The sequence below is a fragment of the Anabrus simplex genome, chromosome 13 (assembly GCF_040414725.1).
Source record: "Anabrus simplex isolate iqAnaSimp1 chromosome 13, ASM4041472v1, whole genome shotgun sequence".
Classification (NCBI taxonomy): domain Eukaryota; kingdom Metazoa; phylum Arthropoda; class Insecta; order Orthoptera; family Tettigoniidae; genus Anabrus; species Anabrus simplex.
Genome location: NC_090277.1, coordinates 21,954,534 through 22,026,622, shown reverse-complemented (window position 1 = coordinate 22,026,622; position 72,089 = coordinate 21,954,534).

Below are 72,089 nucleotides of genomic sequence, written 5' to 3'. Positions count from 1 at the left end.
GTTACATATGGATCTTCTAGTATTGCCTATACCAAACATAGGTAGTGAACAAATCTTAGTAAAAATACCAAGCTTTCTGAGAAGACTACAAGACACTTAGGATAAATGACTCCCCCAGTCCAAAAAATGTTTAACTGGTACAATCCCTCCTAAAATGTTCTTGACTGCTACACAAGCTGTGCTCAGCTAAGTATTTGAGTGGGTGACACAATTGCAGAAACTCTACATTTATATCATTATTGGAATTGTTTGGTCATTACAAACCAATAAGGTGTGGGTTCCATTGTACCGGGGGCAATTGTGTCAATTACATTGTTTAGATACATGAGAAGAAAAAAAGGAATAAAAAGGTTATTTTCCCTCACAAACTTGTGGCAATAATGTTCATTTGTTTGAACTTTGTACTATCAGAATTGCAATGATTACCAAGTTTGCAGCACTTACAATTAAAGGAGGTGCTCTTGTTCATATTGTGAAGTAAAATCTAAAATGAATGACAATGACAAAATGACCATGAATCCAAAACAATCAGTGGATCCATTTCACAATGCCTTATTTTCAGAGATAATGCATGCTGTCCAAAAGAGTCCAAAATCCAAGTCACTGCCCCTTGCAATAGTACTAATTACTGGTAAAGCAGAACCATGGCCATCCTCCAATGCCGGTACTAATCACAGGTATTATACTCATGGCATTTCATGCATGGTGGTACTTATCACAGAGAATATAGACAAATGGCACGTCGCACATAATGGCACCACTCACAGGTAACACAGACCAATGGTGTTTCCCATATTACGGTACTATTCACAAACAATGCAGACTGATGCTGTTCCACACTTAGTGGTACTAAACATGGTCACCGACTAAATCAACGATGATGACGATATTTGTTGTTTAAAGGGGCCTACCCACAAGGTAACAGACCCTACTGGTACGATGTGCAACAAAATGAAATGATAATTAAAACTTCAACATGTATTCATTGACAAGAATCTGAAGTGAATTACAATGACAAATTAGCATGTATTCAAAAGAATAAGTGGATCTAACTAACAATGCTTTAATAACATCTCTATGCAGGGTAAGATTAGAAAGAACTTTAGGATAAAATATACAACTTAGTTTAAAGTCTTTGGAGACGCCGAGGTGCCGGAATTTAGTCCCGCAGGAGTCCTTTAAGTACCAGTAAATCTACTGACACGGGGATGTCATATTTGAGCACCTTGAAATACCACCGGACTGAGCCAGGATCGAACCTGCAAAGTTGGGGTTAGAAGGCCGGCAACTTAACCGTCTGAGCCATTCAGCCCGGCTAAAAGAAGATAGTTTTAAACTGGTTTCACATTTTTATACAAGCTGCTTAACACTGTAGAGTGAAACTCCTTCTCCTCAAAGACTTAGTAGTACTTTACCACCTCCTTATGGAGTACTCAGTACTCGTTTCTGTTACAAAGTTTAGAAAACCTAAGATATCTTTCAGACCTCTTAACAGACAATCAATCAAAATTACACCTTTATCGAATAGACGTAAATGAATTGCTGTTAAAATTTATACTTCATTCAGATTAAAGTAAATGCCTTCATCACCACCACCATTAAGAATTAAACCCTGAATCTCTGAGATCTGAGGCAGAGATTTGAACCCCAAAAACTACAAACTACATACCACATAAATGTGTTAACACATGTATTTACTTAGCAAACTGGTATTCATATAACCTTTTAACAGAGAATCGGTTCATCACGAAATTCGACTATTGAGTTGTAAGAATGAAAACCTACCACCTGTTTTCCAGTCACTGACCAGGTCAGGGTAAAAATGAAGCCCCTATTTTGCGGCGAGGATAGGAACTGTGCAGGCTGCCGAGCCTGTTGCACTCATGCAGGGCAATGATTAATGACTGACAGATGACATGAAATGATATTCGAGAGTATTGCTGGAATGAAAGATAACAGGGAGAACCGGAGTACCCAGAGAAAAACCAGTCCCACCTCCACTTTGTGCAGCACAAATCTCACATGGAGTGACCGAAATTTGAACCAAGGAATCCAGCGGTGAGAGACCGACATGCTGCTGAGCCACAGAGGCTACTATTGAGTAGTATCACTACCATAATTAAACTTATGCTATAATGGTCCACATTTTAAATCCTATATTATGCATTGTGTATAGACTATATAGTATTGAAAAGGTTGACCATTAAAACATAAGTTTAATTATTATTGTGATTTCAATTCAATACAGATCAAGACCTTGAAGTTTATATCCTGTGATATTGACTATTATGGCGAGGCAACTATGAAATGCTATATAACAACTTCAACAGAACCAACAGAGAGCAACATCAGTAAGAAATATAGCACCTGTAGGGAAAGGTACTTCCATGCTGTCTGAAAATTTTACACTGCCACCACAACCACCACCACCACCACCGCCATCACCATGAGGACAACAAATTGAGATAGAGAAGAATGCAGGGAATCAGGCTAGGAGCCTGGAAGACAGTGCTTCCCCAAGCCCAAATCATTGCATGTAGCTTGCTGTTGCTCCAGAGCAATTAATCCCACTTGCATTGACTGGCAGAACAGACACACCACTCTCAATCAGGCAGCACATGACCTCTCAACATCATAGTGATATTCTAGCACAATTCCATTTACCAGCTGCGAACTACTCGTTGGTATTTATGCCATTAAATATCAGGAGCTAAGCAGAGGTAGCTACTCACTACTCAGAAAAAGTGCAAAAATGCAGTGGCACAACACAAACACTTGTCTACTTGCCCCATTCTAAATAGTGAAGGTGTGAAATATGAACCCAGATATCAACCACTCACACCCAATCTACAACATTAACACCAAGCTTCTGCCCAATGCCACATGAGATTATCTCCTAGAAATTCAGTACAGCAAAGATGGCCACACCATCAAAACTTCTAGAAATTATTACACAGACCCAGTAAACAAAATAAGACTGGCACATTCTAGGCACATGGCACAGCACTGAACCTAATTCAACAATGCGGCACAGCTAACTGTATTTGAGTCCAGCCTCCACATGGTCAGTGGTGGCACATGGGGTAGATAGCAGCCACAGGGACGACATTATTGCTGGCCATCTTCAGAAACGGTGACATCAAATATTCCGGACCATTCAGCTCCAGAATTCTAATGGACACACCTCGCTGATGTGTATCCTCTCCCAGAATATGGCAAAAATGAACCAGCTTCTGAGGGATGGTTCGCTCATCTACATGAATCGACATCATGTGGAGGCCTCATGGTCATCTTGACAACAGTGCAGACATTGTGATCACTGCCAATTCCATGATCATCCTACTATTACTTTCTTCAAAATATATGTGTGATTTGTAGTGGTCAACACACCTCGAGTGCTTGCAAAAAAAAAGGGATCACTTAAATACAACACTTGCAGTGAAGATCATCCACCTTCTCAGTTAAGTGCAAGGGTAAACATCAATCTTACCACTCAGCCAGAAAAAGTGTTACCTATCACACCAACTGACATACCTACCCTACCCTTCCCTTCCACACTTCTCCTCCTTCTACTGAGAACATTCTGCAAATCATCACTATGGAGCTCCAGAATATTCTCCCATTCCAACGTCCTGATGTTCTGTATCAGATCCAGCTAGCGGTGCAATTGATCTTCCAGACACACTTTGACGGAACATTCTCTGTGACATGAACGCACTGTCCATTATTTGTCCTTGATCCTCGTCCACTGTTGCAGTAAATCAAAGTTTATTACGATAATGTGTGTTCTTTAACTGTCAAATGATCACTGCCCCAATAGATGTCACAGAGGGGTAGAAATTAGTATTCAAAAGGCCATCCCTCCAGAACAACATAATCATTCTTAAATGAATATCTATCCAAAAATTTAAAATTAGAAATCACAAATGGAAAGAAAATAAGTAGCATAATAAGCGGGTTCGGCGGCCTCCTCCCGCGGGAAATTTGAATTCTGGCAGGAAATTTGAATTTTTGGCGGGAAATTTGAATTTTGGCGGGAGATTTGAATTTGTAAACAAAGCCACGTGCTTTTTGACAGCTGTCATCGACAACAACGCATCGCTAACCTCACTGCTGCCATCTTGACGGGCCTAAACCTCAGTGGTACCAACTTAACCTAACTAGCGCGAGGTAAACAAAGCCACGTGTTTTTTGACAGCCACGTGCTTTTTGACAGACAACAACGCATCGTTAACCTCAGTACTGCCATCTTGACGGGCCTAAACCTCAGTGGTACCAACTTAACCTAACTAGCGCGAGATAAATAAAGCCACGTGTTTTTTGACAGCCACGTGCTTTTTGACAGACAACAACGCATCGCTAACCTCAGTTCTGCCATCTTGACGGGCTTAAACCTCAGTGGTACCCACCTAACCTAACTGGCGCGATATAAACAAAGCCACGTGCTTTTTGACAGCCACGTGCTTTTTTGACAGCTGTCATCCGCCATCTTTAAACTACAGAGCACCGTGCTGCCCTCTTTATCGCAGTAGCTGCAAATTCGTCACCTGTCATCGGCAGTGCTGCCATCTTGGCGGGCCTAAACCTTAGTGTTACCAACTTAACCTCACTAGCGCGAGATAAACAAATCCGCGTGCTTTTTTGACAGCTGTCGAATTTGTAAACTAATCCACGTGCTTTTTTGACAGCTGTCATCCGCCATCTTTAAACTACAGAGCACCGTGCTGCCCTCTTTATCGCAGTAGCTGTAAATTCGCCACCTGTCATCCGCAGTGCTGCCATCTTGGCGGACCTAAACCTTAGTGCTACCAACTTAACCTCACTAGCGCGAGATAAACAAATCCACGTGCTTTTTTGACAGCTGTCATCCGCCATCTTTAATCTATAGAACACAGTGCTGCCCTCTTTAGCTACTTACCTTTGAAATGTGGTGGCGGATAATTTGAAAAATGCTTTTTGAAAGCAGCCATCTTTGAGCACCGTCCTGCCCTCTTTAGCTAGATACCTGTGGTGGCAGACAATTCTACGTGACAGCAGCCATCTTTGAGCACAGTGCTGCCCTCTTCGTGGTGGCGGGAAATTCCACATGCTCTTGTTTGGAAACAAACACTCGTGCTTTTTTCTGACAGCTGTCATCCGCCATCTTGCGTCACAAATCTCAGTGCTGCACTCCTTAGCTAGATACCTTTGAAATGTGGTGGCGGCAATTTGAAAAATTCTATGTGCTCTTGTTTGGAAACAAAGCCACGTGCCTTTTTGACAGTTGTCATCCGCCATCTTTAATCAATAGAGCACTGTGCTGCTATCATGCGGGCAATTTCGTCAGCTGTCATCCGCCATCTTTAATCCACAGAGCACCGTGCTGCCCTCTTTATGACATGTAGCAGCGGGCAATTTGAAAAGTTCTGTTAGCTGTCATTCGCCATCTTTAATCAAGAGAGCACCGTGCTGCCATCTTTAGCTAGATACCTTTGAAATGTGGTGGCGGCAAATTGAAAAAATTCCACGTGCTCTTGTTTAGTAAACAAACTCACGCGCTTTTTGTCAGCTGTCATCCGCCATCTTACATCGCAAACCTCAGTGCTACACTCTTTAGGTACATACCTTTGAAATATGGTGGCGGATAATTTAAAATGAAAAATTCTACGGCAGCCATCTCTCGACGCTAATTGCACAAGATGGTGGCTATACATGACTCCTTAAGGGTTCTTACGCAAATGGCCGCTATACATAGGTTCTTACGAGACGCCCTTGGGATGGTTGCGCAAGATGGCGGTTGCTCTTATGAGGTGGCTTAAGGATCCTTGCACAAGATGACTAGAGACGCCCTAAGGATGCTTGCGCAAGATAGCGGACGCAAGATGGCGGCTATACACGACTCCTTATGAGACGCCTTAAGGGTGCTTGCGCAAGATGGCTGCTGCTCTTATGAAGAAAGCTAGCTTAGAGGCTAACGTGTCATGCTAGTTCGATTCATTACATTTGGGGGCTTAAATGCAAAATGTTAGATATCTCGAAAACGGTGCATCGTAGAGCAAAACGGACGAAAAATTTTCTGCCCAATACCCCGGTTCGCAGTACGAGGAACAAGAAAAACATAGTCTAATGAGGAGATCAACGGTTCGGTTCCTACTTAGGCCCTTTGGCATTCGCTCTGTTTTAATTTGTATTGAAGCAAGCCTTCGTAACATGATCAGGTCTAGCTATGGTAGAGAGTATAACGTGCCGTGCAGGTTCGATTCATTAAATTTGGGGCTTAAATGCAAAATGTTAAGTATCTCGAAAACGGTGCAACGTAGAGCAAAACGGATAAAATTTTTCCACCTGATACCTAGGTTTGCAGTATCAGGAACATGATAGCATAAGCAAAACATACTCTAATGATGAGATCGACGGTTCGATCCCTACTTAGGCCCTTAGGCATTGGCAGCTATCTAATTCTACAAGGTGGCGGCTATACATAGCTTCTTATGAGGCAGCTTAAGAGCGCTTGCACAAGATGGCTGCTGCTCTTATGAGACGCCCTAAGGGTGCTTGGGCAAGGTAGCAGCGACAAGACGGCGACTATACACAGCTCCTTATGATACGGCCTAGAGGTGCTCACACAAGATGGTGGCTGCTCTGATGAAGAAAGCTAGCTTTGCATCGTGCAGGTATCTTTACAGCACTAAACCTCATACCTTTGAAATGTGGTGGCGGGAAATTTGAAAAATTCTACGTGCTTTTTCTTAACAGCAGCTATCTTTAAACAATAGCGGCTATACATAAGCTGTTAAGGCCTCCTCTTATGTCAAGGCATAGCTCTATCGAACAAGTTTAAACCTGCATCGGGATAGCTAGAGTAAGCACGTGCTGCAGTGATGACGTCATTATGCATGTTTAGACTTGCAAATCACTAAAGAAACATAACAAGACTAGAATCGAACACTGCACTCTATACCGTTAACTTTATCATGTGATCGGAACATTGATTGAAGTGTTTAGAACACTAAATAAGTGATCAAGACTAAAATAGAACACTGTACTCGATACAACATGTGTTTAGAACATGTCAGGGTATACCTTTGTTCTAAGAAGATTAGATTACCGCACATTCCTTGTAGGGCTAATAGGCTAAAGGGGTAATGGGCAAAAAGGGCTAAAGGGCTAAAGGGCTAATGGGCTAAAGGGCAATTGTGCCTCTCCTCTCTTTATCCGGGCTTGAGACCGGCTCTACAACTAGAGGCGGAGTTAACACCCTAAGGAAGGGAGAATGTTGGGAAATAATCTATACGAATATAGCTACTCGATCGACTATATACTACAGATGGATGACTTAGGTGAGGGTAAGCGCTTACTTAATAATACCTACACGACGTAATTCATGCTCTATTTCAAAAATATCTTCTTTGTACTGTGTGTAACCAGCATCATGATAGGCTCTTAGCAGCTGTAAACGTTTTACCAGTACGTTGGGGTCTTTACAGTAGCTTATATCTACATAGGGTAACAGAGGCTCGTTGTGAACTTTGAGTCTATATGCAGACAGTTGATGTGTAGGGACTTGTTTTGATGTAATACGTGCTTCAGCAGTAGCGTTTCTAGGTACAAACTTAACTTGTTTCGATAGCGATGAAGCGTTGAAATTTCCTTCTTCTTTACCTTGCATCTCTTCTTGAGATGTTTGCACTGCGACAGAACGTGTAGTAGGCTTAGGAAATGAAGTAAAATCATCAAGCTGTAATGGCAATGAAACATTAAGATTTTCTTCTTCTTCTACCTTCCCTTTAATACTGTTTTGATCAACATCATTATCCTTATTATCATAATCATGATCTTGCCTCTCTTTATCTTGAAGTTTGTGCTTAGTAACAGAACTTGCAGCAGGCCTAGACAACAAGGGAGAATTAAAAATCTCTCACAGAGCTGTACTTTTTAAACATAAATCAGTGTTCGCTGGAATATGGTTGAGCTCTTTGTATTTTGTTCCCGATGAAGCTACATAACACGCGGCTTCATGACGTTGAGCGTTGTATGCGTTCTTGAACTCTCTTCTACAATGTTTGCATTGAAAAATTGTCCTACATGGTATCTCATGACGTCTCCTGTGATAGCTTCGGGAAAATGCTTTTCCACACTCTTCGCAAATATACCTAGAAATAGGTTTTTTCATGACGGACTTTTATCTTCTGCTAACAGATTCTTCTTTGAATCTACTTGACATTTGTTACTCTCTACTTCGATGATGCGAACAGCTTAGCGATTAACAGTAAACTAACACAAAAGTAGTAGCAATAGTAAGGTTTAAGCCCATCAAGATGGCAAGAGTGAGGTTAGCGACGTTCTGTTGTTTTATTTTAAATTCCGCTCTATAACATGCATAAGGTGGCAGCCTTGAGGTTTACCGCCGTAAAGATGGCAGCAGTGAGGTTAGCGACGCTCTATTGTCCTTCAATGTGAGGTTAGGGTCCGTCAAGAAGACAGCTGTCAAAAAAGCACGTGGCTTGGTTTACTAAACAAGAGCACATGGCAGTGACGTCATGTCATGTAATCAATCCTTAGCTCTACGTCGTTAAGAGCAGCATTAGGATTAGCTATGTTAGCATGAACCCATTTCTTCACAATAACCGCTCTTCTCTATCTAGCACTACAAGATGAGCAGAGTTGGATAGAGACGTGCACGGTGCCTTCTTCTCTATATAAACGTACCTGATGAGCCCTTTTATCTGTGTAACGGTACTTGGATTGTCAGATCAAGGATGGTGTCCTCTGTTGGGAGTCCTTTTCTATGAGTAACAATACCTGGTGTGTCAGATCTAGGTATTCACTTTCACAAGGAGTGTGTCTTGCACGGAGCCATTAACTCCATATAACCCTACCGTTTGCGTCAATTCTAGGATGGTGACATTCGCAAGGAGTAACAGTACCGGGTGTGTCGGACCTCGGAAGGTTACGTTAGCAACGATAGACACTTTCTGGGAGCGCTTTTATCTGTATAACCGTATCTGGTGTGACAGTTCAAGGATGGTGACATTTGCAAAGAGTGACACTTGCATGGAGCCATTCCTCCATATGACCGTACCAGGAGTGTCATATTTACAATGGTGGCATTTGCATGGATTCACACTTCCATGGTTCACTTTTCCCTATCTAACTGTAAGTGGTAAGTCAGATCTAGAATGGTGACATTTGCACGGAGTAACAATTGTCGGGAGCCCACTTCTATATATTTCCCTACCTGGTGTATCAGAAGTAGCATGGTGTCCTCTGCTCGGAGTCCTTTTCTGTGTGTAACAATACCTGGTGTGTCAGATCTAGGTATTCACTTTTAGAAACATTGACACTGGTATTGAGCCCTTTACTCCTCATAAGCATACCTGGCGTGTCAGTACTGGATAGTGATAACTGCACGGAGTGATACTTGCATGTATCAGATCAAGCATGGTGGTATTTGCACGGGTGTATATGGCGTGTCAGACCTGCGATGATGACATCGGCACTGATTGTGTCTTGCAGGGAGCCATTTCCCGTATCTAACAGTACCTGATGTGTCAGATCTCGAATAGTCACAGTTACAAGGATTGACACGAGCACAGAGTCCTTTACTCCATATAAACTTATCTGGTGTGTCAGTTCGAAAATAATGACATTTCCACGGCGTGACATTTTCATACAGACATTTCTTCTGAATAACAGTACCTGGTTTGTCAGATCTAGGATATTGACGTTTGCATGGATTGACGCTTCTTTAAGCCATTTCCTCCACATATTCGTACCTGGTGTGACAGTACTATGTTGGTGAAATTTTCATGGAATGCTACATGCCTGGAGCCATTTCTTCTAAATAAACATACTGGTGTGTGATATCTAGCATGGTGACTTTTGCAAATGAGTGAAATTTGCATGGAACCTTTTCCTCCATATAATCGTATCTGGTGTGTCAGATCTATTAAGGTGACATATGAACGGAGTAATACTTGCAGGGTGTCCTCTCCTCTATAGAAACCGTACCTGGTGAGTCACATCTAGGATGGTGACTTTTGCTCGAAGTGATTATTGCATCGAAGCCTTTCACCTATATAACCATACGTTGTTTGTCAGATCACGGATTGTCACCTTTGCACGGAGTGACACTTGCATGGAGGCCTTTCCTCTATATAACCGTACCTGTTTTGTCAGATTTAGGATGGTGATTTTTGCTCCGATTGACACCTTCAGAAGTCTCTCTTTCTATCTAACGCAACCGTGTGTTCAGAAGTAAGAGACATGTGCACGGATTGATAAATGACTCTGCCAGTACCCGGAGACTCAAAAATTCGATGGTGACATTCGTTTGGATTGACAATTGCAGGGAGTCCCTGCCCTATCTAAAAGTACTTACTGTGTCAGAAGTAGGATGGGGTCATTTGCACGGAGTATCACTTGCCGAGAGCCCTCTTTTTTGTGTAGCGATATTTGCTGTGTCAGATCTTGGAAGGAACCACATGCGCGGAACGACACTTGCACGGTGCCCTTTATCCCAGAAAACTGTATGTGATGAGTAAGATCTCGGATGGTGATGTTTGCACGGAGTGATACTTGCATGGAGGCCTTTCATCTATCCAACCGTACGTGGTGTGAATATGTTGTGTCAGAACTGGGATGGTCAAATCTCCAGTGATTGTATAACCGTATCTGGTGTGACAGTTCAAGGATGTGACATTTGCACGGATGACACTTGCAGTGAGCGCTTTTATCTGTTTAACCGTACCTTTGTTGTCATCTCTAGAATTGTGACTTTAACAAGGAGTAACACTAGCATGAAGCCATTAACTCCATGCAACTGTACCGGGCGTGTCAAATTACGGATGGTGTCATTTGCAAGGAGTAACTATTGCCGGAATCCATCTTTTCTAGATTACCCTACCTGCTCTATCAGAAGTAAGATGGTGACATCTGATCGGATTGTCTCTTGCCGAGAGTCCTTTTCTCTGTGTAACAATACCTGGTGTTTCAGATCTAGGATAGTCACTTTTACAAAGAGTGACACTTGTATGGACCCATTAACTCCTTGTGCAAGACACACTCCTTGTGAAAGTCACTATTATTGATCTGACAATCCAAGTACCGATACACAGATAAAAGGGCTCATCAGGTACGTTTATAGAGAGAAGAAGGCACCCTGTAAGTTTCAAGTTTCAACCCATGCAAATGTCACCACCCAAATCTGACCCACCATTTACTGTTAGATAGGGAAAAAAAGGTTACCTGCAAATATCAATCTGAGCAAATATAAGCATCCACGTTCTGAGAATCCAGGTAATGGCAGAAGGAGAAAATGTGCTCCCTGCAAGTGTCAACCGTGCACGTCGCTATCCAACTTCTGCTCATCTTGTAGTGCTAGATAGAGAAAAGTGCTCCCTGAAAGTGGCAATCGGAGCATTTACACTACATTAGATCTGACAGACCAATGATAGTTATGGTGAAAAAATGGGTTCATGCAAATATCACTACGTGCAAAAGTAACAATCTTACTAATGACTCACAAGGTAGGGTGATATAGAAAAGAGGACAACCTGAAAATGTTACTCCGTCAAATGTCACCGTTCTAGATCTGACCCCCCAAGTCCAGTTAGATAGGGAAAAAGAACCCTGCAAGTGTGAATCCATGCAAAAGTCACCGTCGTAAATATGACACACCAGGTACGAGTGATCAGAAGAAAGGGCTGCAGTCAAGTTTCACACTGCCACATCAGCTACTGTTAGATACGGGAAATGGCTCCCTGCAAGACACAATCACTGCAGATGTGACCATCGCTGTTCTGACACAATATATATCCCCGTGCAAATACCACCATGCTTGATCTGATACACCACGTACGGTTGTATAGTTCAAAGGCCTCCATGCAAGTATCATTTCGTGCAAATATCACCATCCGAGATCTGACTCACCAGATACAGTTATCTGCAGAGAAGGGCACCTTGCAGTTGTCATTCCGTGTATGTGGTTCCGTCCAAGATCTGACACGGCAGGTATAGCTACACAAAAAAAGGTCTCTTGGCAAGTGGTACTCCGTGCAAACGACAACATCCTACTTCTGAGGCACCAAGTACCTTCAGATAGGGAAAAGGGCTCCGTTCAATAGTCAATCCAAGCGTATGTCACCATCCAATTTTTGAGTCTGCATGCAAATGTCACGCCGTGCAAAAGTCTCTTACTTCTGAACTGACGGTTGCGTTAGATAGAGATAAGGACTCCCTGAAGGTGTCAATCGGAGCAAATGTTACCATCCTAAATCTGACAAATCAGTTACAGTTTTAAAGAGGAAAGGGCTCCCTGCAAGTGTCACTCCGTGCAAAGGTGACAATCCGTGATCTGACAAACCACGTACGGTTATATAGGTGAAAGGCTTCGATGCAAGTAGCACTCCGCGCAAATGTCACCATCCGTAATCTGACATACCAGGTTCGGTTGTATAGGTGCATATATCACAGTGCAAATGTTACCATATTTGAACTATCACACCAGATACGGTTATACAGATAAAGGCACTCCCAACCCGAGGTCCGACACACCAGGTACTGTTACTCCGTGCGAATGTCACCTTCCTAGATCAAACACACCCGGTATGGTTGTATGGAGTTAATGGCCCCATGCAAGGGTCACTCCTTTTGAAAGACACTATCCTAGATCTGACAAACCAGGTACGGTTACACAGATAACAGGGCTCTCTGCAGTGTCATCCGTGCAAATGTCACTATCCAATATCTCACACACCAGGTACTGTTAGACACAGTAAAGGTCTCCCTCCAATTGTCAATCCAAACAAATGTCACAATCTGATTCTCGAATCTCCAGGTACTGGCACAGAGAGACAAAAACCCTTCCCGTCTAGAGTTAATCCGTGCAAATGTCCATATCCTACTCTGAACGCCAGGTACTGTTAAACAGGTGAAAAGGACTCTCTGAAATCTTAAATCCTTGCAAATGTCACCATCCTAGAACAGACACACCCGGTACGGTCAAATTGGATTATCGCTCTCCGTGCAAGTGTCACTCCTTGTAAAAGTGGCTATCCTAAATGTGCCACACCGGCAAGGGTTACACACAAAATGGGCTCCGGCAAGTGTCAATCAGCGCAATTATCATCATCCCAGAACTGACATACCAGGTACGATTATATAGAGAAGTAGGGCTCCCTGGAAGTGTTACTCCAAATAAATGTCACCATCCGTAATCTGACACAACAGGTCACACCGTGCAAAGTCACCACCTTAGATCTGACACACCAGGTGCGTGCAAACGTCCTCGACCTAAAACTGACACGCCAGATACTGTTATATGGAGCAAATGTCTCTATGCAAGTGTCACTCATTTGCAAAAGTCACCCTGCTAGACCTGACAAACCAGTACGTTTATTTAGAAGAAATGGCTCCATCCATGTGGCACTCCATGCAAACGTCACCATCCTAGATCTGACGCACCAAGTACTTTCAGATAGGGAAAAGGGCTCCGTTCAATAGTCAATCCAAGCGTATGTCACCATCCAATTTTTGAGTCTGCATGCAAATGTCACGCCGTGCAAATGTAATCATCGTAGAACTGACACACCAGGTACGGTTATATGGAGTAAAGGACACTGTGCACGTGTCACTCATTGTAACATTGACTATTCTAAACTCTGTGCACGTTGCAACATTGACTATTCTAGATCTGACACATCATGTAATGTTAGATACGGGAAATGCCTCCCTGCAAGACACAATCAGTGCAGATGTGACTATCCCAGTTCTGACACAACATATACCCCGTGCAAATATCACCATGCATGATCTGATACACCACGTACGGTTGTATAAGTGAAAGGAGTCCATGCAAGTATCACTCCGTGCAAATATCACCGTCCTTGAATTGTCACACCAGATACGGTTATATAGATAAAAGCGCTCCCAGAAAATGTCTATCGTTGCTAACGTAACCACCCGAGTCCGACACACCAGGTACTGTTACTCCGTGCGAATGTCTCCATCCTAGATCTGACGCAACCGGTAAGGTTATATGGAGTTATTGGCTCCATCCAAGACACCCTCCTTGTGAAAGTCACTATCCTTGATCTGACAATCCAAGTACCGTTACACAGATAAAAGGTCTCATCAGGTACGTTTATATAGAGAAGACGGCACCCTGTAAGTTTCAAGTTTCAATAAATGCAAATGTCACCACCCAAATCTGACACACCATTTACTGTTAGATAGGGAAAAAAGGTTACCTGCAAATATCAATCTGAGCAAATATAAGCATCCACGTTCTGAGAATCCAGGTAATGGCAGAAGGAGAATATGTGCTCCCTGCAACTGTCAACCGTGCACGTCTCTATCCAACTTCTGCTCATCTTGTAGTGCTAGATAGAGAAAAGTAGCAATCGGAGCAAATACACTACCTTAGATCTGACACACCAGCGACGGTTATTGTGAAAAAATGGGTTCATGCAAATATCACTACGTGCAAAAGTCACAATCTTACTAATGACTCACAAGGTAGGGTGATATAGAGAAGAGGACAACCTGAAAATGTTAACCGTGCAAATGTCACCGTTCTAGATCTGACCCCCAGGTCCAGTTAGATAGGGTAAAAGAACCCTGCAAGTGTGAATCCATGCAAAATTCACCGTCGTAAATATGACACACCAGGTACGCCTGATCAGAAGAAAGGGCTGCAGTCAAGTTTCACACTGACACATCAGCTACTGTTAGATACGGGAAATGGCTCCCTGCAAGACACAATCACTGCAGATGTGACCATCCCAGTTCTGACACAATATATATCCCCGTGCAAATACCACCATGCTTGATCTGATACACCACGTACGGTTGTATAGTTCAAAGGCCTCCATGCAAGTATCATTTCGTGCAAATATCACCATCCGAGATCTGACTCACCAGATAGTTATCTGCAGAAAAGGGCACGTTGCAAGTGTCATTCAGTGTATGTGGTTCCGTCCAAGATCTGACACGGCAGGTATCGCTACACAAAAAAGAGGTCTCTTGGCAAGTGATACTTCGTGCAAACGACAACATCCTACTTCTGAGTCACCAAGTACTTTTAGATAGGGAAAAGGGCTCCCCGCAATTGTCAATCCAAACCAGTGTCACCATCGAATTTTTGAGTCTCCGGGTACTGGCACAGTCAATTGTCAATCCGTGCAAAAGTCTCTTACTTCTGAACTGACGGTTGCGTTAGATAGAGTAAAGGACTCCCTGAAGGTGTAAATCGGAGCAAATGTTTCCATCCTAAATCTGACAAATCAGTTACGGTTTAATAGAGGAAAGGGCTCCCTGGAAGTGTCACTCCGTGCAAAGGTGACAATCCGTGATCTGACAAACCACGTTCGGTTATATAGGTGAGAGGCTTCGATGCAAGTAACACTCCGCGCAAATGTCACCATCCGTAATCTGACATACCAGGTTCGGTTGTATAGGTGCATGTATCACAGTGCAAATGTTACCATATTTGAACTATCACACCAGATACGGTTATACAGATAAAAGCACTCCCACCCGAGGTCCGACACACCAGGTACTGTTACTCCGTGCGAATGTCACCTTCCTAGATCTAACACACTCGGTACGGTTATATGGAGTTAATGGTCCCATGCAAGGGTCACTCCTTTTGAAAGACACTATCCTAGATCTGACAAACAAGGTACGGTTAAACAGATAACAGGGCTCACTGCAGTGTCATCCGTGCAAATGTCACTATCCAATATCTCACACACCAGGTACTGTTAGACACAGTAAAGGTCTCCCTCCAATTGTCAATCCAAACAAATGTCACAATCTGATTCTCGAATATCCAGGTACTGGCACAGAGAGACAGAACCGCTTCCCTTCTAGTGTTAATCCGTGCAAATGTCCATATCCTACTCTGAACGCCAGGTACTGTTAAACAGGTGAAAAGGACTCTCTGAAATCTTAAATCCTTGCAAATGTCACCATCCTAGAACAGACACACCCGATACGGTCAAATTGGATTATCGCTCTCCGTGCAAGTGTCACTCTTTGTAAAAGTGGCTATCCTAAATGTGCCACACCGGCAAGGGTTACACACAAAATGGGCTCCGGGGAGTGTAATCAGTGCAATTATCACCATCCCAGAACTGACATACCACGTACGATTATATAGTGAAGTAGGGCTCCCTGCAAGTGTTACTCCGAATAAATGTCACCATCCGTAATCTGACACAACAGGTCACACCGAGCAAAGTCACCACTCTAGATCTGACACACCAGGTGCGGTTATTTAGAAGAAATAGCTCCATCCACGTGTCACTCCGTGCAAACGTCCTCGACCTAAAACTGACACGCCACATACTGTTATATGGAGCAAATGTCTCTATGCAAGTGTCTCTCATTTGCAAAAGTCACCCTGCTAGACCTGACAAACCAGTACGTTTATTTAGAAGAAATGGCTCCATCCATCTGGCACTCCGTGCAAACGTCACCATCCTAGATCTGACGCACCTAGTACTTTCAGATAGGGAAAAGGGCTCCGTGCAATTGTCAATCAAGCGTATGTCACCATCCAATTTTTGAGTCTGCATGCAAATGTCACGCCGTGCAAATGTCATCATCGTAGAACTGACACACCAGGTACGGTTATATGGAGTAAAAGACACTGTGCACGTGTCACTCATTGTAACATTGACTATTCTAAACTCTGTGCACGTTGCAACATTGACTATTCTAGATCTGACACATCATGTACTGTTAGATACGGGAAATGCCTCCCTGCAAGACACAATCAGTGCAGATGTGACTATCCCAGTTCTGACACAACATATACCCCGTGCAAATATCACCATGCATGATCTGATACACCACGTACGGTTGTATAAGTGAAAGGAGTCCATGCAAGTATCACTCCGTGCAAATATCACCGTCCTTGAATTGTCACACCAGATACGGTTATATAGATAAAAGCGCTCCCAGAAAATGTCTATCGTTGCTAACGTAACCACCCGAGTCCGACACACCAGGTACTGTTACTCCGTGCGAATGTCTCCATCCTAGGTCTGACACACCCGGTACGGTTATATGGAGTTAATGGCTCCATACAAGTGTCACTCTTTGTAAAAGTGACTATCCTAGATCTGACACACCAGGTATTGTTACACAGAGAAAAGGATTCTCGGCAAGAGACAATCCGAGCAGATGTCACCATCCTAGTTCTGATAGAGCAGGTAGGGTAATCTAGAAAAGATGGATTCCGGCAATAGTTACTCCGTGCAAATGACACCATCCGTAATTTGACACGCCCGGTACAGTTGCATGGAGTTAATGGCTTCATGCTAGTGTTACTCCTTGTTAAAGTCACAATTCTAGAGATGACAACAAAGGTACGGTTAAACAGATAAAAGCGCTCACTGCAAGTGTCATCCGTGCAAATGTCACATCCTTGAACTGTCACACCAGATACGGTTATACAATCACTGGAGATTTGACCGTCCCAGTTCTGACACAACATATTCACACCACGTACGGTTGCATAGATGAAAGGCCTCCATGCAAGTATCACTCCATGCAAACATCACCATCCGAGATGTTACTCATCACATACAGTTATCTGGGATAAAGGGCACCGTGCAAGTGTCATTCCGTGCATGTGGTTCCTTCCAAGATCTGACACAGCAAATATCGCTACACAAAAAAGAGGGCTCTCGGCAAGTGATACTCCGTGCAAATGACCCCATCCTACTTCTGACACAGTAAGCACTTTTAGATAGGGCAGGGGCTCCCAGCAATTGTCAATCCAAACGAATGTCACCATCGAATTTTTGAGTCTCCGGGTACTGGCAGAGTCATTTGTTAATCCGTGCACATGTCTCTTACTTCTGAACACACGGTTGCGTTAGATAGAAAAAAAGACTCCTGAAGGTGTCAATCGGAGCAAAAACACCATCCTTAATCTGACAAAACAGGTACGGTTATATAGAGGAAAGGCCTCCATGCAAGTGTCACTCCGTGCAAAGGTGACAATCCGTGATCTGACAAAACACGTATGGTTATATAGGTGAAAGGCTTCGATGCAAGAATCACTTCGAGCAAAAGTCACCATGCTAGATGTGACTCACCAGGTACGGTTTCTATAGAGGAGAGGACACCCTGCAAGTATTACTCCGTTCAAATATCACCTTCATAGATCTGATACACCAGATACGATTATATGGAGGAATAGGTTCCATGCAAGTTTCACTCATTTGCAAAAGTCACCATGCTAGATATCACACACCAGTATGTTTATTTAGAAGAAATGGCTCCAGGCATGTTGCATTCCATGCAAATTTCACCACCATAGTACTGTCACACCAGGTACGAATATGTGGAGGAAATGGCTCAAAGAAAGCGTCAATCCATGCAAACGTCACTATCCTAAATCTGACAAACCAGGTACTGCTATTCAGAAGAAATATCTTTATGAAAATGTCACGCCGTGCAAATGTCATTCTTTTCGAACTGACACACCAGATAAGGTTATATGGAGTAAAGGACTCTGCTCGTGTCACTCCTTGTAACTGTTACTATTCGAGATCTGACACATCAGGTACTGTTAGATACGGGAAATGGCTCCCTGCAAGACACAATCAGTGCCGATGTCATCATCGCAGTTCTGACACGCCATATACACCGGTGCAAATACCACCGTGCTTGATCTGATACACCACGTACGGTTGTAGAGGTGGAAGGCCTACATGCAAGTATCACTCCGTGCAGTTATCACCATCCAGTACTGACACGCCAGGTATGCTTATGAGGAATAAAGGGCTCAATACCAGTGTCACTGATTGTAAAAGTGAATACCTAGATCTGACACACCAGGTATTGTTACACACAGTAAAAGACTCCGAGCAGAGGACACCATGCTACTTCTGATACACCAGGTAGGGAAATATAGAGAAGTGGGCTCCCGACAATTGTTACTCCGTGCAAATGTCACCATTCTAGATCTCACTCACCACGTCCAGTTAGATAGGGAAAAGTGAACATGCAAGTGTGAATCCATGCACATGTCACCATCGTAATTATGACTCTCCTGGTACGGTCATATGGAGGAATGGCTCCATGCAAGTGTCACTCTTTGCAAATGTCACCATCCTTGAACTGTCACACCAGACACGGTTATACAGATAAAAGCGCTCCCAGAGAGTGTCTATCGTTGCTAACGTAACCTTCCGAGGTCCGACACACCCGGTACTGTTACTCCTTGCGAATGTCACCAGCCTAGATCTGACGCACCCGGTAAGGTTATATGGAGTTAATGGCTCCATGCAAGAGTCACTCCTTGTGAAAGTCACTATCCTTGATCTGACAATCCAAGTACCGTTACACAGATAAAAGGGCAGAAGGAGAAAATGTGCAAGTGTCAACCGTGCACGTCTCTATCCAACTTCTGCTCATTTTGTAGTGCTAGATAGAGAAAAGTGCTCCCTGAAATTGGCAATCGGAGCAAATACACTACCTTAGCTCTGACACACCAGCGACGGTTATTGTGAAAAAATGGGTTCATGCAAATATCACTACGTGCAAAAGTCACAATCTTACTAATGACTCACAAGGTAGGGTGATATAGAAAAGAGGCCAACCTGAAAACGTTACTCCGTCAAATCTAAGCGTTTTAGATATGACCCCCCAGGTCCAGTTAGATAGGGAAAAAGAACCCTGCAAGTGTGAATCCATGCAAAAGTCACCGTCGTAAATATGACACACCAGGTACGCCTGATCAGAAGAAAGGGCTGCAGTCAAGTTTCACACTGCCACATCAGCTACCGTTAGATATGGGAAATGGCTTGATCTACGGTTGTATAGTACAAAGGCCTCCATGCAAGTAAAATTTCGTGCAAATATCACCATCCGAGATCTGACTCACCAGATACAGTTATATGCAGAAAAGGGCACCTTGCAAGTGTCATTCCGTGTATGTGGTTCCGTCCAAGATCTGACACGGCAGGTATCGCTACACAAAAAAGAGGTCTCTTGGCAAGTGATACTCCGTGCAAACGACAACATCCTACTTCTGAGGCACCAAGTACTTTTAGATAGGGAAAAGGGCTCCCCGCAATTGTCAATCCAAACCAGTGTCACCATCGAATTTTTGAGTCTCCGGGTACTGGCAGAGTCAATTGTCAATCCGTGCAAAAGTCTCTTACTTCTGAACTGACGGTTGGGTTAGATACCAGGTACGATTATATAGTGAAGTAGGGCTCCCTGCAAGTGTTACTCCAAATAAATGTCACTATCCGTAATCTGACACGATAGGTCACACCGTGCAAAGTCATCACCTGAGATCTGACACACCAGGTGCGTGCAAACGTCCTCGACCTAAACCTGACACGCCAGATACTGTTATATGGAGCAAATGTCTCTATGCAAGTGTCACTCATTTGCAAAAGTCACCCTGCTAGACCTGACAAACCAGTACGTTTATTTAGAAGGAATGGCTCCATCCATGTGGCACTCCATGCAAACGTCACCATCCTAGATCTGACGCACCAAGTACTTTAAGATAGGGAAAAGGGCTCCGTTCAATAGTCAATCCAAGCGTATGTCACCATCCAATTTTTGAGTCTGCATGCAAATGTCACGCCGTGCAAATGTAATCATCGTAGAACTGACACACCAGGTACGGTTATATGGAGTAAAAGACACTGTGCACGTGTCACTCATTGTAACATTGACTATTCTAAACTCTGTGCACGTTGCAACATTGACTATTCTAGATCTGACACATCATGTACTGTTAGATACGGGAAATGGCTCCCTGCAAGACACAATCAGTGCAGATGTGACTATCCCAGTTCTGACACAACATATACCCCGTGCAAATATCACCATGCATGATCTGATACACCACGTACGGTTGTATAAGTGAAAGGAGTCCATGCAAGTATCACTCCGTGCAAATATCACCGTCCTAGATTTGTCACACCAGATACGGTTATATAGATAAAAGCGCTCCCAGAAAATGTCTATCGTTGCTAACGTAACCACCCGAGTCCGACACACCAGGTACTGTTACTCCGTGCGAATGTCTCCATCCTAGGTCTGACACGCCCGGTACGGTGATATGGAGTTAATGGCTCCATGCAAGTGTCACTCTTTGTAAAAGTGACTATCCTAGATCTGACACACCAGGTATTGTTACACAGAGAAAAGGACTCTCGGCAAGAGACAATCCGAGCAGATGTCACCATCCTACTTCTGATAGAGCAGGTAGGGTAATCTAGGAAAGATGGATTCCCTCAATAGTTACTCCGTGCAAATGACACCATCCGTAATTTGACACGCCCGGTACAGTTGCATGGAGTTAATGGCTTCATGCTAGTGTTACTTCTTGTTAAAGTCACAATTCTAGATCTGACAAAAAAGGTACGGTTAAACAGATAAAAGAGCTCACTGCATGTGTCATCCGTCAAATGTCACATCCTTGAACTGTAACACCAGATACGGTTATACAATCACTGGAGATTTGACCGTCCCAGTTCTGACACAACATATTCACACCTCGTACGGTTGCATAGATGGAAGGCCTCCATGCAAGTATCACTCCGTGCAAAGATCACCATCCGAGATCTTACTTTATCTGGGATAAAGGGCACCGTGCAATTGTCATTCCGTGCATGAGGTTCCTTCCAAGATCTGACACAGCAAGTATCGCTACACAAAAAAGAGGGATCTCGGCAAGTGATACTCCGTGCAAATGACCCCATCCTACTTCTGACACAGTAAGCACTTTTAGATAGGGCAGGGGCTCCCAGCAATTGTCTATCCAAACGAATGTCACCATCGAATTTTTGAGTCTCCGGGTACTGGCAGAGTCATTTGTCAATCCGTCCACATGTCTCTTACTTCTGAACACACGGTTGCGTTAGATAGAAAAAAAGAATCCTGAAGGTGTCAATCGGAGCAAAAACACCATCCTTAATCTGACAAAACAGGTACGGTTATATAGAGGAAAGGCCTCCATGCAAGTGTCACTCCGTGCAAAGGTGTCAATCCGTGATCTGACAAACCACGTATGGTTATATAGGTGAAGGGCTTCGATGCAAGAATCACTTCGAGCAAAAGTCACCATGCTAGATGTGACTCACCAGGTACGGTTTCTATAGAGGAGAGGACACCCTGCAAGAATTACTCCGTTCAAATATCACCTTCATAGATCTGACACACCAGATACGATTATATGGAGAAAAAGGTTCCATGCAAGTTTCACTCATTTGCAAAAGTCACCATGCTAGATATCACACACCAGTATGTTTATTTAGAAGAAATGGCTCCAGGCATGTTGCATTCCATGCAAATTTCACCATCATAGTACTGTCACACCAGGTACGAATATGTGGAGGAAATGGCTCAAAGAAAGCGTCAATCCATGTAAACGTCACCATCCTAAATCTGACAAACTAGGTACTGCTATTCAGAAGAAATGTCTGTATGAAAATGTCACGCCGTGCAAATGTCATTATTTTCGAACTGACACACCAGATAAGGTTATATGGAGTAAAGGACTCTGCTCGTGTCACTCCTTGTTACTGTGACTATTCGAGATCTAATACATCAGGTAATGTTAGATACGGGAAATGGCTCCCTGCAAGACACAATCAGTGCCGATGTCAACATCGCAGGTCTGACACGCCATATACACCGGTGCAAATACCACCGTGCTTGATCTGATACACCACGTACGGTTGTAGAGGTGGAAGACCTACATGCAAGTATCACTCCGTGCAGTTATCACCATCCAGTACTGACACGCCAGGTATGCTTATGAGGAGTAAAGGGCTCAATACCAGTGTCACTGATTGTAAAAGTGAATACCTAGATCTGACACACCAGGTATTGTTACACACAGTAAAGGACTCCGAGCAGAGGACACCGTGCTACTTCTGATACACCAGGTAGGGAAATATAGAGAAGTGGGCTCCCGACAATTGCTCCGTGCAAATGTCACCATTCTAGATCTGACTCACCACTTCCAGTTAGATAGGGAAAAGTGAACATGCAAGTGTGAATCCATGCAAATGTCACCATCGTAAATATGACACTCCTGGTACGGTCATATGGAGGAATGGCTCCATGCAAGTGTCACTCTTTGCAAATGTCACCATCCTTGAACTGTCACACCAGATACGGTTATACAGATAAAAGCGCTCCCAGAAAGTGTCTATCGTTGCTAACGTAACCTTCCGAGGTCCGACACACCCGGTACTGTTACTCCTTGCGAATGTCACCATCCTAGATCTGACGCACCCGGTAGGTTATATGGAGTTAATGGCTCCATGCAAGAGTCACTCCTTGTGAAAGTCACTATCCTTGATCTGACAATCCAAGTACCGTTACACAGATAAAAAGGCAGAAGGAGAAAATGTGCAAGTGTCAACCGTGCACGTCTCTATCCAACTTCTGCTCACCTTGTAGTGCTAGATAGAGAAAAGTGCTCCCTGAAATTGGGAATGGGAGCAAATACACTACCTTAGATCTGACACACCAGCGACGGTTATTGTGAAAAAATGGGTTCATGCAAATATCACTACGTGCAAAAGTCACAATCTTACTAATGACTCACAAGGTAGGGTGATATAGAAAAGAGGACAACCTGAAAACGTTACTCCGTCAAATGTAACCGTTTTAGATATGACCCCCCAGGTCCAGTTAGATAGGGAAAAAGAACCCTGCAAGTGTGAATCCATGCAAAAGTCACCGTCGTAAATATGACACACCAGGTACGCCTGATCAGAAGAAAGGGCTGCAGTCAAGTTTCACACTGCCACATCAGCTACCGTTAGATACGGGAAATGGCTCCCTGCAAGACACAATCACTGCAGATGTGACCATCCCAGTTCTGACACAATATATATCCCCGTGCAAATACCACCATGCTTGATCTGATACACTACCTACGGTTGTATAGTACCAAGGCCTCCATGCAAGTAAAATTTCGTGCAAATATCATCATCCGAGATCTCACTCACCATATACAGTTATATGCAGAAAAGGGCACCTTGCAAGTGTCATTCCGTGTATGTGGTTCGATCAAAGATCTCTTGGCAAGTGATACTCCGTGCAAACGACAAATTCCTACTTCTGAGGCACCAAGTACATTTAGATAGGGAAAAGGGCTCCCCGCAATTGTCAATCCAAACCAGTGTCACCATCGAATTTTTGAGTCTCCGGGTACTGGCAGAGTCAATTGTCAATCCGTGCAAAAGTCTCTTACTTCTGACTGACGGTTGGGTTAGAGAGAGAAAAGGACTCCCTGAAGGTGTCAATCGGAGCAAATGTTACCATCCTAAATCTGACAAATCAGTTACGATTTTATAGAGGAAAGGGCTCCCTTCAAGTGTCACTCCGTGCAAAGGTGACAGTCCGTGATCTGACAAACCACGTACGGTTATATAGGTGAAAGGCTTCGATGCAAGTAGCACTCCGTGCAAATGTCACCATCCGTAATCTGACATACCAGGTTCGGTTGTATAGGTGAAAGGGCTCTATGCATGTATCACTTAGTGCAAATGTTACCATATTTGAACTATCACACCAGATACGGTTATACAGATAAAGGCACTCCCACCCAAGGTCCGACACACCAGGTACTGTTACTCCGTGCGAATGTCACCTTCCTAGATCTAACACACTCGGTACGGTTATATGGAGTTAATGGCCCCATGCAAGGGTCACTCCTTTTGAAAGACACTATCCTAGATCTAACAAACCAGGTATGGTTACACAGATAACAGGGCTCACTGCAGTGTCCTCCGTGCAAATGTCACTATCGAATATCTCACACACCAGGTACTGTTAGACACAGTAAAGGTCTCCCTCCAATTGTCAATCCAAGCAAATGTCACAATCTGATTCTTGAATCTCCAGGTACTGGCACAGAGAGACAAAATCGCTTCCCTTCTAGTGTTAATACGTGCAAATGTCCCAATCCTACTTCTGAAAGCCAGGTACTGGTAAGCAGGTGAAAAGGACTCTCTGAAATCTTAAATCCTTGCAAATGTCACCATCCTCGAACAGACACACCCGGTACGGTCAAATTGGATTAACGCTCTCCGTGCAAGTGTCACTCCTTGTAAAAGTGGCTTTCCTAAATGTGCCACACCGGCAAGGGTTACACACAAAATGGGCTCCGGCAAGTGTCAATCAGTGCAATTATCATCATCCCAGAACTGACATGCCAGGTACGATTATATAGAGAAGTAGGGCTCCCTGCAAGTGTTACTCCAAATAAATGTCACCATCCGTAATCTGACACAACAGGTCACACCGTGCAAAGTCACCACCTTAGTTCTTACACACCATGTGCGTGCAAACGTCCTCGACCTAAAACTGACACGCCAGATACTGTTATATGGAGCAAATGTCTCTATGCAAGTGTCACTCATTTGCAAAACTCACCCTGCTAGACCTGACAAACCAGTACGTTTATTTAGAAGAAATGGTCCATCCATGTGGCACTCCATGCAAACGTCACCATCCTGACGCACCAAGTACTTTCAGACAGGGAAAAGGGCTCCGTTCAATAGTCAATCCAAGCGTATGTCACCATCCAATTTTTGAGTCTGCATGCAAATGTCACGCCGTGCAAATGTCATCATCGTAGAACTGACACACCAGGTACGATTATATGGAGTAAAGGACACTGTGTCACTCATTGTAACATTGACTATTCTAAACTCTGTGCACGTGTCACTCATTGCAACATTGACTATTCTAGATCTGACACATCATGTACTGTTAGATACGGGAAATGCCTCCCTGCAAGACACAATCAGTGCAGATGTGACTATCCCAGTTCTGACACAACATATACCCCGTGCAAATATCACCATGCATGATCAGAGACACCACGTACGGTTGTATAAGTGAAAGGAGTCCATGCAACTATCACTCCGTGCAAATATCACCGTCCTAGATTTGTCACACCAGATACGGTTATATAGATAAAAGCGCTCCCAGAAAATGTCTATCGTTGCTAACGTAACCACCCGAGTCCGACACACCAGGTACTGTTACTCCGTGCGAATGTCTTCATCCTAGGTCTGACACACCCGGTACGGTTATATGGAGTTAATGATTCCATGCAAGTGTCACTCTTTGTAAAAGTGACTATCCTAGATCTGACACACCAGGTATTGTTACACAGAGAAAAGGACTCTCGGCAAGAGACAATCCAAGCAGATGTCACCATCCTACTTCTGATAGAGCAGGTAGGGTAATCTAGAAAAGATGGATTCCGGCAATATTTACTCCGGGCAAATGACACCATCCGTAATTTTACACGCCAGGTACAGTTGCATGGAGTTAAGCCTTCATGCTAGTGTTACTCCTTGTTAAAATTACAATTCTAGATCTGACAAAAAAGGTACGGTTAAACAGATAAAAGCGCTCACTGAAAGTGTCATCCGTGCAAATGTCACATCCTTGAACTGTCACACCAGATACGGTTATACAATCACTGGAGATTTGACCGTCCCTGTTCTGACACAACATATTCACACCACGTACGGTTGCATAGATGAAAGGCCTCCATGAAGTATCACTCCGTGCAAACATCACCATCTGAGATCTTACTGATCGCATATAGTTATCTGGGATAAAGGGTACCGTGCAAGTGTCATTCCGTGCATGTGGTTCCTTCCAAGATCTGACACGGCAAGTATCGCTACACAAAAAGGAGATCTCTCGGCAAGTGATACTCCGTGCAAATGACCCCATCCTACTTCTGACACAGTAAGTACTTTTAGATAGGGCAGGGACTCCCTGCAATTGTCAATCCAAACTAATGTCACCATCGAATTTTTGAGTCTCCGGGTACTGGCAGAGTCATTTGTCAATCCGTGCACATGTCTCTTACTTCTGAACACACGGTTGCGTTAGATAGAAAAAAAGACTCCTGAAGGTGTCAATCGGAGCAAAAATCACCATCCTAAATCTGACAAAACAGGTACGGTTATATAGAGGAAAGTCTTCGATGCAATAATCACTTCGAGCAAAGACACCATCCTAGATGTGACTCACCAGGTACGGTTTCTATAGAGGAGAGGACACCCTGCAAGTATTACTCCGTTCAAATGTTACCTTCATAGATCTGACACACCAGATACGATTATATGGAGGAAAAGGTTCCATGCAAGTTTCACTCATTTGCAAAAGTCACCATGCTAGATATCACACACCAGTATGATTATTTAGAAGAAATGGCTCCAGGCATGTTGCATTCCATGCAAACTCATAGTACTGTCACGCCAGGTACGAATATGTGGAGGAAATGGTTCAAAGAAAGCGTCAATCCATGCAAACGTCACTATCCTAGATCTGGCAAACCAGGTACTGTTATTTAGAAGAAATGTCTGTATGAAAATGTCACACCGTGCAAATGTCATTATTTTCGAACTGACACACCAGATAAGATTATATGGAGTAAAGGACGCTGTGCTCGTGTCACTCCTTGTAACTGTGACTATTCGAGATCTGACATATCAGGTACTGTTAGATACGGGAAATGTCTCCCTGCAAGACACAATCAGTGCCGATGTCATCATCGCAGGTCTGACACGCCATATACACCCGTGCAAATACCACCATGCTTGATCTGATACCTGCAAGTATCACTCCGTGCAGTTATCACCATCCAGTACTGACACGCCAGGTATGCTTATGAGGAGTAAAGGGCTCAATACCAGTGTCACTGTTTGTAAAGGTGAATACCTAGATCTGACACACCAGGTATTGTTACACAGAGAACAGGACGCTCGGCAAGAGACAATCCAGAAAAGGACTTCGACCAGAGGACACCCTGCTACTTCTGATACACCAGGTAGGGTAATATAGAGAAGTGGGCTCCCGACAATTGTTACTCCGTGCAAATGTCACCATTCTAGATCTGACTCACCCCGTCCAGTTAGATAGGGAAAAGTGAACCCTGCAAGTGTGAATCCATGCAAATGTCACCATCGTAGATATGACACTCCTGGTACGGTCATATGGAGGAATGGCTCCATGCAAGTGTCACTCTTTGCAAATGTCACCATCCTTGAACTGTCACACCAGATACGGTTATACAGATAAAACGCTCCCAGAAAGTGTTTATCGTTGCTAACGTAACCCTCCGAGGTCCGACACACCCGGTACTGTTACTCCTTGCGAATGTCACCATCCTAGATCTGACGCACCCGGTAAGGTTATATGGAGATAATGGCTCCATGCAAGACACACTCCTTGTGAAAGTCACTATCCTTGATCTGACAATCCAAGTACCGTTACACATTTAAAAGCGCTCATCAGGTACGTTTATACAGAGAAGAAGGCACCCTGTAAGTTTCAAGTTTCAACCCATGCAAATGTCACCATCCAAATCTGACACACCATTTACTGTTAGATAGGGAAAAAAGGTTACCTGCAAATATCAATCTGAGCAAATATAAGCATCCACGTTCTGAGAATCCAGGTAATGGCAGAAGGAGAAAATGTGCCCCCTGCAAGTGTCAACCGTGCACGTCTCTATCCAACTTCTGCTCATCTTGTAGTGCTAGATAGAGAAAAGCCGTTATTGTGAAAAAATGGGTTCGTGCAAATATCACTACGTGCAAAAGTGACAATCTTACTAATGACTCACAAGGTAGGGTGATATAGAAAAGAGGACAACCTGAAAATGTTACTCCGTCAAATGTCACCGTTCTAGATCTGACCCCCCAGGTCCAGTTAGATAGGGAAAAAGAACCCTGCAAGTGTGAATCCATGCAAAAGTCACCGTCGTAAATATGACACACCAGGTACGCCTGATCAGAAGAAAGGGCTGCAGTCAAGCTTCACACTGCCACTGTTAGATACGGGAAATGGCTCCCTGCAAGACACAATCACTGCAGATGTGACCATCCCAGTTCTGACACAATATATATCCCCGTGCAAATACCACCATGCTTGATCTGATACACCACGTACGGTTGTATAGTTCAAAGGCCTCCATGCAAGTATCACTCCGTGCAAACATCACCATCCGAGACCTTACTCATCACATACAGTTATGTATATTTGAACTATCACACCAGATACGGTTATACAGATAAAAGCACTCCCACCCGAGGTCCGACACACCAGGTACTGTTACTCCGTGCGAATGTCACCTTCCTAGATCTAACACAATCGGTACGGTTATATGGAGTTAATGGCCCCATTCAAGGGTTACTCCTTTTGAAAGACACTATCCTAGTATATCCAGTTATGTATAAAGGGCACGGTGCAAGTGTCATTCCGTGCATGTGGTTCCTTCCAAGATCTGGCACAGCAAGTATCGCTACACAAAAAAAGAGGGCTCTCCGTGCAAATGACCCCAACCTACTTCTGACACAGTAAGTACTTTTAGATTGGGCAGGGACTCGCTGCAATTGTCAATCCAAACCAGTGTCACCATCGAATTTTTGAGTCTCCGGGTACTGGCAGAGTCAATTGTCAATCCGTGCAAAAGTCTCTTACTTCTGAACTGACGGTTGCGTTAGATAGAGAAAAGGACTCCCTGAAGGTGTCAATCGGAGCAAATGTTACCATCCTAAATCTCACAAAATCAGTTACGGTTTTATAGAGGAAAGGGCTCCCTGCAAGTGTCCCTCCGTGCAAAGGTGACAATCCGTGATCTGACAAACCACGTAAGGTTATATAGGTGAAAGGCTTCGATGCAAGTAGCACTCCGCGCAAATGTCACCATCCGTAATCTGATATACCAGGTTCTGTTGTATAGGTGAAAGGGCTCTATGCATGTATCACTTAGTGCAAATGTTACCATATTTGAACTATCACACCAGATACGGTTATACAGATAAAAGCACTCCCACCCGAGGTCCGACACACCAGGTACTGTTACTCCGTGCGAATGTCACCTTCCTAGATCTAACACAATCGGTACGGTTATATGGAGTTAATGGCCCCATTCAAGGGTTACTCCTTTTGAAAGACACTATCCTAGATCTGACAAAAAAGGTACGGTTACACAGATAACAGGGCTCACTGCAGTGTCATCCGTGCAAATGTCACTATCCAATATCTCACACACCAGGTACTGTTAGACACAGTAAAGGTCTCCCTCCAATTGTCAATCCAAACAAATGTCACAATCTGATTCCCGAATCTCCAGGTACTGTCACAGAGAGACAAAACCGCTTCCCTTCTTGCGTTAATCCGTGCAAATGTCCCAATCCTACTTCTGAACGCCAGGTACTGTTAAGCAGGTGAAAAGGACTCTCTGAAATCTTAAATCCTTGCAAATGTCACCATCCTAGAACAGACACACCCGGTACGGTCAAATTGGATTATCGCTCTCCGTGCAAGTGTCACTCCTTGGAAAAGTGGCTATCCTAAATGTGCCACAACGGCAATGGTTACACACAAAATGGGCTCCGGCAAGTGTAATCAGTGCAATTATCACCATCAAAGAACTGACATACCAGGTACGATTATATAGAGATGTAGGTGTTAGACACAGTAAAGGTCTCCCTCCAATTGTCAATCCAAACAAATGTCACAATCTGATTCTCGAATCTCCAGGTACTGTCACAGAGAGACAAAACCGCTTCCCTTCTTGTGTTAATCCGTGCAAATGTACTCCCGGCAAGTGTTACTCCAAATAAATGTCACCATCCGTAATCTGACACAACAGGTCACACCGTGCAAAGTCACCACCTTAGATCTGACACACCAGGTGCGTGCAAACGTCCTCGACCTAAAACTGACCGTCCAGATACTGTTATATGGAGCATATGTCTCTATGCGAGTATCAATCATTCGCAAAAGTCACCCTGCTAGACCTGACAAACCAGTACGTTTATTTAGAAGAAATGGCTCCATCCATGTGGCACTCCATGCAAACGTCACTATCCTAGATCTGACGCACCAAGTACTTTCAGATAGGGAAATGGGCTCCGTTCAATAGTCAATCCAAGCGTATGTCACCATCCAATTTTTGAGTCTGCATGCAAATGTCACGTCGTGCAAATGTCATCATCGTAGAACTGACACACCAGGTACGGTTATATGGAGTAAAAGACACTGTGCACGTGTCACTCATTGTAACATTGACTATTCTAAACTCTGTGGACGTTGCAACATTGACTATTCTAGATCTGACACATCATGTACTGTTAGATACGGGAAATGCCTCCCTGCAAGACACAATCAGTGCAGATGTGACTATCCCAGTTCTGATACAACATATACCCCGTGCAAATATCACCATGCATGATCTGATACACCACGTACGGTTGTATAAGTGAAAGGAGTCCATGCAAGTATCACTCCGTGCAAATATCACCGTCCTTGAATTGTCACACCAGATACGGTTATATAGATAAAAGCGCTCCCAAAAAATGTCTATCGTTGCTAACGTAACCACCCGAGTCCGACACACCAGGTACTGTTACTCCGTGCGAATGTCTCCATCCTAGGTCTGATACACCCGGTACGGTTATATGGAGTTAATGGCTCCATACAAGTGTCACTCTTTGTAAAAGTGACTATCCTAGATCTGACACACCAGGTAATGTTACACAGAGAAAAGGACTCTCGGGATGAGACAATCCGAGCAGATGTCACCATCCTACTTCTGATAGAGCAGGTAGGGTAATCTAGAAAAGATGGATTCCGCAAATAGTTACTCCGTGCAAATGACCATCCGTAATTTGACACGCCCGGTACAGTTGCATGGAGTTAATGGCTTCATGCTAGTGTTACTCCTTGTTAAAGTCACAATTCTAGAGATGACAACAAAGGTACGGTTAAACAGACAAAAGCGCTCACTGCAAGTGTCATCCGTGCAAATGTCACATCCTTGAACTGTCACACCAGATACGGTTATACAATCACTGGAGATTTGACCGTCCCAGTTCTGACACAACATATTCACACCACGTACGGTTGCATAGATGAAAGGCCTCCATGCAAGTATCACTCCGTGCAAACATCACCATCCGAGATCTTACTCATCACATACAGTTATCTGGGATAAAGGGCACCGTGCAAGTGTCATTCCGTGCATGTGTTTCCTTCCAAGATCTGACACAGCAAAAAATCGCTACACAAAAAAGAGGGCTCTCGGCAAGTGATACTCCGTGCAAATGACCCCATCCTACTTCTGACACAGTAAGTACTTTTAGATAGGGCAGGGACTCCCTGCAATTGTCAATCCAAACGAAAGTCACCATCGAATTTTTGAGTCTCCGGGTACTGGCAGAGTCACTTGTAAATCCGTGCACATGTCTCTTACTTCTGAACACACGGTTGCGTTATATAGAAAAAAAAACTCCTGAAGGTGTCAATCGGAGCAAAAATCACCATCCTAAATCTGACAAAACAGGTACGGTTATATAGAGGAAAGGCCTCCATGCAAGTGTCACTCCGTGCAAAGATGACAATCCGTGATCTGACAAACAACGTACGGTTATATAGATGAAAGGCTTCGATGCAATAATCACTTCGAGCAAAAGTCACCATCCTAGATGTGACTCACCAGGTACGGTTTCAATAGAGGAGAGGACACCCTGCAAGTATTACTCCGTTCAAATGTCACCTTCATAGATCTGACACACCAGATACGATTATATGGAGGAAAAAGTTCCATGCAAGTTTCACTCATTTGCAAAAGTCACCATGCTAGATATCACACACCAGTATGTATATTTAGAAGAAATGGCTCCAGGCATGTAGCATTCCATGCAAATTTCACCATCATAGTACTGTCACACCAGGTACGAATATGTGGAGGAAATGGCTCAAAGAATCGTCAATCCATGCAAACGTCAATATCCCAGATCTGACAAACCAGGTACTGTTATTCAGAAGAAATGTCTATATGAAAATGTCACGCCGTGCAAATGTCATTATTTTCGAACTGACACACCAGATAAGATTATATGGAGTAAAGGACTCTGTGATCGTGTCAATCCTTGTAACTGTGACTATTCGAGATCTGACACATCAGGTACTGTTAGATGCGGGAAATGGCTCTCTGCAAGACACAATCAGTGCCGATGTCATCATCGCAGGTCTGACACGCCATATACACCCGTGCAAATACCACCATGCTTGATCTGATACATGCAAGTATCACTCCGTGCCGTTATCACCATCCAGTACTGACACGCCAGGTATGCTTATGAGGAGTAAAGGGCTCAATACCAGTGTCACTGTTTGTAAAAGTGAATACCTAGATCTGACACACCAGGTATTGTTACACACAGAAAAGGACTCCGAGCAGAGGACACCATGCTACTTCTGATACACCAGGTAGGGAAATATATAGAAGTGGGCTCCCGACAATTGTTACTCCGTGCAAATGTCACCATTCTAGATCTGACTCACCACGTACAGTTAGATAGGGAAAAGTGAACCCTGCAAGTGTGAATCCATGCAATTGTCACCATCGTAAATATGACACTCCTGGTACGGTCATATGGAGGAATGGCTCCATGCAAGTGTCACTCTTTGCAAATGTCACCATCCTTGAACTGTCACACCAGATACGGTTATACAGATAAAAGCGCTCCCAGAAATTGTCTATCGTTGCTAACGTAACCTTCCGAGGTCCGACACACCCGGTACTGTTACTCCTTGCGAATGTCACCATCCTAGATCTGACGCAAACGGTAAGGTTATATGGAGTTAATGGCTCCATGCAAGACACACTCCTTGTGAAAGTCACTATCCTTGATCTGACAATCCATGTATCGTTACACAGATAAAAGGGCTCATCATGTACGTTTATATAGAGAAGAAGGCACCCTGTAAGTTTCAAGTTTCAACCCATGCAAATGTCACCTCCCAAATCTGACCCACCATTTACTGTTAGATAGGGAAAAAAGGTTACCTGAAAATATCAATCTGAGCAAATATAAGCATCCACGTTCTGAGAATCCAGGTAGGCACCAAGTACTTTTAGATAGGGAAAATGGCTCCCCGAAATTGTCAATCCAAACCAGTGTCACCATCGAATTTTTGAGTCTCCGGGTACTGGCAGAGTCAATTGTCAATCGGTGCAAAAGTCTCTTACTTCTGAACTGACGGTTGCGTTAGATAGAGAAAAGGACTCCCTGAAGGTGTCAATCGGAGCAAATGTTACCATCCTAAATCTGACAAATCAGTTACGGTTTTATAGAGGAAAGGGCTCCCTGCAAGTGTCCTTCCGTGCAAAGGTGACAATCCGTGATCTGACAAACCACGTACAGTTATATAGGTGAAAGGCTTCGATGCAAGTAGCACTCCGCGCAAATGTCACCATCCGTAATCTGACATATCAGGTTCGGTTGTATAGGTGAAAGAGCTCTATGCATGTATCACTTAGTGCAAATGTTACCATATTTGAACTATCACACCAGATACGATTATACAGATAAAAGCACTCCCACCCGATGTCCGACACACCAGGTACTGTTACTCCGTGCGAATGTCACCTTCCTAGATCTAACACACTCGGTACGGTTAATGGAGTTAATGGCCCCATGCAAGGGTCACTCCTTTTGAAAGACACTATCCTAGATCTGACAAACCAGGTACGGTTACACAGATAACAGGGCTCACTGCAGTGTCATCCGTGCAAATGTCACTATCCAATATCTCACACACCAGGTACTGTTAGACACAGTAAAGGTCTCCCTCCAATTGTCAATCCAAACAAATGTCACAATCTGATTCTTGAATCTCCAGGTAGTTGCACAGAGAGACAAAATCGCTTCCCTTCTAGTGTTAATCCGTGCAAATGTCCCAATCCTACTTCTGAACGCAGTGAGCTGTGGGTCCCGGGAGGGGGAGTGGAGTTCGAGAGTGTGGAGTGCTGGAAGGTCGCCGAGAAGTGGGCCGATAATGATTGGCATAGAGCAGTACAGAGTGACGATAGGAAGATGGCAGAGGAGAATGAAGAAAGAAGAAAAGAAGCCAGGTGGGTGTAAAATGGATATGGAGAGGAAAGGAGAACTATTGTTATCGGCAGCAGTGATTATAATTTTATTATGTATTGGGGGGTCGAGTTGAACCCAGGCCCGTCATCTGGTAGAAATGAGGATAGGGAAAATATGGATGCAATCAAAAGAGCTGTAAGAGAGGTGCTGACAGAAGTTTGCCCTTTTGGGCAAATAAAAGAGATGATTGAAGAACAAACCAGTAAGATTGAAGAAATGGAAGTATGGATAAGAGGAAAAACGGACGACATAGTTGCACAGGCGAGAAATAACACCGAGGAAGTGGTAGCATTAAGGGAAAAAGTAGGAAGACTTGAAGAGGAGAATTGCAAGTTGAAAGCAGAAGTGGAAGCAAATACATTATACAGAAGGAAGAAGTGCTTGTTTATTTATGGAGTGCCTGAGGAGTCGAGAGAAGGAAAGTACTTACTACTTATAAAGTAGTGGACCTTATACAGGGGAAAATGAAAATAAATTTTAGTGAAGTAGATATTGACGATGTGCAGAGAGTGGGGAGAACTAGAGGAACAGGCCTATAAAGCTACAATTGTTTTAACGTTGATGGCGGATGTTGTGTTAACAAATGCGGGAAACGTCCAGAGGGAGAAAATATGGATAAAGAGAGACGTTGGAAGCGACGCGATCAGAAATGAGAGGATCCTCAGAAAACACAAGATACTGGCTGTAAAACAGGGGCTGAGGGCAACTATTAGAGGTCAAAATCTAGTGGTGTCAGACAGAAGCTGGAAGAGGATCTGGTCTGCGGATAGATTGATGGAGTTAGAGAAGTCAAGACAGGCCGAAGAAAAAGAGTGTAGTGCAGCGACTAGTGGAGAGGATAGGCAAAATACCAGAAGTAACAGTGTACCGTGTGAAGAGAGGCAGGGAGAAATGCCAAGTGCTAACGGCAAGGAAAGAGCAGTGGACGGACAGTGCAGTCGAGAGGCTGAAGAACAAATGGGTGATGGGAGCAAGAAGAGTGAGCAGCAAGAAGCTGAGAGAGCCGAGTGTAGTGGTGTAGCAAGGCAAGATCAGGGTAAAAAAGTAAGGTCAGTGTTAACCCGGGAGATTTTCGAGCAGAATCAGAGTTTTAGCGGAGGGAGGAATAGAAGCTTAAGGGACATGTGGAGAGTTGCGCAAAGTAATGAGGGTATTGTAACAAGAAGCAAAAAACAATAATATAGCGAGTAAGTAAATAATGTAGTGTTGAGGAATGAGTGTTTGGTATTAGTAGGTGAAGATGAAGTGATATTTTGAAGGTTGTGATGATGTATGAGTGTATGGTATTTGTAGATGGAGATTTATTTGATGGTAGACGAGTGTGTGCTAGGGCTGAAATGTGGTGTTGGAAGTAGAGGTGGTATATGTTGAAATGTGGTGTTGGAAAGGTATGGAGAAGTGAGGGTGTACTCATGAGTAAGTTGTATCTAATGTGATGGTATATGAGTGGGTGGTATTTGTAGATGTTGAAATGTGGTGTTGGAAAAGTATGAAGATGTAGTGATGTAATTTGGCTATTTGTATGTGGAGTTGGTGTTGTATGAGGTGTTATGTGGTGTGGGAGAAATGGTGATATAAGATAGTGGAAGGCAGAAGGTGAGTGTAATTGCCGGAGAAGTAGAAGTGGTATATATAGAAATGAGGTGTTGGAAATGTGGTTATGAGGTGATGTATGGCTTGGTATTGAGATGGTTTATTTACGGCTGAATTCGTAGGAGTTGGGAGGTTGTATTATTGTATTGGTGTCTGGTATGAGTATTGAATTTTTGGAGTTGGAGAGAGATGATTTTATTATCATTTTGTTAACTTTGGTTTGTTTGTGTAGAAGGGACGAAGAAATATGATGTTGGAGAGGTGTTGGTATATGATTACCGAAATTTTTTGGAGATGGAGAGGTAATTTTATTATGGAGTGCTATGACGGAATGAAATGAAATGAAGCAATGTTACCGAGGATTTGTAAAAGTTGTGGTATGGTGGATTGGAATGTAATGACGGAATATTGTTGTTATTATGGCTGGTTTGGTATGCAATCGTGTAATGTTGCTGTGGTAGTTTATTTTGGAGTAGGTCAGGGAACAATAAAGGTGATGAAAATGCTGAAGGTAAACATAGGCATGGTTGGCCTGAGCACACCAAAGCAGAGTAGGTCAAACAGAAAAACAATGGCGGTGTGGGAATGTGCTGAGTAAGAAAGGAGAGTTGCTGGAAGGTGTAGTCTTGCTCCGGGATCGCATATGTGATATTTTAAGTTTATTATTTACTGCAACTAAGGCAAACGGTTCATAGAGGGAATCTACCGTTGGCCAGTTGATTATTAATATTATTATTACTTTATTATTATGATTATTATCATTATTTTATATTATTATTATTATTATTATTATTATTATTATTATTATTATTATTATTATTATTATTATTATTATTATTATTATTATTATTATTATTATTATTATCATTATTATTATGATTGACATCACTATTGTTATTTTATATGTGGGTAGGGGGTATTTTATATTTAGTTATTTATTTATTTATTCAAATATTATTTATATGACGTGATAGTGTAGAGTGGCTTAGGAATTGAGTATTTTTTAGAAGGGAAGCATGGACGTGCCATGGGGAAAAAAGGATGGCTGCCGTGGTGACCTATATTTGAAGGCACGTTTCCGGAGCATCTGATGGACTCCATGGCGCGCCCAAAGGAGTGCAGGATGGCATGGGGTTTTCTGTCCCTAGTCATGTATAAAGACGGAGTGGGGGTGGGCCCATTCCAAATGAAGAGGGGGGTGGGAGGGGCCCACGCAGATTAGAGTTAAGAAGATAAGATGGGAATAGAGGAATAGGAGAAGGGAGCGGCGCCAGTGAAGTGGATGGGCCGCATTGGATTGGTGAGACGGAATCACATTGTCACCTGTGAGGATTATGGGGGTCCATAATTAGACCCCAGGGAGAGGGCCGGCCATGTCATCGACGGGAGGGTGGCCTTTCTCTCACCAAGGGTGATGACATGGCCGGACAGTAGTAGTAGTAGCTAGTTAATATTATGCTCTATTGTGAACATGTATTGGGGCTAATCGCCCGTGTTGTTCACTAATAAACCAACCAATCCTACTTCTGAACGCCAGGTACTGTTAAGCAGGTGAAAAGGACTCTCTGAAATCTTAAATCCTTGCAAATGTCACCATCCTAGAACAGACACACCCGGTACGGTCAAATTGGATTATCGCTCTCCGTGCAAGTGTTACTCCTTGTAAAAGTGGCTATCCTAAATGTGCCACACCGGCAAGGATTACACACAAAATAGGATCCGGCAAGTGTAATCACTGCAATTATCACCATCCCAGAACTGACATTCCAGGTACGATTATATAGAGAGGTAGAGCTCCCTGCTAGTGTTACTCCAAATAAATGTCACCATCCGTAATCTGACACAACAGGTCACACCGTGCAAAGTCACCACCTTAGATCTGACACACCAGGTGCGTGCAAACGTCCTCGACCTAAAACTGACACGCCAGATACTGTTATATGGAGCAAATGTCTCTATGCAAGTGTCACTCATTTGCAAAAGTTACCCTGCTAGACCTGACAAACCAGTACGTTTATTTAGAAGAAATGGCTCCATCCATGTGGCACTCAATGCAAACGTCACCATCCTAGATCTGACGCACCAAGTACTTTCAGATAGGGAAAAGGGCTCCGTGCAATTGTCAATCAAGCGTATATCACAGTCCAATTTTTGAGTCTGCATGCAAATGTCACGCCGTGCAAATATCATCATCGTAGAATTGACACACCAGGTACGGTTATGTGGAGTAAAGGACTCTGTGCACCTGTCACTCATTGTAACAATGACTATTCTAAAATCTGTGCACGTGTCACTCATTGCAACAATGACATTTCTAGATCTGACACATCATGTACTGTTAGATACGGGAAATGCCTCCCTGCAAGACACAATCAGTGCAGATGTGACTATCACTCCGTGCAAATATCACCGTCCTTGAATTGTCACACCAGATACGGTTATATAGATAAAAGAGCTCCCAGAAAATGTCTATCGTTGCTAACGTAACCACCCGAGTCCGACACACCAGGTACTGTTACTCCGTGCGAATGTCTCCATCCTAGGTCTGACACACCCGGTACGGTTATATGGAGTTAATGGCTCCATACAAGTGTCACTCTTTGTAAAAGTGACTATCCTAGATCTGACACACCAGGTATTGTTACACAGAGAAAAGGACTCTCGGCAAGAGACAATCCGAGCAGATGTCACCATCCTAGTTCTGATAGAGCAGGTAGGGTAATCTAGGAAAGATGGATTCCGGCAATAGTTACTCCGTGCAAATAACACCATCCGTAATTTGACACGCCCGGTACAGTTGCATGGAGTTAATGGCTTCATGCTAGTGTTACTTCTTGTTAAAGTCACAATTCTAGATCTGACAAAAAAGTTACGGTTAAGCCGATAAAAGAGCTCACTGCAAGTGTCATCCGTCAAATGTCACATCCTTGAACTGTCACACCAGATACGGTTATACAATCACTGGAGATTTGACCGTCCCAGTTCTGAGACAACATATTCACACTACGTACGGTTGCATAGATGAAAGGCCTCCATGCAAGTATCACTCCGTGCAAACATCACCATCCGAGATCTTACTCATCACATACAGTTATCTGGGATAAAGGGCACCGTGCAAGTGTCATTCCGTGCATGTGGTTCCTTCCAAGATCTGACACAGCAAGTATCGCTACACAAGAAAGAGGGCTCTCGGCAAGTGATACTCCGTGCAAATGACCCCATCCTACTTCTGACACAGTAAGCACTTTTAGATAGGGCAGGGGCTCACAGCAATTGTCAATCCAAACGAATGTCACCATCGATTTTTGAGTCTCCGGGTACTGGCAGAGTCATTTGTCAATCCGTGCACATGTCTCTTACGTTTGAACACGGTTGCGTTAGATAGAAAAAAAGACTCCTGAAGGTGTCAATCGGAGCAAAAATCACCATCCTAAATCTGACAAAACAGGTACGGTTATATAGAGGAAAGGCCTCCATGCAAGTGTCACTCCGTGCAAAGGTGACAATCCGTGATCTGACAAACAACGTACGGTTATATAGGTGAAAGGCTTCGATGCAATAATCACTTCGAGCAAAAGTCACCATCCTAGATGTGACTCACCAGGTACGATTCCTATACAGGAGAGGACACCCTGCAAGTATTACTCCGTTCAAATGTCACCTTCATAGATCTGACACACCAGATACGATTATATGCAAGTTTCACTCATTTGCAAAAGTCACCATCCTAGATATCACACACCAGTATGTTTATTTAGAAGATATGGCTTCAAGCATGTTGCATTCCATGCAAATTTCACCATCATAGTACTGTCACACCAGGTACGAAAATATGGAGGAAATGGCTCAAAGAAAGCGTCAATCCATGCAACCGTCACTATCCTAGTTCTGACAAACGAAGTGCTGTTATTCAGAAGAGATGCTTGTATGAAAATGTCACGCCGTGCAAATGTCATTATTTTCGAACTGACACACCAGATAAGGTTATATGGAGTAAAGGACTCTGCTCGTGTCACTCCTTGTAACTGTGACTATTCGAGATCTGACACATTGGTACTGTTAGATACGGGAAATGGCTCCCTACAAGACACAATCCGTGCCGATGTCATCATCGCAGGTCTGACACGCCATATACACCCGTGCAAATACCACCGTGTTTGATCTGATACACCACGTACGGTTGTATAGGTGGAAGGCCTCCATGCAAATATAACTCCGTGCAGTTATCACCATCCAGTACTGACACGCCAGGTATGCTTATGAGGAGTAAAGGGCTCAATAACAGTGTCACTGTTTGTAAAAGTGAATACCTAGATCTGACACACCAGGTATTGTTACACACAGTAAAGGACTCCGAGCAGAGGACACCATGCTACTTCTGATACACCAGGTAGGGAAATATAGAGAAGTGGGCTCCCGACAATTGTTACTCCGTGCAAATGTCACCATTCTAGATCCGACTCACCACGTCCAGTTAGATAGGGAAAAGTGAACATGCAAGTGTGAATCCATGCAAATGTCACCATCGTAAATATGACACTCCTGGTACGGTCATATGGAGGAATGGCTCCATGCAAGTGTCACTCTTTGCAAATGTCACATCCTTGAACTGTCACACCAGATACGGTTATACAGATAAAAGCGCTCCCAGAAAGTGTCTATCGTTGCTAACGTAACCTTCCGAGGTCCGACACACCCGGTACTGTTACTCCTTGCGAATGTAACCATCCTAGATCTGACGCACCCGGTAAGGTTATATGGAGTTAATGGCTCCATGCAAGAGTCACTCCTTGTGAAAGTCATGATCTGACAATCCGCGTACCGTTACACAGATAAAAGGGCAGAAGGAGAAAATGTGCAAGTGTCAACCGTGCACGTCTCTATCCAACTTCTGCTCATCTTGTAGTGATAGATAGAGAAAAGTGCTCCCTGAAAGTGGCAATCGGAGCAAATACACTACCTTAGATCTGACACACCAGCGACGGTTATTGTGAAAAAATGGGTTCATGCAAATATCACTACGTGCAAAAGTCACAATCTTACTAATGACTCACAAGGTAGGGTGATATAGAAAAGAGGCCAACCTGAAAATGTTACTCCGTCAAATGTAACCGTTTTAGATATGACCCCCCAGGTCCAGTTAGATTGGGAAAAAGAACCCTGCAAGTGTGAATCCATGCCAAAGTCACCGTCGTAAATATGACACACCAGGTACGCCTGATCAGAAGAAAGGGCTGCGGTCAAGTTTCAGACTGCCACAACAGCTACTGTTGGATACGGGAAATGGCTCCCTGCAAGACACAATCACTGCAGATGTGACCATCCCAGTTCTGACACAATATATATCCCCGTGCAAATACCACCATGCTTGATCTGATACACCACGTACGGTTGTATAGTTCAAAGGCCTCCATGCAAGTATAATTTCGTGCAAATATCACCATCCGAGACCTTACTCACCAGATACAGTTATCTGCAGAAAAGGGCACCTTGCAAGTGTCATTCCATGTGTGGTTCCGTCCAAGATCTGACACGCCAGGTATCGCTACACAAAAAAAGGTCTCTTGGTAAGTAATACTCCGTGCAAACGACAACATCCTACTTCTGAGGCACCAAGTACTTTTAGATAGGGAAAAGGGCTCCCCGCAATTGTCAATCCAAACCAGTGTCACCATCGAATTTTTGAGTCTCCGGGTACTGGCAGAGTCAATTGTCAATCCGTGCAAATGTCTCTTACTTCTGAACTGACGGTTGCGTTAGATAGAGGAAAGGACTCCCTGAAGGTGTCAATCGGAGCAAAGGTTACCATCCTAAATCTGACAAATCAGTAACGGTTTTATAGAGGACAGGGCTCCCTGCAAGTGTCACTCCGTGCAAAGGTGACAATCCGTGATCTGACAAACCACGTACGGTTATATAGGTGAAAGGCTTCGATGCAAGTAGCACTCCGTGCAAATGTCACCATCCGTGATCTGATATACCAGGTACGGTTGTATAGGAGAAAGGGCTCTATGCATGTATCACTTAGTGCAAATCTTACTATACTTGAACTTTCACACCAGATACGGTTATACAGATAAAGGCACTCCCACCCGAGGTCCGACACACCAGGTACTGTTACTCCGTGCGAATGTCACCTTCCTAGATCTAACTCACTCGGTACGGTTATATGGAGTTAATGGCCCCATGCAAGGTTCACTCCTTTTGACACTATCCTAAATCAGACACACCAGGTGCGGTTATTTAGAAGAAATAGCTCCATCCACGTGTCACTCCGTGCAAACGTCCTCGATCTAAAACTAACACGCCAGATACTGTTATATGGAGCAAATGTCTCTATGCAAGTGTCACTCATTTGCAAAAGTCACCCTGCTAGACCTGACAAACCAGTAGGTTTATTTTGAAGAAATGGCTTCATGCATGTGGCACTCCATGCAAACGTCACCATCCTAGATCTGACACACCAAGTACTTTCAGATAGAGAAAATTGTCAATCCAAGCGTATGTCACCATCCAATTTTTGAGTCTGTATGCAAATGTCACGCCGGGCAAATATCATCATCGTAGAACTGACACTCCAGGTACGGTTATGTGGAGTAAAGGACTCTGTGCACGTGTCACTCATTGTAACTTTGACTATTCTAAACTCCGTGCGCGTGTCACTCATTGCAACATTGACTATTCTAGATCTGACACATCATGTACTGTTAGATACGGGAGATGCCTCCCTGCAAGACACAATCACTGCAGATGTGACCATCCCAGTTCTGACACAATAGATATCCCCGTGCAAATACCACCATGCCTGATCTACGGTTGTATAGTACAAAGGCCTCCATGCAAGTAAAATTTCGTGCAAATATCACCATTCGAGATTTGACTCACCAGATACAGTTATATGCAGAAAAGGGCACCTTGCAAGTGTCATTCCGTGTATGTGGTTCCGTCCAAGATCTGACACGGCAGGTATCGCTACACAAAAATGAGGTCTCTTGGCAAGTGATACTCCGTGCAAACGACAACATCCTACTTCTGAGTCACCAAGTACTTTTAGATAGGGAAAAGGGCTACCCTCAATTGTCAATCCAAACCAGTGTCACCATCGAATTTTTGAGTCTCCGGGTACTGGCAGAGTCATTTGTCAATCCGTGCACATGTCTCTTAATCTGAACACACGGTTGCGTTAGATAGAAAAAAAGACTCCTGAAGGTGTCAATCGGAGCAAAAATCACCATCCTAAATCTGACAAATCAGTTACGGTTATATAGAGGAAAGGCCTCCATGCAAGTGTCACTCCGTGCAAAGGTGACAATCCGTGATCTGACAAACAACGTATGGTTATATAGGTGAAAGGCTTCGATGCAATTATCACTTCGAGCAAAAGTCACCATCCTAGATGTGACTCACCAGGTACGTTTTTATAGAGGAGAGGACACCCTGCAAGTATTACTCCGTTCAAATATCACCTTCGTAGATCTGACACACCAGATATGATTATATGGAGGAAAAGGTTCCATGCAAGTTTCACTCATTTGCAAAAGTCACCATGCTAGATATCACACACCAGTATGTTTACTTAGAAGAAATGGCTCCAGGCATGTTGCATTCCATGCAAATTTCACCATCATAGTACTGTCACACCAGGTACGAATATGTGGAGGAAATGGCTCAAAGAAAGCGTCAATCCATGCAAACGTCACTATCCTAAATCTGACAAACCAGGTACTGCTATTCAGAAGAAATGTCTGTATGAAAATGTCACGCCGTGCAAAAGTCATTATTTTCGAACTGACACACCAGAGAAGGTTATATGGAGTAAAGGACTTTGCTCGTGTCACCCCTTGTAACTGTGACTATTCGAGATCTGACACATCAGGTACTGTTAGATACGGGAAATGGCTCCCTGCTAGACACAATCAGTGCCGATGTCATCATCGCAGGTCTGACACGCCATATACACCCGTGCAAATACCACCGTGCTTGATCTGATACACCACGTACGGTTGTAGAGGTGGAAGGCCTCCATGCAAGTATCACTCCGTGCAGTTATCACCATCCAGTACTGGCACGCCAGGTATGCTTATGAGGAGTAAAGGGCTCAATACCAGTGTCACTGTTTGAAAAAGTGAATACCTAGATCTGACACACCAGGTATTGTTACACACAGTAAAGGACTCCGAGCAGAGGACACCATGCTACTTCTGATACACCAGGTAGGCAAATATAGAGAAGTGGGCTCCCGACAATTGTTACTCCGTGCAAATGTCACCATTCTAGATCTGACTCACCACGTCCAGTTAGATAGGGAAAGGTGAACATGCAAGTGTGAATCCATGCAAATGTCACCATCGTAAATATGACACTCCTGGTACGGTCATATAGAGGAATGGCTCCATGCAAGTGTCACTCTTTGCAAATGTCACCATCCTTGAACTGTCACACCAGATACGGTTATACAGATAATAGCGCTCCCAGAAAGTGTCTATCGTTGCTAACGTAACCTTCCGAGGTCCGACACACCCGGTACTGTTACTCCTTGCGAATGTCACCATCCTAGATCTGACGCACCCGGTAAGGTTATATGGAGTTAATGGCTCCATGCAAGAGTCACTCCTTGTGAAAGTCACTATCCTTGATCTGACAACCCAAGTACCGTTACACAGATAAAAGGGTAGAAGGAGAAAATGTGCAAGTGTCAACCGTGCACGTCTCTATCCAACTTCTGCTCATCTTGTAGTGCTAGATATAGAAAAGTGCTCCCTGAAATTGGCAATCGGAGCAAATACACTACCTTAGATCTGACACACCAGCGACGGTTATTGTGAAAAAATGGGTTCATGCAAATATCACTACGTGCAAAAGTCACAATCTTACTAATGACTCACAAGGTAGGGTGATATAGAAAAGAGGCCAACCTGAAAACGTTACTCCGTCAAATGTAACCGTTTTAGATATGACCCCCCAGGTCCAGTTAGATAGGGAAAAAGAACCCTGCAAGTGTGAATCCATGCAAAAGTCACCGTCGTAAATATGACACACCAGGTACGCCTGATCAGAAGAAAGGGCTGCAGTCAAGTTTCACACTGCCACATCAGCTACTGTTAGATACGGGAAATGGCTCCCTGCAAGACACAATCACTGCAGATGTGACCATCCCAGTTCTGACACAATATATATCCCCGTGCAAATACCACCATGCTTGATCTGATACACCACGTACGGTTGTATAGTTCAAAGGCCTCCATACAGTATCATTTCGTGCAAATATCACCATCCGAGATCTGACTCACCAGATACAGTTATCTGCAGAAAAGGGCACGTTGCAAGTGTCATTCCGTGTATGTGGTTCCGTCCAAGATCTGACACGGCAGGTATCGCTACACAAAAAAAGGTCTCTTGGCAAGTGATACTCCGTGCAAACGACAACATCCTACTTCTGAGGCACCAAGTACTTTTAGATAGGGAAAAGGGCTCCCCGCAATTGTCAATCCAAACCAGTGTCACCATCGAATTTTTGAGTCTCCGGGTACTGGCAGAGTCGATTGTCAATCCGTGCATATGTCTCTTACTTCTGAACTGACGGTTGCGTTAGATAGAGGAAAGGACTCCCTGAAGGTGTCAATCGGAGCAAATGTTACCATCCTAAATCTGACAAATCAGTTACGGTTTTATAGAGGAAAGGGCTCCCTGCAAGTGTCACTCCGTGCAAAGGTGACAATCCGTGATCTGACAAACTACGTACGGTTATATAGGTGAAAGGCTTCGATGCAAGTAGCACTCCGTGCAAATGTCATCATCCGTTATCTGATATACCAGGTTCGGTTGTATAGGTGAAAGGGCTCTATGCATGTATCACTTAGTGCAAATGTTACCATACTTGAACTATCACACCAGATACGGTTATACAGATAAAGGGACCCCCACCCGAGGTCCGACACACCAGGTACTGTTACTCCGTGCGAATGTCACCTTCCTAGATCTAACTCACTCGGTACGGTTATATGGAGTTAATGGCCCCATGCAAGGGTCACTCCTTTTGACACTATCCTAAATCTGACACACCAGGTGCGGTTATTTAGAAGAAATAGCTCCATCCACGTGTCACTCCGTGCAAACGTCCTCGATCTAAAACTGACACGCCAGATACTGTTATATGGAGCAAATGTCTCTATGCAAGTGTCACTCATTTGCAAAAGTCACCCTGCTAGACGGGACAAACCAGTACGTTTATTTTGAAGAAATGGCTTCATGCATGTGGCACTCCATGCAAACGTCACCATCCTAGATCTGACACACCAAGTACTTTCAGATAGAGAAAAGGGGTCCGTGCAATTGTCAATCCAAGCGTATGTCACCATCGAATTTTTGAGTCTGTATGCAAATGTCACGCCCTGCAAATATCATCATCGTAGAACTGACACACCAGGTACGGTTATGTGGAGTAAAGGACTCTGTGCACGTGTCACTAATTGTAACTTTAACTAATCTAAACTCTGTGCACGTGTCACTCATTGCAACATTGACTATTCTAGATCTGACACATCATGTACTGTTAGATACGGGAGATGCCTCCCTGCAAGACACAATCAGTGCAGATGTGACTATCCCAGTTCTGACACTACATATACCACGTACGGTTGTATAAGTGCAAGGCCTCCATGCAAGTATCACTCCGTCCAAATATCACCGTCCTTGAATTGTCACACCAGATACGGTTATATAGATAAAAGGGCTCCCAGAAAATGTCTATCGTTGCTAACGTAACCACCCGAGTCCGACACACCAGGTACTGTTACTCCGTGCGAATGTCTCCATCCTAGGTCTGACACACCCGGTACGGTTATATGGAGTTAATGGCTCCATGCAAGTGTCACTCTTTGTAAAAGTGACTTCCGTGCAAATGTCACATCCTTGAACTGTCACACCAGATACGGTTATACAATCACTGGAGATTTGACCGTCCCAGTTCTGACACAACATATTCACACCACGTATGGTTGCATAGATGAAAGGCCTCCATGCAAGTATCACTCCGTGCAAACATCACCATCCGAGATCTTACTCATCACATACAGTTATCTGGGATAAAGGGCACCGTGCAAGTGTCATTCCGTGCATGTGGTTCCTTCCAAGATCTGACACAGCAAATATCGCTACACAAAAAAGAGGGCTCTCGGCAAGTGATACTCCGTGCAAATGACCCCATCCTACTTCTGACACAGTAAGTACTTTTAGATAGGGCAGGGACTCCCTGCAATTGTAAATCCAAACGAATGTCACCATCGAATTTTTGAGTCTCCGGGTACTGGCAGAGTCATTTGTCAATCCGTGCACATGTCTCTTACTTCTGAACACACGGTTGCGTTAGATAGAAAAAAAGACTCCTGAAGGTGTCAATCGGAGCAAAAATCACCATCCTAAATCTGACAAAACAGGTACGGTTATATAGAGGAAAGGCCTCCATGCAAGTGTCACTCCGTGCAAAGGTGACAATCCGTGATCTGACAAACAACGTACGGTTATATAGGTGAAAGGCTTCGATGCAATAATCACTTCGAGCAAAAGTCACCATCCTAGATGTGACTCACCAGGTACGGTTCCTTCTTCTTCTTCTTCTTCTTCTTGCGTTACGGCCTCTGTAGGACCACGGACAGCTCCTTCACGGATTGCATTTTCTTCTTCTCCTCCCAGAACCTCTTCATCCTTTCTCTTCTTCTCTCCCGCTCTTCTTCCGAGATATTCAGTATCCTCTTCCCTTGGCTACTCCACTGGTGACTCTCAATCCTTTTCCTGTATCCATCCCTATCATTGATCTCTGGCATATTAGTCGGTATGTACTTGCTTTTCTAATTTTCCTTTTCTTCCACCTTGATCCCCAATTCTGACCAATCTTTCCGGAGTTCAACTGCCCACTTGGTTCCTGTCTTTCCTCGTGTCCTCGCTGTTGTTTCCCATACTCTTTTCGTCATTCTATCCATATTCATCCTGATTACATGTCCCGCAAACCGTGCTCTTTTCAGTCTGATTTCTTCTGAGATTGTCCTCATGTTCCGGTATAGTTCTTCCCTGGGTCTCCTCATCCATCTCTCACCTCCTCTCTTAGGGCCTAGTATTTTACTCAATATTTTTCTCTCTTCTTTCTCTAGTTGTTCCGCACCATTTCTTCCTAGTGCTATTGTCTCAGCAGCATATAATACACCATTTCTCACCGTTGCCTTGTAATGTCTGATCTTTGCGTCTGTAGATATATTCTTTTTATTGTATATATCTCTGGTCATACAGAAGGCTGATCGCATCTTCTTTATCCTCTCTGTTATTCCCTCATTACTCCTATTCCTTCCTGTTATAAATTCTCCTAGGTACTTGAATTTGTCCACCTTTTGCACGGTGCCTTCTGGTGTTGTCCAATCCTCAGTGGTATTCAATGTCTTTGTCTTGTTGTAGGCGATCCTCAGTCCTACCCTTCCGGCTATATTGCTTAAGTTGTTGAGTTGTGTCTTTGCATCTTCTTCTGTCTCACTTACTATAGCTATGTCGTCCGCAAAGGCTAGACAATCTACTTGGGCCCTATTGTCCTTTTTGTCCCCAACATGCGTCTTTGGTATTCCCATTGTCTCATTCATTGTTCTCCACTGTCTGATGACTTCATCCAGAGCTATGTTGAACAACATTGGTGATAATCCATCTCCTTGTTTGACACCAGTGTTGATATCAAATTCTTCAGAGAGTACTCCTCTGAATCTCACCCTTGCCTTTGTGTCTGATAGAATTTCCATTATGAGTTCATGTGTAGTGCCATCTAATCCTCTGTTCTTCAGGATTCTTCCAAGAGTTTGTCTGTCGATGGAGTCATATGCCTTAGTGAAATCTACAAAGGTTACCACCGTTTTTTTTGTTCTTTATGGCCCTATGTTCTATCAGTTGTTTCAGTATAAATATCTGTTCTATGCATCCTCTTCCCTTCCTAAATCCTGCTTGGTAGTCTCCAATTGTACTTTCTAACTGTTCTTCCAGTCTATTGAGCAGGACTTTCGACAACACCTTATAGCCAATCTTTAGTAGCGAAATTCCTCTATAGTTGTTTGCATCCCTCTTGTCCCCCTTCTTATGTATTGGTATTATGATCGCATTCTTCCATCCTTCTGGTAACTTCTTTGTTCTCCAAATCTGGCCGATGATGTTGGTCATGTTGTCTACTGCCTTGTCACCTCCCCACTTAATCATCTCAGCTGATATTCCATCTTCTCCGGTTGCTTTGTTATTCTTTAGATCGCTTATGGCCTGTGCGACCTCATCTCTAGTTGGAGGACATGACTCTCTCTCTTCTGTGTTTGTCCCCAGCTCCAGCTCTTCTTCAGGTGGTTCACAGTTTAACAGGTCATGAAAGTATTCTGCAAGTATCCTACAGTTCTCCTTCGCACTAACTGCCAGATCCCCATTCTTATCTCTTATAAAGAGTTCTCTGCCTTTATATCCACTCAGGCTCTTTTTGAATTTCCCAAAAAAGTCTCTACTAATGTTTTTCCTGAAGTTGTTTTCAATTTCATCCAATTCCTGCTTCATCCTCTGTCTTTTGGTCCATCTTATGGTTCTGGCTGTTTCCTTCCTTACTCGTAGGAAAACTTCCCATTTTTCCAGGTTCTTCTTAATGCTCCAGTCTCTCCAGGCTTTCCTGCGATTCTCAACCGCTTCCTCACAGTCCGTATTCCACCACCAGTGTTTCTTTTTCTTTTCTTCCTTTCCCCATATTTCAGCCTGATTCCTCATATTCAGCTTCATGTCATCCCATCCATTGCCAGTTTCTATTCCTTCCTCGTATTTGGATCGATTGTGCAGTAATTTGTCTCTGTCTATATTTATTTTTCCAGTTGGTCTACTTGTCTGTGGCAGTCTACACCTGTGCGGAATCCAAAGGCACTTCATTTCTGTAAGATAGTGATCTGATTCTATTCTTGTGTTCTTTCTGACCTTTGTGTTCATAATCTCTTTAGTGTTTGTCCGATTGATTGCCACATGGTCAATCTGGAATTCCCCAATGTGGGTGCATGGGCTTGCCCATGTCTTTTTCTTATTCGGTTTGGCCCTGAAGTGAGTTGTCATAAGTCTCATTCTGTGTTCTCGACATAGTTCAATTAACCTTTCTCCGTTTTTGTTCGTCCTCTTGTGTGCTGGGTACTCGCCTACTATCCCCTTATGTTGCTTCTCCCTCCCTACCTGTGCATTATAATCACCTACAAGTATCTTTACTTGTCTGTGTGGTATGCTTTTCAGTGTATCATCCAGTTCTTCCCAGAAACTGTCTACAGCTTTCTTGTCTTTTCTGTTCTTGTCATTGGTAGGCGCATGTCCATTTACTATGGTATATTTTTTGTTCCCTGCTCGAATTGATAACGTGGAAATCCTTTCAGACCTACTCTTCATTTCAATTATACCATCCTCATACCTCTTGTCTATTATGAATCCTGTACCAAAGCATGTAGGTGTGTGTCTTCCTTTTCCCACTCTGATTCCTGGTTTCCCTTTCAGCACTATGAAGCCTTCTGACTCCACTGTGTCTTCATCACTATATCTTGTTTCTTGCATGGCTAGTATCCCAATGTTTCTTTGTCTCATCTCATCTATTACCTGTTTAAGTTTACCAGTCTTTGTCATTGTCTGTACATTTATGGTCCCCATCCTGAAAATCTTTTTCGTTTTGATCCTTTTGGAGGTTCTTGGGAGCTCCGACTCTTCCCATTCGCACATTCTGGCAGGTCCCCCAGAATCCGAATGCCTGCTTGCGTCAACTTTGGTTGACGGGGGATTGTCCCCCTGGGGTAATCTCAATTCTACAGTGGGATCCATTCCATGAGCTAAAAGGAATGTTTGTTGGGACAGCTCGGGACTGTCCAATTATACAACTGAGGTTGTTAGCCCCAGAAGATGAAATAAGAGCTTGATGTTCAGCTCAGGCTGGCATTTCCTCCAAACCTCACGCTTCGATTTTCCCGCCGGTACTCGGGTGGCTGACTGCAGTGGTTTCCCACTGGGCGATGGGTGCGCCACGTCCCAAGGTTCCTATACAGGAGAGGACACCCTGCAAGTATTACTCCGTTCAAATGTCACCTTCATAGATCTGACACACCAGATACGATTATATGCAAGTTTAACTCCATATAACCGTACCGGGTGTGTCAGACCTAGGATGGAGACATTCGCACGGAGTAACAGTACCTCGTGTGTCTGTTCTAGGATGGTGACATTTGCACGGTTAACATTTTCAGGTTGTCCTCTTCTCTATATCACCCTACCTTGTGAGTCATTAGTAAGATTGTGACTTTTGCACGTAGTGATATTTGCATGAACCCATTTCTTCACAATAACCGCTCTTCTCTATCTAGCACTACAAGATGAGCAGAGTTGGATAGAGACGTGCACGGTTGACACTTGCAGGGAGCACATTTTCTCCTTCTGCCATTACCTGGATTCTCAGAACGTGGATGCTTATATTTGCTCAGATTGATATTTGCAGGTAACCTTCTTTCCCTATCTAACAGTAAATGGTGTGTCAGATTTGGGTGGTGACATTTGCATGGGTTGAAACTTGAAACTTACAGGGTGCCTTCTTCTCTATATAAACGTACCTGATGAGCCCTTTTATCTGTGTAACGGTACTTGGATTGTCAGATCAAGGATGGTGTCCTCTGTTGGGAGTCCTTTTCTATGAGTAACAATACCTGGTGTGTCAGATCTAGGTATTCACTTTCACAAGGAGTGTGTCTTGCACGGAGCCATTAACTCCATATAACCCTACCGTTTGCGTCAATTCTAGGATGGTGACATTCGCAAGGAGTAACAGTACCGGGTGTGTCGGACCTCGGAAGGTTACGTTAGCAACGATAGACACTTTCTGGGAGCGCTTTTATCTGTATAACCGTATCTGGTGTGACAGTTCAAGGATGGTGACATTTGCAAAGAGTGACACTTGCATGGAGCCATTCCTCCATATGACCGTACCAGGAGTGTCATATTTACAATGGTGGCATTTGCATGGATTCACACTTCCATGGTTCACTTTTCCCTATCTAACTGTAAGTGGTAAGTCAGATCTAGAATGGTGACATTTGCACGGAGTAACAATTGTCGGGAGCCCACTTCTATATATTTCCCTACCTGGTGTATCAGAAGTAGCATGGTGTCCTCTGCTCGGAGTCCTTTTCTGTGTGTAACAATACCTGGTGTGTCAGATCTAGGTATTCACTTTTAGAAACATTGACACTGGTATTGAGCCCTTTACTCCTCATAAGCATACCTGGCGTGTCAGTACTGGATAGTGATAACTGCACGGAGTGATACTTGCATGTATCAGATCAAGCATGGTGGTATTTGCACGGGTGTATATGGCGTGTCAGACCTGCGATGATGACATCGGCACTGATTGTGTCTTGCAGGGAGCCATTTCCCGTATCTAACAGTACCTGATGTGTCAGATCTCGAATAGTCACAGTTACAAGGATTGACACGAGCACAGAGTCCTTTACTCCATATAAACTTATCTGGTGTGTCAGTTCGAAAATAATGACATTTCCACGGCGTGACATTTTCATACAGACATTTCTTCTGAATAACAGTACCTGGTTTGTCAGATCTAGGATATTGACGTTTGCATGGATTGACGCTTCTTTAAGCCATTTCCTCCACATATTCGTACCTGGTGTGACAGTACTATGTTGGTGAAATTTTCATGGAATGCTACATGCCTGGAGCCATTTCTTCTAAATAAACATACTGGTGTGTGATATCTAGCATGGTGACTTTTGCAAATGAGTGAAATTTGCATGGAACCTTTTCCTCCATATAATCGTATCTGGTGTGTCAGATCTATTAAGGTGACATATGAACGGAGTAATACTTGCAGGGTGTCCTCTCCTCTATAGAAACCGTACCTGGTGAGTCACATCTAGGATGGTGACTTTTGCTCGAAGTGATTATTGCATCGAAGCCTTTCACCTATATAACCATACGTTGTTTGTCAGATCACGGATTGTCACCTTTGCACGGAGTGACACTTGCATGGAGGCCTTGCCTCTATATAACCGTACCTGTTTTGTCAGATTTAGGATGGTGATTTTTGCTCCGATTGACACCTTCAGAAGTCTCTCTTTCTATCTAACGCAACCGTGTGTTCAGAAGTAAGAGACATGTGCACGGATTGATAAATGACTCTGCCAGTACCCGGAGACTCAAAAATTCGATGGTGACATTCGTTTGGATTGACAATTGCAGGGAGTCCCTGCCCTATCTAAAAGTACTTACTGTGTCAGAAGTAGGATGGGGTCATTTGCACGGAGTATCACTTGCCGAGAGCCCTCTTTTTTGTGTAGCGATATTTGCTGTGTCAGATCTTGGAAGGAACCACATGCGCGGAACGACACTTGCACGGTGCCCTTTATCCCAGAAAACTGTATGTGATGAGTAAGATCTCGGATGGTGATGTTTGCACGGAGTGATACTTGCATGGAGGCCTTTCATCTATCCAACCGTACGTGGTGTGAATATGTTGTGTCAGAACTGGGATGGTCAAATCTCCAGTGATTGTATAACCGTATCTGGTGTGACAGTTCAAGGATGTGACATTTGCACGGATGACACTTGCAGTGAGCGCTTTTATCTGTTTAACCGTACCTTTGTTGTCATCTCTAGAATTGTGACTTTAACAAGGAGTAACACTAGCATGAAGCCATTAACTCCATGCAACTGTACCGGGCGTGTCAAATTACGGATGGTGTCATTTGCAAGGAGTAACTATTGCCGGAATCCATCTTTTCTAGATTACCCTACCTGCTCTATCAGAAGTAAGATGGTGACATCTGATCGGATTGTCTCTTGCCGAGAGTCCTTTTCTCTGTGTAACAATACCTGGTGTTTCAGATCTAGGATAGTCACTTTTACAAAGAGTGACACTTGTATGGACCCATTAACTCCTTGTGCAAGACACACTCCTTGTGAAAGTCACTATTATTGATCTGACAATCCAAGTACCGATACACAGATAAAAGGGCTCATCAGGTACGTTTATAGAGAGAAGAAGGCACCCTGTAAGTTTCAAGTTTCAACCCATGCAAATGTCACCACCCAAATCTGACCCACCATTTACTGTTAGATAGGGAAAAAAAGGTTACCTGCAAATATCAATCTGAGCAAATATAAGCATCCACGTTCTGAGAATCCAGGTAATGGCAGAAGGAGAAAATGTGCTCCCTGCAAGTGTCAACCGTGCACGTCGCTATCCAACTTCTGCTCATCTTGTAGTGCTAGATAGAGAAAAGTGCTCCCTGAAAGTGGCAATCGGAGCATTTACACTACATTAGATCTGACACACCAATGATAGTTATGGTGAAAAAATGGGTTCATGCAAATATCACTACGTGCAAAAGTAACAATCTTACTAATGACTCACAAGGTAGGGTGATATAGAAAAGAGGACAACCTGAAAATGTTACTCCGTCAAATGTCACCGTTCTAGATCTGACCCCCCAAGTCCAGTTAGATAGGGAAAAAGAACCCTGCAAGTGTGAATCCATGCAAAAGTCACCGTCGTAAATATGACACACCAGGTACGAGTGATCAGAAGAAAGGGCTGCAGTCAAGTTTCACACTGCCACATCAGCTACTGTTAGATACGGGAAATGGCTCCCTGCAAGACACAATCACTGCAGATGTGACCATCGCTGTTCTGACACAATATATATCCCCGTGCAAATACCACCATGCTTGATCTGATACACCACGTACGGTTGTATAGTTCAAAGGCCTCCATGCAAGTATCATTTCGTGCAAATATCACCATCCGAGATCTGACTCACCAGATACAGTTATCTGCAGAGAAGGGCACCTTGCAGTTGTCATTCCGTGTATGTGGTTCCGTCCAAGATCTGACACGGCAGGTATAGCTACACAAAAAAAGGTCTCTTGGCAAGTGGTACTCCGTGCAAACGACAACATCCTACTTCTGAGGCACCAAATACCTTCAGATAGGGAAAAGGGCTCCGTTCAATAGTCAATCCAAGCGTATGTCACCATCCAATTTTTGAGTCTGCATGCAAATGTCACGCCGTGCAAAAGTCTCTTACTTCTGAACTGACGGTTGCGTTAGATAGAGATAAGGACTCCCTGAAGGTGTCAATCGGAGCAAATGTTACCATCCTAAATCTGACAAATCAGTTACAGTTTTAAAGAGGAAAGGGCTCCCTGCAAGTGTCACTCCGTGCAAAGGTGACAATCCGTGATCTGACAAACCACGTACGGTTATATAGGTGAAAGGCTTCGATGCAAGTAGCACTCCGCGCAAATGTCACCATCCGTAATCTGACATACCAGGTTCGGTTGTATAGGTGCATATATCACAGTGCAAATGTTACCATATTTGAACTATCACACCAGATACGGTTATACAGATAAAGGCACTCCCAACCCGAGGTCCGACACACCAGGTACTGTTACTCCGTGCGAATGTCACCTTCCTAGATCAAACACACTCGGTATGGTTGTATGGAGTTAATGGCCCCATGCAAGGGTCACTCCTTTTGAAAGACACTATCCTAGATCTGACAAACCAGGTACGGTTACACAGATAACAGGGCTCTCTGCAGTGTCATCCGTGCAAATGTCACTATCCAATATCTCACACACCAGGTACTGTTAGACACAGTAAAGGTCTCCCTCCAATTGTCAATCCAAACAAATGTCACAATCTGATTCTCGAATCTCCAGGTACTGGCACAGAGAGACAAAAACCCTTCCCGTCTAGAGTTAATCCGTGCAAATGTCCATATCCTACTCTGAACGCCAGGTACTGTTAAACAGGTGAAAAGGACTCTCTGAAATCTTAAATCCTTGCAAATGTCACCATCCTAGAACAGACACACCCGGTACGGTCAAATTGGATTATCGCTCTCCGTGCAAGTGTCACTCCTTGTAAAAGTGGCTATCCTAAATGTGCCACACCGGCAAGGGTTACACACAAAATGGGCTCCGGCAAGTGTCAATCAGCGCAATTATCATCATCCCAGAACTGACATACCAGGTACGATTATATAGAGAAGTAGGGCTCCCTGGAAGTGTTACTCCAAATAAATGTCACCATCCGTAATCTGACACAACAGGTCACACCGTGCAAAGTCACCACCTTAGATCTGACACACCAGGTGCGTGCAAACGTCCTCGACCTAAAACTGACACGCCAGATACTGTTATATGGAGCAAATGTCTCTATGCAAGTGTCACTCATTTGCAAAAGTCACCCTGCTAGACCTGACAAACCAGTACGTTTATTTAGAAGAAATGGCTCCATCCATGTGGCACTCCATGCAAACGTCACCATCCTAGATCTGACGCACCAAGTACTTTCAGATAGGGAAAAGGGCTCCGTTCAATAGTCAATCCAAGCGTATGTCACCATCCAATTTTTGAGTCTGCATGCAAATGTCACGCCGTGCAAATGTAATCATCGTAGAACTGACACACCAGGTACGGTTATATGGAGTAAAGGACACTGTGCACGTGTCACTCATTGTAACATTGACTATTCTAAACTCTGTGCACGTTGCAACATTGACTATTCTAGATCTGACACATCATGTAATGTTAGATACGGGAAATGCCTCCCTGCAAGACACAATCAGTGCAGATGTGACTATCCCAGTTCTGACACAACATATACCCCGTGCAAATATCACCATGCATGATCTGATACACCACGTACGGTTGTATAAGTGAAAGGAGTCCATGCAAGTATCACTCCGTGCAAATATCACCGTCCTTGAATTGTCACACCAGATACGGTTATATAGATAAAAGCGCTCCCAGAAAATGTCTATCGTTGCTAACGTAACCACCCGAGTCCGACACACCAGGTACTGTTACTCCGTGCGAATGTCTCCATCCTAGATCTGACGCAACCGGTAAGGTTATATGGAGTTATTGGCTCCATCCAAGACACCCTCCTTGTGAAAGTCACTATCCTTGATCTGACAATCCAAGTACCGTTACACAGATAAAAGGTCTCATCAGGTACGTTTATATAGAGAAGACGGCACCCTGTAAGTTTCAAGTTTCAATAAATGCAAATGTCACCACCCAAATCTGACACACCATTTACTGTTAGATAGGGAAAAAAGGTTACCTGCAAATATCAATCTGAGCAAATATAAGCATCCACGTTCTGAGAATCCAGGTAATGGCAGAAGGAGAATATGTGCTCCCTGCAACTGTCAACCGTGCACGTCTCTATCCAACTTCTGCTCATCTTGTAGTGCTAGATAGAGAAAAGTAGCAATCGGAGCAAATACACTACCTTAGATCTGACACACCAGCGACGGTTATTGTGAAAAAATGGGTTCATGCAAATATCACTACGTGCAAAAGTCACAATCTTACTAATGACTCACAAGGTAGGGTGATATAGAGAAGAGGACAACCTGAAAATGTTAACCGTGCAAATGTCACCGTTCTAGATCTGACCCCCAGGTCCAGTTAGATAGGGTAAAAGAACCCTGCAAGTGTGAATCCATGCAAAATTCACCGTCGTAAATATGACACACCAGGTACGCCTGATCAGAAGAAAGGGCTGCAGTCAAGTTTCACACTGACACATCAGCTACTGTTAGATACGGGAAATGGCTCCCTGCAAGACACAATCACTGCAGATGTGACCATCCCAGTTCTGACACAATATATATCCCCGTGCAAATACCACCATGCTTGATCTGATACACCACGTACGGTTGTATAGTTCAAAGGCCTCCATGCAAGTATCATTTCGTGCAAATATCACCATCCGAGATCTGACTCACCAGATAGTTATCTGCAGAAAAGGGCACGTTGCAAGTGTCATTCAGTGTATGTGGTTCCGTCCAAGATCTGACACGGCAGGTATCGCTACACAAAAAAGAGGTCTCTTGGCAAGTGATACTTCGTGCAAACGACAACATCCTACTTCTGAGTCACCAAGTACTTTTAGATAGGGAAAAGGGCTCCCCGCAATTGTCAATCCAAACCAGTGTCACCATCGAATTTTTGAGTCTCCGGGTACTGGCAGAGTCAATTGTCAATCCGTGCAAAAGTCTCTTACTTCTGAACTGACGGTTGCGTTAGATAGAGTAAAGGACTCCCTGAAGGTGTAAATCGGAGCAAATGTTTCCATCCTAAATCTGACAAATCAGTTACGGTTTAATAGAGGAAAGGGCTCCCTGGAAGTGTCACTCCGTGCAAAGGTGACAATCCGTGATCTGACAAACCACGTTCGGTTATATAGGTGAGAGGCTTCGATGCAAGTAACACTCCGCGCAAATGTCACCATCCGTAATCTGACATACCAGGTTCGGTTGTATAGGTGCATGTATCACAGTGCAAATGTTACCATATTTGAACTATCACACCAGATACGGTTATACAGATAAAAGCACTCCCACCCGAGGTCCGACACACCAGGTACTGTTACTCCGTGCGAATGTCACCTTCCTAGATCTAACACACTCGGTACGGTTATATGGAGTTAATGGTCCCATGCAAGGGTCACTCCTTTTGAAAGACACTATCCTAGATCTGACAAACAAGGTACGGTTAAACAGATAACAGGGCTCACTGCAGTGTCATCCGTGCAAATGTCACTATCCAATATCTCACACACCAGGTACTGTTAGACACAGTAAAGGTCTCCCTCCAATTGTCAATCCAAACAAATGTCACAATCTGATTCTCGAATCTCCAGGTACTGGCACAGAGAGACAGAACCGCTTCCCTTCTAGTGTTAATCCGTGCAAATGTCCATATCCTACTCTGAACGCCAGGTACTGTTAAACAGGTGAAAAGGACTCTCTGAAATCTTAAATCCTTGCAAATGTCACCATCCTAGAACAGACACACCCGATACGGTCAAATTGGATTATCGCTCTCCGTGCAAGTGTCACTCTTTGTAAAAGTGGCTATCCTAAATGTGCCACACCGGCAAGGGTTACACACAAAATGGGCTCCGGGGAGTGTAATCAGTGCAATTATCACCATCCCAGAACTGACATACCACGTACGATTATATAGTGAAGTAGGGCTCCCTGCAAGTGTTACTCCGAATAAATGTCACCATCCGTAATCTGACACAACAGGTCACACCGAGCAAAGTCACCACTCTAGATCTGACACACCAGGTGCGGTTATTTAGAAGAAATAGCTCCATCCACGTGTCACTCCGTGCAAACGTCCTCGACCTAAAACTGACACGCCACATACTGTTATATGGAGCAAATGTCTCTATGCAAGTGTCTCTCATTTGCAAAAGTCACCCTGCTAGACCTGACAAACCAGTACGTTTATTTAGAAGAAATGGCTCCATCCATCTGGCACTCCGTGCAAACGTCACCATCCTAGATCTGACGCACCTAGTACTTTCAGATAGGGAAAAGGGCTCCGTGCAATTGTCAATCAAGCGTATGTCACCATCCAATTTTTGAGTCTGCATGCAAATGTCACGCCGTGCAAATGTCATCATCGTAGAACTGACACACCAGGTACGGTTATATGGAGTAAAAGACACTGTGCACGTGTCACTCATTGTAACATTGACTATTCTAAACTCTGTGCACGTTGCAACATTGACTATTCTAGATCTGACACATCATGTACTGTTAGATACGGGAAATGCCTCCCTGCAAGACACAATCAGTGCAGATGTGACTATCCCAGTTCTGACACAACATATACCCCGTGCAAATATCACCATGCATGATCTGATACACCACGTACGGTTGTATAAGTGAAAGGAGTCCATGCAAGTATCACTCCGTGCAAATATCACCGTCCTTGAATTGTCACACCAGATACGGTTATATAGATAAAAGCGCTCCCAGAAAATGTCTATCGTTGCTAACGTAACCACCCGAGTCCGACACACCAGGTACTGTTACTCCGTGCGAATGTCTCCATCCTAGGTCTGACACACCCGGTACGGTTATATGGAGTTAATGGCAAGTGTCACTCTTTGTAAAAGTGACTATCCTAGATCTGACACACCAGGTATTGTTACACAGAGAAAAGGATTCTCGGCAAGAGACAATCCGAGCAGATGTCACCATCCTAGTTCTGATAGAGCAGGTAGGGTAATCTAGAAAAGATGGATTCCGGCAATAGTTACTCCGTGCAAATGACACCATCCGTAATTTGACACGCCCGGTACAGTTGCATGGAGTTAATGGCTTCATGCTAGTGTTACTCCTTGTTAAAGTCACAATTCTAGAGATGACAACAAAGGTACGGTTAAACAGATAAAAGCGCTCACTGCAAGTGTCATCCGTGCAAATGTCACATCCTTGAACTGTCACACCAGATACGGTTATACAATCACTGGAGATTTGACCGTCCCAGTTCTGACACAACATATTCACACCACGTACGGTTGCATAGATGAAAGGCCTCCATGCAAGTATCACTCCATGCAAACATCACCATCCGAGATCTTACTCATCACATACAGTTATCTGGGATAAAGGGCACCGTGCAAGTGTCATTCCGTGCATGTGGTTCCTTCCAAGATCTGACACAGCAAATATCGCTACACAAAAAAGAGGGCTCTCGGCAAGTGATACTCCGTGCAAATGACCCCATCCTACTTCTGACACAGTAAGCACTTTTAGATAGGGCAGGGGCTCCCAGCAATTGTCAATCCAAACGAATGTCACCATCGAATTTTTGAGTCTCCGGGTACTGGCAGAGTCATTTGTTAATCCGTGCACATGTCTCTTACTTCTGAACACACGGTTGCGTTAGATAGAAAAAAAGACTCCTGAAGGTGTCAATCGGAGCAAAAACACCATCCTTAATCTGACAAAACAGGTACGGTTATATAGAGGAAAGGCCTCCATGCAAGTGTCACTCCGTGCAAAGGTGACAATCCGTGATCTGACAAAACACGTATGGTTATATAGGTGAAAGGCTTCGATGCAAGAATCACTTCGAGCAAAAGTCACCATGCTAGATGTGACTCACCAGGTACGGTTTCTATAGAGGAGAGGACACCCTGCAAGTATTACTCCGTTCAAATATCACCTTCATAGATCTGATACACCAGATACGATTATATGGAGGAATAGGTTCCATGCAAGTTTCACTCATTTGCAAAAGTCACCATGCTAGATATCACACACCAGTATGTTTATTTAGAAGAAATGGCTCCAGGCATGTTGCATTCCATGCAAATTTCACCACCATAGTACTGTCACACCAGGTACGAATATGTGGAGGAAATGGCTCAAAGAAAGCGTCAATCCATGCAAACGTCACTATCCTAAATCTTACAAACCAGGTACTGCTATTCAGAAGAAATATCTTTATGAAAATGTCACGCCGTGCAAATGTCATTCTTTTCGAACTGACACACCAGATAAGGTTATATGGAGTAAAGGACTCTGCTCGTGTCACTCCTTGTAACTGTTACTATTCGAGATCTGACACATCAGGTACTGTTAGATACGGGAAATGGCTCCCTGCAAGACACAATCAGTGCCGATGTCATCATCGCAGTTCTGACACGCCATATACACCGGTGCAAATACCACCGTGCTTGATCTGATACACCACGTACGGTTGTAGAGGTGGAAGGCCTACATGCAAGTATCACTCCGTGCAGTTATCACCATCCAGTACTGACACGCCAGGTATGCTTATGAGGAATAAAGGGCTCAATACCAGTGTCACTGATTGTAAAAGTGAATACCTAGATCTGACACACCAGGTATTGTTACACACAGTAAAAGACTCCGAGCAGAGGACACCATGCTACTTCTGATACACCAGGTAGGGAAATATAGAGAAGTGGGCTCCCGACAATTGTTACTCCGTGCAAATGTCACCATTCTAGATCTCACTCACCACGTCCAGTTAGATAGGGAAAAGTGAACATGCAAGTGTGAATCCATGCACATGTCACCATCGTAATTATGACTCTCCTGGTACGGTCATATGGAGGAATGGCTCCATGCAAGTGTCACTCTTTGCAAATGTCACCATCCTTGAACTGTCACACCAGACACGGTTATACAGATAAAAGCGCTCCCAGAGAGTGTCTATCGTTGCTAACGTAACCTTCCGAGGTCCGACACACCCGGTACTGTTACTCCTTGCGAATGTCACCAGCCTAGATCTGACGCACCCGGTAAGGTTATATGGAGTTAATGGCTCCATGCAAGAGTCACTCCTTGTGAAAGTCACTATCCTTGATCTGACAATCCAAGTACCGTTACACAGATAAAAGGGCAGAAGGAGAAAATGTGCAAGTGTCAACCGTGCACGTCTCTATCCAACTTCTGCTCATTTTGTAGTGCTAGATAGAGAAAAGTGCTCCCTGAAATTGGCAATCGGAGCAAATACACTACCTTAGCTCTGACACACCAGCGACGGTTATTGTGAAAAAATGGGTTCATGCAAATATCACTACGTGCAAAAGTCACAATCTTACTAATGACTCACAAGGTAGGGTGATATAGAAAAGAGGCCAACCTGAAAACGTTACTCCGTCAAATGTAAGCGTTTTAGATATGACCCCCCAGGTCCAGTTAGATAGGGAAAAAGAACCCTGCAAGTGTGAATCCATGCAAAAGTCACCGTCGTAAATATGACACACCAGGTACGCCTGATCAGAAGAAAGGGCTGCAGTCAAGTTTCACACTGCCACTGTTAGATACGGGAAATGGCTCCCTGCAAGACACAATCACTGCAGATGTGACCATCCCAGTTCTGACACAATATATATCCCCGTGCAAATACCACCATGCTTGATCTGATACACCACGTACGGTTGTATAGTTCAAAGGCCTCCATGCAAGTATCATTTCGTGCAAATATCACCATCCGAGATCTGACTCACCAGATACAGTTATTTGTAGAAAAGGGCAACTTGCAAGTGTCATTCCGTGTATGTGGTTCCGTCCAAGATCGGAGCAAATGTTACCATCCTAAATCTGACAAATCAGTAACGGTTTTATAGAGGAAAGGGCTCCCTGCAAGTGTCACTCCGTGCAAAGGTGACAATCCGTGATCTGACAAACCACGTACGGTTATATAGGTGAAAGGCTTCGATGCAAGTAGCAGTCCGTGTAAATGTCACCATCCGTGATCTGATATACGAGGTTCGGCTGTATAGGTGAAAGGGCTCTATGCATGCATCACTTAGTGCAAATGTTACCATCCTTGAACTATCACACCAGATACGGTTATACAGATAAAGGCACTCCCACCCGAGGTCCGACACTCCAGGTACTGTTACTCCGTGCGAATGTCACCTTCCTAGATCTAACTCACTCGGTACGGTTATATGGAGTTAATGGCCCCATGCAAGGGTCACTCCTTTTGACACTATCCTAAATCTGACACACCAGGTGCGGTTATTTAGAAGAAATAGCTCCATCCACGTGTCACTCCGTGCAAACGTCCTCGATCTAAAACTAACACGCCAGATACTGTTATATGGAGCAAATGTCTCTATGCAAGTGTCACTCATTTTAAAAGTCACACTGCTAGACCTGACAAACCAGTACGTTTATTTTGAAGAAATGGCTTCATGCATGTGGCACTCCATGCAAACGTCACCATCCTAGATCTGACACAGCAAGTACTTTCAGATAGAGAAAAGGGGTCCGTGCAATTGTCAATCCAAGCGTATGTCACCATCCAATTTTTGAGTCTGTATGCAAATGTCACGCCGTGCAAATATCATCATCGTAGAACTGACACTCCAGGTACGGTTATGTGGAGTAAAGGACTCTGTGCACGTGTCACTCATTGTAACTTAGACTATTCTAAACTCCGTCCGAGTGTCACTCATTGCAACATTGGCTATTCTAGATCTGACACATCATGTACTGTTAGATACGGGAGATGCCTCCCTGCAAGACACAATCACTGCAGATGTGACCATCCCAGTTCTGACACAATATATATCCCCGTGCAAATACCACCATGCTTGATCTGATACACCACGTACGGTTGTATAGTTCAAAGGCCTCCATGCAAGTATCACTCCGTGCAAACATCACCATCCGAGACCTTACTCATCACATACAGTTATCTGGGATAAAGGGCACGGTGCAAGTGTCATTCCGTGCATGTGGTTCCTTCCAAGATCTGGCACAGCAAGTATCGCTACACAAAAAAAGAGGGCTCTCCGTGCAAATGACCCCAACCTACTTCTGACACAGTAAGTACTTTTAGATTGGGCAGGGACTCGCTGCAATTGTCAATCCAAACCAGTGTCACCATCGAATTTTTGAGTCTCCGGGTACTGGCAGAGTCAATTGTCAATCCGTGCAAAAGTCTCTTACTTCTGAACTGACGGTTGCGTTAGATAGAGAAAAGGACTCCCTGAAGGTGTCAATCGGAGCAAATGTTACCATCCTAAATCTCACAAAATCAGTTACGGTTTTATAGAGGAAAGGGCTCCCTGCAAGTGTCCCTCCGTGCAAAGGTGACAATCCGTGATCTGACAAACCACGTAAGGTTATATAGGTGAAAGGCTTCGATGCAAGTAGCACTCCGCGCAAATGTCACCATCCGTAATCTGATATACCAGGTTCTGTTGTATAGGTGAAAGGGCTCTATGCATGTATCACTTAGTGCAAATGTTACCATATTTGAACTATCACACCAGATACGGTTATACAGATAAAAGCACTCCCACCCGAGGTCCGACACACCAGGTACTGTTACTCCGTGCGAATGTCACCTTCCTAGATCTAACACAATCGGTACGGTTATATGGAGTTAATGGCCCCATTCAAGGGTTACTCCTTTTGAAAGACACTATCCTAGATCTGACAAAAAAGGTACGGTTACACAGATAACAGGGCTCACTGCAGTGTCATCCGTGCAAATGTCACTATCCAATATCTCACACACCAGGTACTGTTAGACACAGTAAAGGTCTCCCTCCAATTGTCAATCCAAACAAATGTCACAATCTGATTCCCGAATCTCCAGGTACTGTCACAGAGAGACAAAACCGCTTCCCTTCTTGCGTTAATCCGTGCAAATGTCCCAATCCTACTTCTGAACGCCAGGTACTGTTAAGCAGGTGAAAAGGACTCTCTGAAATCTTAAATCCTTGCAAATGTCACCATCCTAGAACAGACACACCCGGTACGGTCAAATTGGATTATCGCTCTCCGTGCAAGTGTCACTCCTTGGAAAAGTGGCTATCCTAAATGTGCCACAACGGCAATGGTTACACACAAAATGGGCTCCGGCAAGTGTAATCAGTGCAATTATCACCATCAAAGAACTGACATACCAGGTACGATTATATAGAGATGTAGGTGTTAGAGACAGTAAAGGTCTCCCTCCAATTGTCAATCCAAACAAATGTCACAATCTGATTCTCGAATCTCCAGGTACTGTCACAGAGAGACAAAACCGCTTCCCTTCTTGTGTTAATCCGTGCAAATGTACTCCCGGCAAGTGTTACTCCAAATAAATGTCACCATCCGTAATCTGACACAACAGGTCACACCGTGCAAAGTCACCACCTTAGATCTGACACACCAGGTGCGTGCAAACGTCCTCGACCTAAAACTGACACGCCAGATACTGTTATATGGAGCATATGTCTCTATGCAAGTATCAATCATTCGCAAAAGTCACCCTGCTAGACCTGACAAACCAGTACGTTTATTTAGAAGAAATGGCTCCATCCATGTGGCACTCCATGCAAACGTCACTATCCTAGATCTGACGCACCAAGTACTTTCAGATAGGGAAATGGGCTCCGTTCAATAGTCAATCCAAGCGTATGTCACCATCCAATTCTTGAGTCTGCATGCAAATGTCACGTCGTGCAAATGTCATCATCGTAGAACTGACACACCAGGTACGGTTATATGGAGTAAAAGACACTGTGCACGTGTCACTCATTGTAACATTGACTATTCTAAACTCTGTGGACGTTGCAACATTGACTATTCTAGATCTGACACATCATGTACTGTTAGATACGGGAAATGCCTCCCTGCAAGACACAATCAGTGCAGATGTGACTATCCCAGTTCTGATACAACATATACCCCGTGCAAATATCACCATGCATGATCTGATACACCACGTACGGTTGTATAAGTGAAAGGAGTCCATGCAAGTATCACTCCGTGCAAATATCACCGTCCTTGAATTGTCACACCAGATACGGTTATATAGATAAAAGCGCTCCCAAAAAATGTCTATCGTTGCTAACGTAACCACCCGAGTCCGACACACCAGGTACTGTTACTCCGTGCGAATGTCTCCATCCTAGGTCTGATACACCCGGTACGGTTATATGGAGTTAATGGCTCCATACAAGTGTCACTCTTTGTAAAAGTGACTATCCTAGATCTGACACACCAGGTATTGTTACACAGAGAAAAGGACTCTCGGGATGAGACAATCCGAGCAGATGTCACCATCCTACTTCTGATAGAGCAGGTAGGGTAATCTAGAAAAGATGGATTCCGCAAATAGTTACTCCGTGCAAATGACCATCCGTAATTTGACACGCCCGGTACAGTTGCATGGAGTTAATGGCTTCATGCTAGTGTTACTCCTTGTTAAAGTCACAATTCTAGAGATGACAACAAAGGTACGGTTAAACAGACAAAAGCGCTCACTGCAAGTGTCATCCGTGCAAATGTCACATCCTTGAACTGTCACACCAGATACGGTTATACAATCACTGGAGATTTGACCGTCCCAGTTCTGACACAACATATTCACACCACGTACGGTTGCATAGATGAAAGGCCTCCATGCAAGTATCACTCCGTGCAAACATCACCATCCGAGATCTTACTCATCACATACAGTTATCTGGGATAAAGGGCACCGTGCAAGTGTCATTCCGTGCATGTGTTTCCTTCCAAGATCTGACACAGCAAAAAATCGCTACACAAAAAAGAGGGCTCTCGGCAAGTGATACTCCGTGCAAATGACCCCATCCTACTTCTGACACAGTAAGTACTTTTAGATAGGGCAGGGACTCCCTGCAATTGTCAATCCAAACGAAAGTCACCATCGAATTTTTGAGTCTCCGGGTACTGGCAGAGTCACTTGTAAATCCGTGCACATGTCTCTTACTTCTGAACACACGGTTGCGTTATATAGAAAAAAAAACTCCTGAAGGTGTCAATCGGAGCAAAAATCACCATCCTAAATCTGACAAAACAGGTACGGTTATATAGAGGAAAGGCCTCCATGCAAGTGTCACTCCGTGCAAAGATGACAATCCGTGATCTGACAAACAACGTACGGTTATATAGATGAAAGGCTTCGATGCAATAATCACTTCGAGCAAAAGTCACCATCCTAGATGTGACTCACCAGGTACGGTTTCAATAGAGGAGAGGACACCCTGCAAGTATTACTCCGTTCAAATGTCACCTTCATAGATCTGACACACCAGATACGATTATATGGAGGAAAAAGTTCCATGCAAGTTTCACTCATTTGCAAAAGTCACCATGCTAGATATCACACACCAGTATGTATATTTAGAAGAAATGGCTCCAGGCATGTAGCATTCCATGCAAATTTCACCATCATAGTACTGTCACACCAGGTACGAATATGTGGAGGAAATGGCTCAAAGAATCGTCAATCCATGCAAACGTCAATATCCCAGATCTGACAAACCAGGTACTGTTATTCAGAAGAAATGTCTATATGAAAATGTCACGCCGTGCAAATGTCATTATTTTCGAACTGACACACCAGATAAGATTATATGGAGTAAAGGACTCTGTGATCGTGTCAATCCTTGTAACTGTGACTATTCGAGATCTGACACATCAGGTACTGTTAGATGCGGGAAATGGCTCTCTGCAAGACACAATCAGTGCCGATGTCATCATCGCAGGTCTGACACGCCATATACACCCGTGCAAATACCACCATGCTTGATCTGATACATGCAAGTATCACTCCGTGCCGTTATCACCATCCAGTACTGACACGCCAGGTATGCTTATGAGGAGTAAAGGGCTCAATACCAGTGTCACTGTTTGTAAAAGTGAATACCTAGATCTGACACACCAGGTATTGTTACACACAGAAAAGGACTCCGAGCAGAGGACACCATGCTACTTCTGATACACCAGGTAGGGAAATATATAGAAGTGGGCTCCCGACAATTGTTACTCCGTGCAAATGTCACCATTCTAGATCTGACTCACCACGTACAGTTAGATAGGGAAAAGTGAACCCTGCAAGTGTGAATCCATGCAATTGTCACCATCGTAAATATGACACTCCTGGTACGGTCATATGGAGGAATGGCTCCATGCAAGTGTCACTCTTTGCAAATGTCACCATCCTTGAACTGTCACACCAGATACGGTTATACAGATAAAAGCGCTCCCAGAAATTGTCTATCGTTGCTAACGTAACCTTCCGAGGTCCGACACACCCGGTACTGTTACTCCTTGCGAATGTCACCATCCTAGATCTGACGCAAACGGTAAGGTTATATGGAGTTAATGGCTCCATGCAAGACACACTCCTTGTGAAAGTCACTATCCTTGATCTGACAATCCATGTATCGTTACACAGATAAAAGGGCTCATCATGTACGTTTATATAGAGAAGAAGGCACCCTGTAAGTTTCAAGTTTCAACCCATGCAAATGTCACCTCCCAAATCTGACCCACCATTTACTGTTAGATAGGGAAAAAAGGTTACCTGAAAATATCAATCTGAGCAAATATAAGCATCCACGTTCTGAGAATCCAGGTAGGCACCAAGTACTTTTAGATAGGGAAAATGGCTCCCCGAAATTGTCAATCCAAACCAGTGTCACCATCGAATTTTTGAGTCTCCGGGTACTGGCAGAGTCAATTGTCAATCGGTGCAAAAGTCTCTTACTTCTGAACTGACGGTTGCGTTAGATAGAGAAAAGGACTCCCTGAAGGTGTCAATCGGAGCAAATGTTACCATCCTAAATCTGACAAATCAGTTACGGTTTTATAGAGGAAAGGGCTCCCTGCAAGTGTCCTTCCGTGCAAAGGTGACAATCCGTGATCTGACAAACCACGTACAGTTATATAGGTGAAAGGCTTCGATGCAAGTAGCACTCCGCGCAAATGTCACCATCCGTAATCTGACATATCAGGTTCGGTTGTATAGGTGAAAGAGCTCTATGCATGTATCACTTAGTGCAAATGTTACCATATTTGAACTATCACACCAGATACGATTATACAGATAAAAGCACTCCCACCCGATGTCCGACACACCAGGTACTGTTACTCCGTGCGAATGTCACCTTCCTAGATCTAACACACTCGGTACGGTTAATGGAGTTAATGGCCCCATGCAAGGGTCACTCCTTTTGAAAGACACTATCCTAGATCTGACAAACCAGGTACGATTACACAGATAACAGGGCTCACTGCAGTGTCATCCGTGCAAATGTCACTATCCAATATCTCACACACCAGGTACTGTTAGACACAGTAAAGGTCTCCCTCCAATTGTCAATCCAAACAAATGTCACAATCTGATTCTTGAATCTCCAGGTACTTGCACAGAGAGACAAAATCGCTTCCCTTCTAGTGTTAATCCGTGCAAATGTCCCAATCCTACTTCTGAACGCAGTGAGCTGTGGGTCCCGGGAGGGGGAGTGGAGTTCGAGAGTGTGGAGTGCTGGAAGGTCGCCGAGAAGTGGGCCGATAATGATTGGCATAGAGCAGTACAGAGTGACGATAGGAAGATGGCAGAGGAGAATGAAGAAAGAAGAAAAGAAGCCAGGTGGGTGTAAAATGGATATGGAGAGGAAAGGAGAACTATTGTTATCGGCAGCAGTGATTATAATTTTATTATGTATTGGGGGGTCGAGTTGAACCCAGGCCCGTCATCTGGTAGAAATGAGGATAGGGAAAATATGGATGCAATCAAAAGAGCTGTAAGAGAGGTGCTGACAGAAGTTTGCCCTTTTGGGCAAATAAAAGAGATGATTGAAGAACAAACCAGTAAGATTGAAGAAATGGAAGTATGGATAAGAGGAAAAACGGACGACATAGTTGCACAGGCGAGAAATAACACCGAGGAAGTGGTAGCATTAAGGGAAAAAGTAGGAAGACTTGAAGAGGAGAATTGCAAGTTGAAAGCAGAAGTGGAAGCAAATACATTATACAGAAGGAAGAAGTGCTTGTTTATTTATGGAGTGCCTGAGGAGTCGAGAGAAGGAAAGTACTTACTACTTATAAAGTAGTGGACCTTATACAGGGGAAAATGAAAATAAATTTTAGTGAAGTAGATATTGACGATGTGCAGAGAGTGGGGAGAACTAGAGGAACAGGCCTATAAAGCTACAATTGTTTTAACGTTGATGGCGGATGTTGTGTTAACAAATGCGGGAAACGTCCAGAGGGAGAAAATATGGATAAAGAGAGACGTTGGAAGCGACGCGATCAGAAATGAGAGGATCCTCAGAAAACACAAGATACTGGCTGTAAAACAGGGGCTGAGGGCAACTATTAGAGGTCAAAATCTAGTGGTGTCAGACAGAAGCTGGAAGAGGATCTGGTCTGCGGATAGATTGATGGAGTTAGAGAAGTCAAGACAGGCCGAAGAAAAAGAGTGTAGTGCAGCGACTAGTGGAGAGGATAGGCAAAATACCAGAAGTAACAGTGTACCGTGTGAAGAGAGGCAGGGAGAAATGCCAAGTGCTAACGGCAAGGAAAGAGCAGTGGACGGACAGTGCAGTCGAGAGGCTGAAGAACAAATGGGTGATGGGAGCAAGAAGAGTGAGCAGCAAGAAGCTGAGAGAGCCGAGTGTAGTGGTGTAGCAAGGCAAGATCAGGGTAAAAAAGTAAGGTCAGTGTTAACCCGGGAGATTTTCGAGCAGAATCAGAGTTTTAGCGGAGGGAGGAATAGAAGCTTAAGGGACATGTGGAGAGTTGCGCAAAGTAATGAGGGTATTGTAACAAGAAGCAAAAAACAATAATATAGCGAGTAAGTAAATAATGTAGTGTTGAGGAATGAGTGTTTGGTATTAGTAGGTGAAGATGAAGTGATATTTTGAAGGTTGTGATGATGTATGAGTGTATGGTATTTGTAGATGGAGATTTATTTGATGGTAGACGAGTGTGTGCTAGGGCTGAAATGTGGTGTTGGAAGTAGAGGTGGTATATGTTGAAATGTGGTGTTGGAAAGGTATGGAGAAGTGAGGGTGTACTCATGAGTAAGTTGTATCTAATGTGATGGTATATGAGTGGGTGGAATTTGTAGATGTTGAAATGTGGTGTTGGAAAAGTATGAAGATGTAGTGATGTAATTTGGCTATTTGTATGTGGAGTTGGTGTTGTATGAGGTGTTATGTGGTGTGGGAGAAATGGTGATATAAGATAGTGGAAGGCAGAAGGTGAGTGTAATTGCCGGAGAAGTAGAAGTGGTATATATAGAAATGAGGTGTTGGAAATGTGGTTATGAGGTGATGTATGGCTTGGTATTGAGATGGTTTATTTACGGCTGAATTCGTAGGAGTTGGGAGGTGGT